Raw genomic sequence first — 72089 nt, 5'->3', positions numbered from 1 at the left:
CCATGCCCCCCGATTTGTATAACTTTTGGGGGGCAATATTATTCTTTAAAAAAAATTTTTTGCTGGACTTAAGCTTCTTTTGCATATTTAGCAAAACTGCTACCTATGGGAAATGTCACTGACCCAGACGCTAAGGCCTGTCTGCCCAAAGCCATCAAATGTTTGGCAGATAATAGTAAGATATCTGACAGATTTTTTTAAGTCAAAGCTAGAAACCGTGTGTGTAAAAGGACCTTTTACTGTCCTTTTACACACAAAGATATTTGGCCGAAAATCGTTGCAAAGGAGTGCTGATCTTCAAGATTGGCACTCGCTTGCAGTTCCTTTACAAGGCATGAGTAATTGCCCAAATGGGTTGCAAGAACAATAGTGATGATTTGTGCGGCCCATCTGGGCAATTACTTTTTTATTACATTTAAATGCATTGCTAATGGCCACATGTCTCCTGTTTACATAGGGATTTGCGGCCAATAACTATGATCTTTTGTGACGCACAAAAGATCAAATTGGGTGTTTGCTCACTCGTTGTCTGATCTCTGACGCTTTTACATGGGCCAATTATCGGATAATTGAGCTTTCCTAGGACTTTTAGTTTATCAACTAGCTGCTGATAGGTCTTCTTTAGTAAAGGTTATCCTCTTACACAAGTACCAATTCAGTGTAGTCTTCTTAATTTGTGTAAAAAAATTTTTTTTTTAACACCGTTTAAAAATGCAGTTTAAATGCTTTGGAACTGTAGCTATTTCCAAAAGGTCATCTTTGTTTCATCTTTTGGTTATATTTTGTATTGCAAAATGACAGGAAGAGAGTCAGCAGTCCAGGAGGATGTGGTTATTTACTAAGAATAAACCAGCTTGTCTTTTATATCACACAGCACCAGTATGTTTTAGAGAGAAAAAAAAAATGCAATTCAAAATGGTAATAATAATAATAATAATTTTTATTTATAAAGCGCCAACAGATTCTGCAACACTTTACAACTCTGGGGGTACATACATAGACAGAAATCAGACATTGCAGAAATATACATATAGTTATCCATACAAGAGAAGTGAGGTCCCTGCTCGCATTGCACATGTGATTGAACTTTATCCTATTTTTATATATATTTTGATTTGTTTATGCTCCAAAGAAGATAGGGAACCTAAAGCCCTCTAGATGTTGCCAAACTACACGTCCCATCATGCCTGGACAGCCAAAAAAGCTGGAAAATGTACAAAGGTGGTAACTGCACTAATAAGGGGCCTGGAGCATTTTAGTTATGAGAAAAGAATGGAATGGATTTAGTCTTGAGAAGAGATGTTTAAGAGAGGATATGATCACTTTATAGCAGTATATAAATGGCCTTTACCATGAGAACTTATGAGGCCTTATCCACACATATATAAAACATGTTCACAATTGTGTACAGACAACGGACTCAATCACACACCTGTACGTGCTTTGGAGCCTTGATCTGTGCTGTAGAGAAAAACAACAAGTACTTGTACACTCGTACAAAAGTGTGAATATGGCCTGAATAGGTGGAACAGTCACCTCCAGGACTACACCAGGGCGCTGATCTGTTCCACCTCTGGCCGGCCTGCTCGGCTGATATTCAAAAGTAGGGGTGGGCCAGCCAGGGGCGGATCGGTGCATTGGGGGCAGTTATCCCACCCCCAGTACACTAATATGCCAAATTAGCATAAAGATTAAACAGATTATCACAGAAATGAGGCCAAGGATGAAGGTAAGAAACTTACCTTCCTCCTCAGTGCCCTATATGGAGCTATCTGCAGGTTAGATTCTTCTTTTTTTTATAAATTGTTTATTTATAAAGATTTTTCAATAAAACATACATTACAACAAACAAGAAGAGGTAAATTGAATCAGGTAAGACTAGGCGGCCAGAGGCAGCGTGTGGCTACCACATTGTACATCAGCAGAAGGTCGCCAGTATTCGCAACAATAGAACCATAAATCATTCTTCCAACATTAAAGGAACAAACCAAGGGTTAGATTCTTCTAACCTGCTCATAGTTTCCCTTTAAAGTGACCCTGTCACCCCTTTTTGCATTATGGCTACCGCTCCGAATGCCTGGAAAAGCTAGATCCAATCCTGGGAAACTTCTCATAGTTTCCCAGAACTGGATACAGCATTTCCAGGCACCCGGAGAGGAACAGCATGGAGTGGCACAGAGTCTAAAGGCAGCCGACTGATAAGATGTGCTTCGATGTGCTTCACTAGTCCTGTAAATTTGCTCATCCGCGTAATGACCCATGCTATAAAATCATAACATTACTTATAAATAATAGTGAACGCTGTCGCTTTAAAAAAAAAAAAAACTGTAATCCTGGCACAGTTTTTTACGCTCAACCTGTGTCCAAAAAATATATTTCATATACAATTAAAAAATGACATGGCTAAAAGCTATATATTTACTAGAATAAAATAAAAAGAAGAAATTCCATGATCCATAGCTTTTCTTAAAGTGACACTGTACACCTGTGTAGAGCAGTCATAATGCAAAAAGGGGGTGAAAGGGTAAATTTAACAGTTTTCATACCTCATTTTCTATCATACATCACGGTGCATGTTCCTGTAAAAAGTGATTTTTTTTATAATCTGGGATTGGGATACCTGGGCAGGGCTTCACAGCCGAAGCGCCACTTAGTGAACCATTACCAATTTAATTACAGTTTAGATCTTGATGTTGCCATCATAAATAATGTACTTGAGAGTCTAGAAAACTAATAAGCATTTGTTTGTAACACACAGCAGGATCTCGGTGAGAAGCTTAACACAGGAATGTTTTGTCGTGGAGATGGAAAGTTCAGTTCTTAAAGGGGGTTAATATGGCAACAGTGCATGTGAAAACCAACAGTTAGTACTATTGGGACAAATCATGTGACTCTTGATTGAACTGAGCATGAGTGGTGTCACAAGAAAATGGATGCCTGGCGAACCGTAACCAACAAAACAGTGTCTTAAAAGAAAAAAAATGATAGCAGTTTTTGTTGGACGGCCGTCAATTAATGCAAAAAACAGCTGTTATATTATAACAATAGACGTTATTTGCCATTAAATGATGGCTGTCCAATAAAAGCCGCCATGATTTTGACGGTGTTTGTGAACATGGTCTGAGCGCTGTTGTCACACACAATTTTTTTTTTTTTTTAAAGCGACTCTGTACCCACAATCTGACGCCCCAAAACCACTTGTACCTTCGGATAGCTGCTTTTAATCCAAGATCTGTCCTGCGGTCCGTTCGGCAGGTGATGCAGTTATTGGCCTAAAAAAATACTTTTAAACTTACAGCCCCGTGCCAAACAGGAGTATCTGTGCCCTAACTTTGCACAACCTCTCGATCCCTCCCCCACCTGCCGAACAGACCCCAGGACAGATCTTGGATTAAAAGCAGCTATCTGAAGGTACAAGTGGTTTGGGGGGTCAGATTGTGGGTACAGAGTTGCTTTAAACATTGTGGCGAGATGTTAACTAGAAATCAGTAAGCAAATATAAAAGCCTCTAGGCGTAGTCTCGCACTTGTTTTTTTTGTGTGGCGATTTTCTGGGTTTAAAAAAAAAAAAAAAAAAACACCTGAGAAAATGCCAATGCGGCACATGGTGGTTTTTTTTTTCATGCATTTGTGTTATTTTTGACTTTTTTGATTTTGTGTGAATAATCTTTTTGGGGATTTAGGTGTTTTTGTGAGAACCAAGATTTCTTCTGCCATCACATGACATAGTTTCTGGACCAAAAGGGTACAAAAACGCCAGAAAAAAACCCACAATGCACACACCAATGGCATTTTTGAGTCTATAGGGGGGGGGAGCCACAATTTCCAAAGAGCCCCAAAGATGCCACATCATTTTTTAGGTGCACTTTTTTTTTTTTCTTTCAAATCTGCCTGTTTCGAGTATTCACCCAAAATTAAACACCAATGGCCATCCTTAGTAAATGTCCCCCAAGTGTGTAAAGACATCGGTCTGCTGCTGTTTTTGCAAAAAAAAAAACCCTCCTTGTTATAACTATCTATGAAACGTTAAATTTTTTAAAAAATTTTTTAATCCATTATATACATAAATATTTGTTTATATATTTGTTAGGTTTCCCTCACACAAGTATTTGTGCCTTTTTTTCATGGGAAAAAAAACAAAACTACTATGCAGTTTTTGCCCAAAATAAAGCGGGAAAATGTATTGCGCTTCCTATAGTAAGGGCCCTATTCCGCCGGACGATTATCGTTCAGATTATCGTTAAATCATTTGAATCTGAACGATAATCGTTCGTTTGAATAGCAGTTAACAACTAACGACCAAACGAGAAATCGTTGACCGTTTAATAAGACCTGGACCGATTTTTATTGTTGCTCGTTCGCAAATCGTTCACGTTGAATAAGAAGTCGTTCGGTCGTTCGCAGTAGTGACGAACGCAATAGCGACGACAAGAAGACCGCAAAAACGATCATAAGTACCGATTATCTTTCCATGTAAATGGGTGAAAGATTTCAGGTCTTTTTTAATAGCGGTCTTTTGGATCGTTTATCGGTAACGATTATGCGAACGATAATTGTCCCCAGGAATAGGGCCCTAAGACTTTTTATTTCCCGCTGTAATTATCAGAACTCGACTTTCATTTGCTGGTAAAATGAAAGCTGAGCTGTGAATGTTTCTATGAGATATTATAAGGTTACGATCCCACTTCAGGAACATATCAGGGGAAGGCAGCCATCTGGTAATATAGGTGGCCGCTAATAATAAATATGATCATTATTAGTGGGCCTCTATATAGCAACACTGCCGCCTTCCCCCCCATATGTTTCCAAAGTGGGTATATAGCCCAAGACAACTTGATCTGCTGTTTTTTTCAGTTGTGTTTTCTTCATGCGATTCTTTGATGATAAGACTCAAGAATTTTTACTAAAGAATGTCCAAACATATGCAAACACACACCTGCAGTCCTTTTAGATTGCTGATTAGGAACAGACAGAAGCCTTCACTGTGGATAATTGGGCTGTGTAATGGTGCGTTTACACAGAGAAATTTATCGGACAGCTCTTTCAAGCCAAAGCCAGGAACAGACTATAAACAGAGCAGGTCATATAGGAAAGACTGGGATCTATCCTCTTTTTGCATCTATTCCTGGCTTTGGCTTCAAAAATCTGTCAGATAAATCTCTCTGTGTAAACACACCATTAAAGTCCATTTACACAGAAAGATTATCTGCCAAAGATTTGAAGCCAAAGCCAGGAACAGACTATAAACAGAGATCAGGTCCTAAAGGAAAGCCTGAGATTTCTCCTCTTTTCAAATCCATTCCTGGCTTTGGCTTCAGATAATCTGTCAGTCTTTCTGTGTAAATGGACCCTCAGAGTGCGTTTACACAGAGATTTATCTGACAGATTTTTTAAGCCAAAGATAGGAATGGATTTGATAAGAGGAGAAATCTCAGGCTTTCCTTTAGGACCTGATCTCTGTTTATAGGCTGTTTCTGGCTTTGGCTTCAGAGAACAGGTCATAAAGGAAAGCCTGAGATTTCTCCTCTTATCAAATCCATTCCTGTCTTTAGCTTCAAAAATCTGTCAGATAAATCTCTGTGTAAACGCACTCTGAGGGTCCATTTACACAGAAAGACTGACAGATTATCTGAAGCCAAAGCCAGGAATGGATTTGAAAAGAGGAGAAATCTCAGGCTTTCCTTTAGGACCTGATCTCTGTTTATAGTCTGTTCCTGGTTTTGGCTTCAAATCTTTGGCAGATAATCTTTCTGTGTAAATGGACTTTAATGGTGTGTTTACACAGAGAGATTTATCTGACAGATTTTTGAAGCCAAAGCCAGAAACAGCCTATAAACAAAGATCCATCAGATAAATCTCTCTGTGTAAAGGCACAGTAATTAGCTGACAAACGAGGAATCTATTGTTTGCCAGCTAGTTGCATCTTTTGTACGGACAATAAAATTGACAGTCACATCTTTACAATGATATATACGGGAGTCTGTATATATGGCATGTGCCCGAAATGTGGGAATAATGCCCTACACAAGCATTTTAATAAAAGTGTTTTTGTTTTTTTTCAAATTTATGGAAGCCTGTGGGGGGGAGGAAGAACTCCCAAACTAGCACAGGCAAGAGCAAGCAGCATATCGGAATAACTGCGACTGATCCAAAATCCACTAAACAGAGACAATAAAAAAAACGTTAAACCATAATACATTGATAGGCCACTTCCACACAATTTTTTTTTTTGCCCATTTGATTGTCTTTTTTTTTGGGGGGGGGGGGGGGGGGGTCTGTCCATCATTGCAGGCGAAAATACCTGCCGCTATTTCAAAACAATGGCCATCAAATGGGCAACAAAAGACATTGTTTTCGCAGCAGGCAATTTTTTTTATTTTCAGGTTATTATTTGTCCCACTTTTCTCCCATAAAGCTTCATAGGTATGTGTAAATTTATGTTTCATTTGTTGCATTGTTTTATTATTTATAAAAAGAAGTTATTAAATTACATGATTTATTGATTTGTACTGCAGAAAAATACAGCCCACATAAATGCACAAAAATGACACTATTTTGGTACACCACAAAACATAAAAAAACTGAATTAAACTTTAGGACCATTTCACACATGCTGCTTTGGTATAGTTTTTTGTCTGCAGTTTTTGAACCCATTACCGGTTAGCAGTTTAACATAAATTGAGGTAAGATATAGGTTGTTTTTGCAATTTTTTTTTTATTGACTCTTAGCATTTGTTTAAAAAAAAAAGTTTAAAAACAGTATGTGTGAATCTCATCCTAACCTGTAAGGAACTAATATATTCCTTTTATTCCACATTGACCAGACAATAAACACTCAAACACCTCTAATTTGTCATATGATCTATTACATAACACAATATAACTATACTGGGGCTACATGGCAACACTTTGTCTCCTCACTGAATTCTTCGGCAGACTCCAATAAAATTTCTACTGAAAAATCTGTTCCATACTGCTGACCAGTGATGTTTCTAGAACATTTACAGATTTCTTTTAAAAACTATCCAAAAAAGGCAGCACATATCTGCAGTATATGAATATACTTTTATAATCTTCACAGAAGTAGATCTCAAAATAGGAACCTGGTTAATAAAAAAAAAATTAATAAAACACAGAGCACAAAATAGTGAAAAACAAAAATAAAATTAAAAATATTGCTACCTGAGAAGAATATTTGCCTCCGTGTATATTTAGATACATTTAATGATTTAATCTGTTAAATATTATAAACTATACACTTCCACAGGTGTGTATTTTTTATATTGCACTTTTGTATATAATATTTGGTATCGCAACATAAATCACTATTTACAGTTCTACCATTCATTCATAAAAAGATATAATATATATATATATATATATATATATATATATATATATATATATATATAGTGCACAATGCCGATTTACATGCTCCTTCATCTGGAAATTATATATCTATATACACCAAAGCTCTACAGTAGATCAGAGTCACAGGGTAAGGAGCTCTGCTGACTTCCAGGTCTACCATAACTTCTAGGATACTCTCCAGCTGTCACATCCATGGGGTTAGTGTAAGATCTGGGACTGGAGACCACAGAGTTGGCCTTATGCTTGTAGTTGTCATTCTCTATACTGTAGCCAATGCTGTTGGAAGAATAGTCACGGTTCTGGATGCTGTAGACATGGCTGATGGGTTTCTCCTGGTAGGGGCTTTGCTTTTTGCTGTAGTACATAGCAGATGTAGGTTTCCCCCTGTTCTTCATGTATTTCTTGCAAGGTGGCACAAAGCAAAGCATAAGCGAGAAGCCACCTATGATTTCCAGGCAGCTCCCCAGGTAGCCAAGGACCAGAGCATACCCCACATTAGTGCTCTGCTGGTTATCTGGAGCAGGCATGTTGTACATTATATTGTTATACCAAGCAATAGGTATGAGGCTGAGGATTCCGGAGACGAAGATCACCAAGCCACCAAATGCTGAGATTAGGAAGTTGGGTACATCTTCCCAGCAGCGTACCCCCCAGGAGGCCAAAGCGATGCCCAGTCCATTGACAACCAAGGAGGCGATCATTAGCCCCCGGGCAACCTGCACCACCTGCTGGCTGAAATAGTCACTGTTGGCCTGTCCACATGTCACACCCTGACTAATGCTTGAGGTCAGGCAGATATCCCAAATGCCCTGATTGAGGATTTTATCTGAAGGTTGTGAAGCTAAACCACTGAGTGTCCTCCAGGCTGGTGCCACAGTAGAGGTGAGGTTCAGCACCAGTCCACAGGGGGCCAGCACCATGCCAACAATCATGGCTGCAGGGGTCCTCATAGTGCAAGGGTCTCTCTCCAAACCAAGGACTATCCAGCAACAGAGTCTGTAGTGCAAGGTATAGGGAGTGCCCAGAAGTAACCTGCACCCCTCACCTGAGATGACCAGGGAGGATTAGAATCCACACGTCTCCTGCTGATCAGATCCAGGCACAAGGCAGCCTTGCTTCCAGCTTCTCCCTCAGGCTGCATGCAGATCAGGGCCCCCCATGTAATCCTCCAGCAGACACTCTGAACCTCTCTTTAGCCTCTTTTCACACTTTGTGATCTTTCTGCTTCAAGTGTAAAGTTCCCTTTAAATGCAGCGAAACTGGCTCGACAGAAACTGCATTGTGTTTAAAGCAGGAAGAAAGGAGGGGCTGCTGGGTACTAGAGTCCCGGATAGGTATTCTGAAGGGAGGGACTGTGACCTGGGACAATAAACTATCCTGCAGCCTACACATAGCAATACACCTGATGGGATTGCTCAATTACATTCTAATCAGTGACCCTCCCCCTGACTGACACCTGAAGTATATAGCAAATATGAGAGCAATCTGCTACCATTGTGTTAGGATAACATACAAAAAAGAGGATATACATTCTATAAATTCCCCTTTTTAATCCTGTCTAGCTTTTTCTTCAAGAGGCAGTTTGAAAAAATAAAAAATAAAACTAGCAGATGTAAATGTTCTTATACGAAGAAACGAAAATCTACTTTTTCCAACGCAATATCTCTTTCTTGGATTCAATCATATCTTTGTTCATAAAGGGGTACATCAGCGATTTTTATCTCCCCCCCCCCCCCTGCCCCCTTTAAGATCAACTGATGTCATAAAGTTAGTAGTAGAGGGTTTCCATAGGGATTTGCTTCTGGATAGTTCCTGACATGGACAGAGGAGGCAGCAGAGAGCACTGTGTCAGACTGGACAGAATACACCACTTCACAGTTGCAGCAGATGACTGGCTGTTTTTATTAATGGTGCAAATTGTATTCAGATACATTGTGGACTAAGTTGTACATTCTGAGGACAAATGAAAAATTATTATTGACAGACTCATATACAAAGGCTGTATTAGTGGCACAGTTTTTATCCAGGGGCACATATGGGGTATTTATTTTTTATTCAGGGGGGACATTTGGGGCATACTTATTCAGGGATAAATCAAAGCACAGTGGCTGTGGTCCAATATCACTGAGGTTTGCTCCTGTACACTGCTGATACTGACATATAAACACCACTTGGCACTTTACTCTTACGAAAGCTTTCCATTTACTTTTGCAATTCAGTCCCACAATCAACAATGTCAGGAAATTGAAGCTGATTCTCCCTGGTTCATTATAAGGCTGGGTTCACACTACGTATATTTCAGGCAGTATTTGGTCCTCATAGCAACCAAAACCAGGAGTGGATTGAAAACACAGAAAGGATCTGTTCACACAATGTTGAAATTGAGTGGATGGCCGCCATTTACTGGCAAATATTTGCTGTTATTTTAAAACAACTGCTGTTGTATTGAAATAATGGCCGTTATTTACCATTATATGGTGGTCATCCACTCAATTTCAACATTGTGTGGACAGAGCCTTTCTGTATTTTCAATCCACTCCTGGTTTTGGTTGCTATGAGGACCTGACACGAGGACCAAATACTGCCTGAAATATACTGTGTGTGAACCCAGCCTAAAAAAGACCATTAGCCTAAGGCCTTATTTACATGTCGATCATGGACAATTTTAGGGCCCACTAAATTCTGTCTATTCAGAAAAAATATGACATGTCCCAGCGCGAAGTGGGATCATGGTATTCCCAATTACTATGGGATCAGTTTTTTTTTGGGATTCCACAGATATGGGTAAGAGCCAATACTGGAAGTCTGCAGTCCTCCACAGTAGGTAAGTAAAGCATTTTTGTTTTTTTTTGGCATAAATTAAAGTGACTACAGGGGTGTAGGGAGGTCGGGCACACCGGAGAGGATGGGGAGACAAGGGGTGAGGTGTACTGTGCTGGCTAACTGACAGGGCCTAATTTGGGGCTACAGTCCACTTGGGGAGCTTTGTGGGGTGTATACATGTGTAGAATATACTGGGGGGGATGGGATGCTTACATGTGGTGAAATACCCCAAAGAATTTAAATGTCAATTCTTTGGGTTGAAAGCGGATCTGTGGCAGAATATTATGCACGTAAATTCCACCATGTAAACAAAAGAGCACAATGGGACATTGCTCTGTACATATTTTACGGGCGTAATTTTGAGTGGAATATATGTAAGCGCAGATTCCGCATGAAATTCCTCACCTATTCCTCAGTGTGAACTAACCCTTAATCTATGGAACCCAACTCTTTTACTGACACAGAGCAGGGCCGTGGTCCTCTCCAGGCTCAATCTCGGTATGCGATTAAAACTTTTGACATGTCTCTATGATATACTAAAACAGTAAAATGCAACAGCAACCTGCAAGTGCCCGGACTTACCGCACATACTTCCTCCAACGTACACACAATAAAAACCTGTTCTAAATAAAGAAATGAGGTTCTTGGCAAACATTTGATTAAACAGAATGTGCCATTGTGGTGCCCCACCACGGGTGTTACTAAATGGTTATTGTTTCTGTGACTTGTGCACCAATGAGAGCTCTTTATCTTCTCTACCTATCTCCTTTCTTCTCTTGCACTCTCTTCTCATCCACTTACAGCACATATTACATATGCTGTAGGAAGTTGTCACATGGGGAGAGGAAGTGTAGCCAGACTTAGTGAGTCTTACTCTGGTTTCTGTAGAGGAAGGGCGAGAGCCAGAACGGTCCCTACAGCAGTGAAGTTGGGCCTTGGCTTATGCCAGGTCCCCTGCTAGAGGACAAGTCCAGTGTAGTCTGAGGTGCGGTACAGAACAAACGCACATGGGAACAAACACTCTTTTCTTGAAAGTAGCACTTATACACACTATGCAGTGCTAAACGCTCAAAGAGAGGACAAAGTCAGGGATCCTCTCAGCCCACGCCGTGAACAAGTCTAAAGGCGCAGGACAAAATCCTAAAAAAAGAGGAACTGATCCAGATAGAGCAAAGTTGCTAGAAGCCTACGTACTTTCACAGTGCGGGTGTAATCAGATAACTCTGACCACTCTGCTCATCCAAGGTTACAAGGTCTGGAGCTTGTGTCACCCTCATATAATAGGTTGCCCGACACAGGGGGGGCAATAGGTAGTGCAAAGACCAAAGAGTCAAAATATGAGCACAATTATTCTACTTCTAAAGTTCCAGCAGAGCACAGTACTACATTGGGTTGGGGCTCTCTCGACATCCTCCTCTCTACGGGTATGTTCACACTGAGTAAAATAGGCGCAATTCCCCAGCAGAATCCCGCCTTTCTTAGTGTTCTATAGCCCGTCTATGGGAGAGCACGTGCTCTTCTGCAGCCGCTGCTCTTCGCTCAAAAAAGTGACATGTCACTTCTTTGAGCGAGGAGGAGTGCGTGCCCTCTCACTCACAGTGGGACACTAAGCAAGGTGGGATTCCGCGCTGGAGAGATCTGCTATGGAATTCCCCTGTATTCGCTCAGTGTGAACATACCCTATTTCTCTGAACCTCTTCTACCTCTCAGCACACAAATCAGCCAGCACAGCTGCACTATATAAGCTCTCAGTACAGATCCTGTCACTAAAGTCTAAAGTGTATTATCAAGACAGAAGTCCACTGTACATTACTGTATCAAGTATTTTTAAAGTAAAGGAGGGCTGGAGCGTGGCCGCAGGCCTACGTGCAGGCCCGCATGACTGGGGTTTTGAGGTGGGACCTGCACGTGGGTCTGGGTGGGCTAACAACGGAGGGCATATTAAGGGGCGGGGGATGGGCGGGAAAGCATTCGGCGGGAGACCGTTGTACAGTCCCTCCCTATTTTTTTTTTTCAGAAGGTTTGGGTTGGTTGAGGCCGCAGCGGCTGGGGTGTGGAGGGGGGGGGTGCTTTGGTTGATTGGGAGTGTAGGATGTCATTGCAGCCATGGCGGGGGAGTTCCTTGTAGTTGGAGGTCAAATTGGTGGGGGGATGGGGGGATCATCGTGGGGTATGACCCTCCTCCTCAATAATGATTAAAGCATTTTGGAGGTCTGGCGCATTAAGGGGCTCTCTTAGGTGTAGCACCAGAGAGCAGGAGTTGGTATCGGTAGCCATACGTGGCCTGGTGCCTCTGAGTCGGGCTGGGCGGCTGGAGGCAAGTAACAGCAGGGATTAATAATAATTAGAAGTGGGCGTCAGACTTATTGGTAACTACAAGGACCTCCTCCAGGGCTATGGTAACCTGTGCTAGTTTTATAATAAAGTTATCTGGGTTAGTTGCAATAAACTTACGTAAATTGTTTGTATATTTTGAAATAAATAAACATTGGCTGCTGTGGCCATATTTAGCCAAAACAAGTCCCGGTGTTTTTTTGGAAAAAGGGGGGGGGGGGGGGGGGGAGGGGGGGTGGAAGGGGTGAGTTGGCATTGTGGGGTGTGGTTCTCTGGGACCAGACTCTACAATACCAAAGTCAAGACTTTGGTTATTCTCTAAGCACCTACAAAGCCATTGCATCTTCCTTAGGTCCTCTCCCCTATATGTGGGTGGCGGTACCCATAATTGGGTTGGTCACAACTCCACTCCGGACCACTGTGATAAGCGCCCAAGGGACCCCCAAACAGCCCAGCAGGTTACTGACCACAGGGGAAAGGGTATAGCCAGTCTCGCTAAAATAAAAGCAGAAGTGCCAGCATACCTGTGTGCCCAACCACTGCCCATGCACTGGCATCACAACATAACACCTGGCTGAGCTATTCCCGACCAACCACTACTGCAGTGGAGTCACACTTCACCATCTAACAAGTGACCGGTCATATACCCCACCAGTAGTGCACCACACCAAGGTGTCCTCAGAGGTTGGGCTCACATTAAGCTTACAAACTGGGCATGAAGGATTTTTGGCTTGGTGAGATGGCACATTCTGTTTGATCAAATAGTTTAAGAACCTCATTTTTACATCTTTAGAACAGGTTTTATCGTGTACGCACAAGGGAGTTTGGCGGTCCTGGCATGTCCTGGCACCTGCAGGTTCCTGTTTTTGTCTGTATTTTAGCCAGGGCAGCGTGCAAATATCATGGCAGCGTGCTGGCCAATATCTGCATTTCGTGTTACATGTCTCTATGACATGTCAATTTTTTTCTGAATGACAGTGACACTTTAAATCAAGGGACTTAAAAATCAATGGATGTGTAAATTACACGTCCAGTGATTTTTTTAAGCACCACAATCAAATTCTACTAGCTAGCTCCATGATCAGTGAAAAAGCGCCCGTGACTTCAGCCGTTTTGCATACGGTGTCTGCTTTAATTGTGAAAATTGTGTTTGTAGCGCTGGATAACCCCTTTAATCTTGTGTTAACAAGATGGATAGCAGCTCAGTGAGAGATCAGATGACATGCTGCCAATACAACTGCATGGAGAGGGGAGGAGGGATAAGGAATGAGTTCAGAGAGACAGAGACTACAGTATTAGATCTCACCTCGGGGCTTGATCCAGAGCATTGACTGTTCACTACTGATATTCATGCTGCTGCAGCTTCATAGGGTGTGTATAGAGACACAGAAGAGCAGGGCCCTTTGCTTTGTGTGCACGACCGGTGTATGGGAGCCATTGTAGAGGTTAGCCTCCACCGACTAGCTTAGGGACAACTAAAAATTATATATAACACCTGCAAGGCAAAAATCTGGTGAAAAATTGCATATACACATTATATAATGGCCATAAATACCACAAATCTTAATGTACACACATAGCTTATCCTGAAAAGTTACCTGAAACAATAGGTACACCTTTATAAAAGTTATATGTACCCCAAACTAGTGGCACTAAAAAGTACATGCACAAAAAAAAAAACATCACATGGCTATGCCAACCGAAAAATATGAAAAAGTTACAACTGTTGGAATGCAACAACGAAAACAAAAAACCCAATAAATATTGCTTAGTCATTAAAGGCTCAAAAACATCCAGGAGGAAGGGTTAGATTTATATTCTTGTGCAATTTAAAAAATGCAAACACTAAACACAAGAAGTGACACGACCAGCACACTGAGTATACTCTCTTTTCTGTTCTCTATATCTGGCAGTAAAGGTTACATAGTTACATAGTCATAGTAAAGGTAGTAAAGGCAGTAAAGGTACATTGCAAAACCAGTTGTTTGAGATTCTTAGACAAGTGTATGAGTTCTTGAGGAAATAAGTTTGGCTGCGCCTTGACAGGCTATTTTTTATTTGTACAAGGCAATGCATTAAAACAGAAGCCTAGATGACTAAATAACAGAAGCATTAAGCGGCAAGGCGGATCCATCTCTTTCCCCATTTCCCCTTCTTCCTGGTTTGAAAATTGAAAATAGTCTTTTTTTGTGTTTTAAATCTATCAGTACAAGTACAGTGGTATCAAGTTTATATAGTCCCTTTTTTTAAGTTTTAAGTTTGTAGTATGGTACAATAGAAAAATAGTGTCACTTGTGTGGAAGTTTTCTTGCAGATATATATGGCTTTTTTTTTTTTTTTTTTAAAGTTCTATAGGAGGTGGATTAAAGGGGTTATCCAGCGTTACAAAAACATGGCAACTTTCTTCCAGAGACAGCACCGCTCTTGTCTCCAGCTTGGACGGGGTTTTGCTGCTCAGTTGCATTTAAGTGAATGGAGCTTAATTGCAAACGGCACCTAAACTGGAGGTAAGAGAGGGGCTGTCTCTAAAAGTAAGTTGCCATGTTTTTGTAGCACTGGATAACCCCTTTGAAGGGGGCTATCAGGCTTATGAAAATGCTTCCTTCCGGAAATAGCACCACTCCTGTCCTTAGTTTGGGTGCAGGTTTTGCAGCTCAGTTCCCCTTAAGTGAATGGAGCTGAATTTGTAGTTGTAATACCAAACACAACCTGAGGACAGGGGTGGTGCTGTTTTAGCAAGAAAGTAGCTGTGTTTTTTCTAATTTTGAATAACTCCTCTACATCAAAATAACATCATTCTCATTTTTTTAATGTTATATCATTCACCGTGCATGAAAAATAATGGTATAGATAGGTTTGTTGCAAACTTGGTGATATTAAATGTTTATTTTTTTAATTGTTTTATGGCTTAATTTTAAGCTGTATTCTTTCCAGTCTGGAAAGCAGGAGAGGTTTTCTTTGAAGATTTGCTACTGCTCTGGACAGTTCCTGAGATGGACAGAGGTGGTACCAGACTGTGTCAGACTGGAGAGAATACACCACTTCATGCAGGACATACAGCAGATGATAAGTACTGACAGACTGGAGATTTTTTGTTAAATAAAAGTAAATTACAAATCTCTCGCACTTTCTGGCACCAGCTGATTGGAATTTTTATTTTGTCAACTACCCCTTTAACCCCTTCACATCAGCAATCTGTATATATACGTTCTTACTGCACATACTCCATGCTGTAGGAATGTATATATATACGCTCTTGGCGTGTGACTGGTTTGATGTGTGCGGGACTGTTGCAGTGAGAGCGGACCTGCACACATCAGTGTCCTGGAAGCTAAGGATAATGAGAGGCAGCTGTGATCCCGAAGCTGCTACTCATTAACCCCTTAAACACCACAATCTATAGCGATCGCGGCATTTAAGGTACTCAGTGACAGGACAAGCTCCTGTCACTGAGTGATTGGTACCCGATCACTTGTACCGACAAGCAGGGGTAATCCACTTACCTCCGTCCTGTCGGATGGGCAATCTATAACCGATAACACTGATCTGTACATGCAATCTAATGATTGCATGTTATACTGTAAAATAAGAGTAAAAAAAGTAATAAAAAAGTTTTTAAAAGTATAAAAAAAAAATATATATGGCATTTTTGAGAAATCAAAACATTCCCATTAAAGTGGAAAAAAAATGCCACAACCTCAGCATGCTGTGTTTGAAAAAACTGCCACAGAGCCACAAAAACACCAGAGAGGTGAGAACCCCCCCCCCCCCCCCAAAAAAAAAAAAAAAAACACCATGGGGGAGATTTAGCAAATATGGTGTAAAGTGAAACTGGCTCAGTTGCCCCTAGCAACCAATCAGATTCCACCTTTCATTTTCCAAAGAGTCTGTGTGGAGTGAAAACTAGAATCTGATTGGTTGCTAGGGGCAACTAAGCCAGTTTAACTTTACACCATGTTTGATAAATCTCCCATATCATAACTATATCATATCATAATCTCCCATATCATAGCCTTCCATTGACTTCAATCTAACATCTGATTTTAAGGCAGTGTGAAGCCAGCCTTAGGCTATGTTCACACAACGTATTTTTTTTAATTAATCAATTAAATTAATTTAAAAAATACTTTAAGGGTACAAACCCACACACCGTATACGCAGCAGATACGCAACAAATACGCAACAAATATGCAGCAGATTTGATGGTGAAGATGTGATGCTGTGTTCAGTTATTTAGATCTAATCTGCTGCGTATTTGCTGCGTATCACAGCAGTAAATACGCTGCATATACGTTGTGTGGGTTTATACCCTCAATGGCAAAATTAATGGGATCCCGGACGGAGTGTATACACATAGTATACGCTCCGGCCATTATCCCTAGCGCTCGCACCGAAAACTGACGTGTCAGTTTTGTGCAGCTGCTATTCATTAAATAGCGGGTGCACAAGCCTGACAGGTCATACAATGGAGAGTGCAGCTCCGGGATAATGCAGTACTGGCTAGGATAAACTTCCCTGACACCAGCCGTTCTGTGGCACGGCCGGGTCACAGAACGGTCGCTGTCTTACATAGTGTGAACCCAGCCTTATACTGTAACCTACAATGTAGAGTAAAGATAAACAGTTACAGACACATCTCCCATGAAGGAAAAACTTGTATATCAACTAAAGTCATCCCGTAATAAATGAACTGGATGTGCCAAAGTCAATGAGACTTTGCTCTTTTGTCCAAGATTTTGTCAAAGGTCATAAATTGTTGTGTGTATTTATTTTGCCGCACCTTGACATTTACTGGAGGGTGCCATTATTTTACCCCTGCATGTCTTACATTTTTCATTATGAACCAGTTGAATATTCTGACAGATATGTGGTATTTACTTAATTATGGATACAGACCTGTAAAACACGTTCCACATTTGTAATCGTCATAAGAACCACATAAAGAATCCACTGTTGCTAATTTTTTTTTTTAAAGAAATCACCAGGGGTTGTGATCAAACAGTTTTGCAATATAATCTTTTTTTTTCTTTTGCAATATACTATTTCAGCTGCGATATCAAGTGTCCGACTGATCAATCACCCAGTCAGCCAAACAGTGACTGGGGCGAGACACTGCTGCAGTCACTGACTGACGACTGATAAGTATACATTGTTTATTAATTTCCTGCACTCCCTGCCTCTCTTATAATTTACATAACTTGTCTTTTGAAGGAGAGGTCCGGCAAAATTTTTTATTAAAGTATTGTGATACCCCCAAAAGTTATACAAATCACCAATATGCACTTATTATGGGAAATGCTTATAAAGTGCGTTTTTCGCTGCACTTACTACTGCATCAAGGCTTCACTTCCTGGATAAAATGGTGATGTCACGACCCGGCTCCCAGTGCTGAGTGGGCTGTGGCTGCTGGAGAGGATGATGGCAGAGGGATGCTCAGTGTCCCTCCAGTGCCCTGTGTCCCTCAGTGTCCCCCTGCCATCATCCTCTACAGCAGCCACAGCCCGCACAGCTCTGGGAGTCAGTTCGTGACATCACCATGTTATCCAAGAAGTGAAGCCTTGATGCTGTAGTAAAGGGTAAAAAGCACTTTATGCAGAGTAAAAGAGTAAAAAACACTTTATGTGCATTTCCCGCAATAAATGTATATTGGGGATTTGTATAACTTTTGGGAGGCAATACAATTAAATAAAAATTTTCGCCGGACTTCTTTAAATCAGCATTATACATATGGACACATGATGTAAAGTGAAACCTTTCATTCCACACAGACTCTTTGGAAAATGAAAGGTGGAATCTGATTGGTTGCTAGGGGCAAATGAGACAGTTTCACTTTACACCATGTTTCATAAATCCCCCCTATGTGTCTCCCTTCACTGGTCATGTATACAGCTGCTGCGGGTCCACATTTAGTAGTAGAGAATCCTGAGGGGGCTCGCATTGTATGGTCAGCTCTCCTGTCACACAGCACCAAAACCTCTGTAACCACACAGTGACATTATACTGACTGAATTGTTACATAACAAAGAGCATTGTCTCCTGGTAAGCTGCATAGCTGATAGTTTAATTAGCAAAAGTTAAAGAGGTTGTCCAAGAAAAATGTACTTTTCCCCTATACACAGGATAGGAAAAAAGTAAGAGATCTCGGGGGGGGCGGGGGAGGGGGTCGGGGGGCAACCTCTGTAGCCCCCACCATTCCCTGTATCTTGCCCCCGGCTTCTCTGTTTTGAATAGAGCTGCGGGCACATGCCCCGCGGCTCTATTCATTCTTATTGAGCTGCCTGAAAAATGATTACTTGGCTCTACCCGGCGGAGGAATGAATAGAGCCGCGGGTCACATGACAAAACCGCTGCTCTATTCATAACAGAGTAGCCAGGGGCCAGATATGGAGATCGGCGGGGGGTACAGAGGTTGCCTCTTAATTTTGCCATATCCTGTGGATATGGGAAAAGCTATTTTTTCTTGGACAACCTCCCAAAAATGATAATAAGCCTAAGTTAATTTCTCTCGGTTGATAAATAACCTGTATCATGGACAGGTGTCCATACAAAAAATTGTCATGAAGGTATCATGGAGCACAGTTGGGGTGTATGTAAAACATTGATTGAGACATATAGGGGGAGATTTATCAAATTGGTGTAAAGTAGAATTGGCTCAGTTGCCCCTAGCAACCAATCAGTAAACCCTAGCAACCAATAAATCCCCCCCATAAAACTTAAAAAATAAATAAATAAATAAATAAAGCAAGTATATTGCAAAACTGCTTGTGATCACAATCCCTGTTGATTTCTTAAAAAAAAAATGTGTATAGCATCCCAGCATCCCCACTTAACTTCCCAGGGCCCAAACAGTAAGCAGCCATCTGTAAACATGTTGCATACTGTAGAGGAGTATTGCACCTGTCAAAATAATGGTGTTGTGCTCCTCAGCACAAAGCTCTTACTCCTCCATGCTACTGGTTCTCTTCAGCTGTATTCTAGTGATGGTCCTCTAGTGATGGTCACGTGATTATTAGAGGCTGCAGTACTAGGAATATGCCATACAGACAGGAGTAGGAGGGGGCAAGTGTTGGGCTGCAGTGTCAGACTGGGCCATTGGAGGACCGGAGGATGCTCCAGTGGGCCCCAACGTCCGTGTACTGGCCTCTGCTGAATCAAGGTGCTGTTGTGCAATCAGAGATACTGCCAGACAGTGTGCGACCAGTTAGATCGCACAAAGCACCATCCGCAGGGGTGGAACTGCCGCATCAGAGGGCCCGGCAGCCCGTTACTGTAATGACACCATTTGAACCCCACTTGTTGTTGAAAGGGGGGGGGGATATTCTGGTTGAATAGTGGGCCCAATGTATTACAGTCTGACACCGGGGCTGTGTTCCCACTTAGCATTATTGTTAAAAACACAATATGGGAACACAGCCTATCAGCAAATTGCAGACACTCCTACCTTCTGCGATATTCGCAGTGGCAACTGTATGTGCTTGTGAATTGCAGGTGGGACCTTTACTTGAAAGTAAACTTATTTTGCATTTGTTATGGACACTTATGTGTATTTTTGGAATACTACTGTTGCACTTTATTACTATATATATATATATATATATATATATATATATATATATATATATATATATTAGATAGATAGAGATAGGTCTAGGTGTCTAGGTATATAGCAAGTGTAATATTGTTGTTAGTGTAAATTGAGTTATGCCACTAAATCAAGGCCCCAAAAACATAGGCTTACCCTTATGAGAACTGTAGCCTCATAGAGTCTGTATGGTGGCACACACAACTGTAATTGTTCCAGATTTTAGAGCTGCAGCACTCATTGTGCTGGTAAAATTCTCCTTGCTGAATTGTTGGTTACCTTCACAACCAATGTTAAAAAAAAAAAAAAAGTCTAAAAGACTTTCAGGTGTTTTAAATTCCTGATAGGGAGGATACAATATAAGAAAATATATTTATTCTTGGGTAAAAAAAAATGAATGCACATATAAAGCAACATTAAAAATGATAAAAAAAAACATGTGACCATCTTCTAAATCATGTCTGTGTTCCACTAATGAAATGGACTCAAAAGGGGTAAGGTAAAATACTAACAATTCATTCCATACATGTCATTACATTTTCAGTCTCGTTACCCCAGTTCTGAGCTACTGGTTTATGCTGAAGACACAGAAACTGTGTGTGAGCTACTCAGTCTGTCTCCACTCTGTACCCCATCCCTCCCTCTCCTTGCCAAGACGGCTCTTGTGTGTGACTGATTGATCTTCCTGGCATTACATAGTACAGAAACAGCTGGACAAGGACATAGTTTACATGAGCCATCTCAGAAGGGAGGGGGGAGAGCAGCTCACACAGTTTTCCATGTCTTCTGCAGAAAGCTGCAGGCTCAGAATTGAGGGAAGGAGACAGGAAATGTAATAACTATAAGGCCCCGTTCCCACTAAGCAAAGGTAGCGGAATTCCGCGACGGAATTGTCCACCGCGGAATGCCGTTAGCCTCCCGCTCATAATGGGAGTCTTTGGGAGGCGCGCGCTCCTGCTCTGTACGCGCTGGAGAATGAACATGTTCATTATTCAGCGCGTAAAGAGCAGGAGCGCGCACCTCCCATAGACTCCCATTATGAGCGGGAGGCTAACTGCATTCCGCGGCGGACAATTCTGCTACCTTTGCTCAGTAGGAACGGGGCCTAAGTATGGAAGGTATTGTTACTCTCCAGGAGGGGGGATGATTCAACATCTATTTTACTTGAGCAGAATACCCCTTTAACAGATAAATAGATAGATAGAACAAAATTACATGTTTGAAAGGTAACATATATCACTATATGCATTTCAGGCTCTTCTTGATCCCATTCTCTGTAGCTGATTTGTGTATCAACCAGCAAACTGTGTAACAAACCAGTTATTAAGGAAAGGGTAAAGAAGACAGTGAAACATGTTTAGCGGTGTTTAAAACCCATTTGACTTTATCTACAACTTCCTCTCCTCCACTATCCACAAGGGCATGTGCACCACCCAGCGGCATTAATCCGTTCTGGTCCAGTCATTCAGTGCACCCTGGAGATCATACGGCATACAGCAAACATCAACATGAGGGAGCAGCGTCTCCTGCTGTATGCCACAATAACATACATAGGAGCCGACATCACCATCCCATCTTGGAAAGGGTCAGCCCTGGTTTCCACCTAACACAAACAAGTCTATTAACGATTGTTACTCCTTACAAGAACCACAGCAACCAATCACAGCTCATCTTTGTAATTTGTTGCTATGGGTAGTGTATATTTTACAACGTTTGACTTGCATACTACCTGGCAAGAATACAATACAAAACAATTAAAGGAGAATTCCGGGCACGGACATTTTTTTTCGAACCGGGGAGGGGGTGGCTCCCTGGCTCCAGCACTGGTGTCCGTTGTTCCGGTCCCCGGAAACCTTTAGGTCTGAGTGGGGACCTGGGATGTGACGTCTTAGGCCCGCTCAGCCAGGCAGCGGCAGAGGTGGGACACTGCTACAGCCGCTGATTGGCTGAGGGGGCCTGACTAGGGATGGTCCGAACCTGCCGTGGTTCGGGTTCGTACGAACCTGAACTCTCGGCAATGATTCCTGCTGTCTTCCACCTCCATGGAGAGAGTAGATACAGCCGGAGGACCGCCTGGAAAACGGTGATACAGCCATAGCCATAGGCTGCATACCAGTTTTCCAGGCGGTCCTCCGGCTGTATCCACCCTCTCCACGGAGGTGGAAGACAACGGGAATCATTGCCGAGAGTTCAGATTCGTACGAAACCGAACCTCGGCAGGTTCGGACTATCCCTAGGCCTGACACATCACATCCCAAGTGCCCTTGTGGTGTGTACTCTACTGCGGCCAGTCCCTTGCTAGGTGGTGATGTGTGACGCCACTTCTATGGTGGATGGTCGGTGGAATATAGCTCAGCCGATTAGGAGGTGGTTGAGACGCCAGTGCTAACTCAGCACACAGGTGTGATGGCATACCTACTTGTTGTGTGTGGCTGGCTATACCCTTCCCCAATGGTCGGTGACCTGCCAGGTCCCTTTGACGCTTATCACGGTGATTCGGAGTGGGGAGATAACCCCCCCCCCCCCCCCCCCCCCCCCCGGCTCTCGGCACTGCCACCCACAGAAAAGTTAAATGACCCAAGGACGGTGTATCTTGTGTGTAGGTGCTGGTGCAAAGATCACTGAGTCCTAGTAGAATAAGTAAACTTTCCTTTACTAAAAAGTCTCTGGCAATACAGGATAAATAGTGACTGTGGAGGTACAGACTTGCGTTCACTGAATCTGTGCTGAGATATACTGAGGTAGAGAGTAGATTAGCAGTGTTCACTTGGTTACATGCTGAAAAGAGTAGAGCGTTCAGAGAAGTGGAGAGGAGTTTGTCTTGAGAGTCCCAACCCAATGTAGCACTGTGCCCTGCTGGAACTTTAGAAGAAGAAGAATACTTGAAAGAAGAATAATACTTGTTTCCGTGTTTAGAAGAAAAGAGTCTCATTGGTGCACAGAATCACAAGATACAATACAGTAACCCTTACATGACTACAGCTGTGCAACCACTTTCATCACCACTTTACTTTTGAAGTACCAGGTTTTTGCGAGGGGTGTTCTAAACAGAAACACCTGTGGTGGGACACCACACCCTCTCTAGACCAGGAAGAGGTAAGTGCCGGGGAGGTAAGTGCATGTGTTTTTTTTTTTAACCCAGCTCCTCCCCAGCAGTATGGAAAAAATGTTGGTGTCCAGAATTCTTCTTTAAGTCAGGGTTTTACATAGTGTGTCACAAGGGCCCTGCCATCATACCAAGCTGACTGTCATTGTGTGTGTATATATCCATTTCATTAGGACTGCATAGTAAGTATGTGACAGAGATAGCACTAAGTACATCCAAGCGTGCATTGCATCCATGTTAACCCCTGCTACTGCCTCTACTCAGCTGAGTACAGACTCAGTACCCTCCAAGTGTACAGGTGTGGCACAATGTGCATAGAGGTGGAGGCCACTTCTCTGGACTACATTTTTTGAAAAGTTGGATGCAGCCCAAGGGAGTCCTGGGCCATAGGCTGTATCCATGTTTTCCAGGCAGCCTTGGGGCAGCATCCAGTGGTAATTAGAGATGAGCGAACCTCAAGCATGCTCGAGTTCATCCAAACCCAAACTTTCGGCATTTGATTAGCGGTGGCTACTGAACTTGGATAAAGCCCTAAGGCTATGTGGAAAACATGGATATAGTCATTGGCTGTATCCATGTTTTCCTGACAACCTTAGAGCTTTATCCAAGTTCAGCAGCCCCAGCTAATCAAATGCCGAACATTCGGGTTCGGATGGACTCGAACCTGAACCCGGTTCGCTCATCTCTAGTGGTAATCAAATGGTGACTAATGGCACTCATCTCTACTTATTATATGAGTATTACATTGGATGGCATTTTCAGTTTCTCTGTTGGAACAACATGCCATTTATAGTAATACACACCCTACATTTATTACTTGCAGATAAGGCTGTATCGATATCTATATAATTCTGGTAATCTGCTGCATTTGGATTGGTCCAATGGAAGAATCAAGCAAGCCAGGCTATAATGTCTGACCAGGCCCAGTATCTCACATTTCACAGTTCTCATTTTCCGATTGTTCTATAATCAAGAACCACCTTTCTTTGAAGTCAACCAGTCTTACACATTCACACAGTTTGTTTTTATCAAAAGCTGGTGTCTGCACCCTGTAGCATTTGCACATTGATTCTCTCTAGAGAAGAGCCACCATTTTACTCTGTCTTTCTCTTGATCAGGCTTTCTCACTTTCTTTGAAGGAGACCCAGCTTACAGGCCCAGACAATTCCACATGTAGTGCATGGCTAGACTGAATGTCTGCCTTCCTCAGGCTCCATCTTCAACGCCCAATTAGCAATCTCTCTTGCTGCTAGCCAAACCCAAAACCTCCAGTGGTCCCTGACATTCTCTTGACAACGCTCAGGTACAGAAGTGCAATGAGTGTTGCAGCTCGGTCTTTCTAGAACTAACACACTTCTGTTGACTCAAAGCATCCATGCCCCTTACTAGCCCTCAAAATGAGTTGTTTTAGAGGATTCCACCCCCTCTAGTGGCCACTGTGGTACACAGCTACAATGGCACAGTTCTCCTCTGACGTACATTGAGCTCCCAGACGACTAGCTTTAAGCCCACGAAGAAGCCTACAATGGCAGCCTGTAATAGTGTCCTAGATTTACTATTGTAAATACAATATAATTTTAGTGCAATGTCTGCTGCACATTGTAAAATTCTCATTGGTATCTGTATCTTCTTTTATGTGAAAAAAAAAATTCTCATCAGTGAACATTGTTAGCAAGGCGGGGCTTCTTGGCTGTATAATTCACACCTTATTGTGACAGGTTTGGAAAAGGGATAGGGCACAATACATCAACATAGATTTCATAAGTTATACAAAAACTTATAAGATTTACTGAAATCACACACATATAAATGTATTACATCTTTTGAACAAAGACTACCAGTTAAAGGATAGAAAAGATAAACCTCCCTGGTGGCAAGGTAAAAATGGAAATAGTGGAGTACTGGATTATCCTTGTCAAACCAAGAATTGGCGAAGTAAGAGATTTTAACAGTTATTTGCACTATACATACAGTGATTTTTACAAGGGTTGTCTTCTATCCATGAATTCACAGACAGAATGTTAACTATATTTACAAACTATACATGCAGTGGGGCGCCGAATAAAAAGGTTGGATCTGGTTGTTTGTTTCTTTATGTCTTATTATGTCTCATGGTGCTTCGGAGATCCGCAAAATACTGCCATTGTACGAGTAGTAGACCAGCACTCGGAGCTCTCAGCATCAGCATTCATTATGATGCTGGGAGCTCAGAAACTGTTTAAATCTTTGTGCTACTGTACTGACACAGTGTTAGGATATACTTGTCTCCACCTTAAAGGGGTTATCCAGTGCTACAAAAACATGGCCACTTTCTTCCAGAGACCGCTCACTCTTGTCTCCAGCTTGGGTGGGGTTTTGCTGCTCAGTTTCATTGAAGTGAATGGAGCTTAATTGCAAACCGCACCTGAACTGGAGACAAGAAAGTGGCCATGTTTTTGTAGAGCTGGATCACCCATTTAAGGCCCTTACACGTCCATAGTGCTCTGAAATTTAATTCTGCAATTGGAGTCTGCACTAGGACTGTCTTTTTTTTTTTTGCAGCACAGATCTCCGCCCTGTACACACATATGTGAACAGGGCCACTGAAGTGCATTGGTCCTATGTTCTCTCCGCAATAAAGCCTGAGGCTTGGTACACAGAGTGTGAAATGAGTACAAAATAACAGAAGTAAAGTAGGTATAAAATGTAGCAGTTTTTTTTTTTTAAATCTAATAATTAGAGAAGAGCAAAGCATGCTTCATTTAGCTTTGTACGAAGCTTAACGATCGGCTTTTGAATCCCACAGTCTGGCCGCTCTGTATTTGAAACCCTCCCAAAAGGGAATGAGTGTCTTCTGTTGTAAATATTCATGTATCGTCGTCGTCGTCACTAACTCCCATGTCATTGTCTGTACTTCGGAGATCCTCTTTACTCTTTACATACTCCTGTTTTATGTTTTCCAATTCAACAAGTTCTGCTTTCAGTTTTTCCATATGGGCTGCTCGACGATTCCTCACAAGCTTTATTGGGAAAGGATTCATTTCATTGAATGCAATATTCATTAATTTCCTTTAAAAAAAAAATGTAAAGAATTCACAACTTTAACTTAAGGAGGCAAAGTAAGGATGATTTTGGACACCTATTTATCTATTATCGCTAACATCTTCCTTTCCATGGCAGCTGCCATGTATAAATCTTTGCAGTCTGCCCATTTGTGGAGATGCAACAAGGAAAATAATTACCTACTTTTTTTTGTACCAGTTTTCTTTTGCCCTGGAGTAACGATAATTGATTAACTTTACATACTCCCTCCAATGACTGACTATAACAATTTGAGGGTATCCTCTACTCCCAGCTTTGACTTCAAAACTGGAGTTGTCACAGTTAATATGCTTTGATTGAACAGGCTGTCTGCAAGGAACAGTTTTCTTTCTAAAAGAGCTTGTACCCCTTTTCAGTGTCCTCATGTTTTCAGTGTCCTCATGGAGAGCGGAATGCTGATACCCAAACAATACCAGAAGTGTAGTTGAGAGAAACTTTATAGAGAGATTACACATTTCAAAGGCTTGACCACCTTCTTCCTCAGATTCCCCTGAGGAAGATGGTCAAGCCTTCGAAATGTGTAATCCCTAAATAAAGTTTCTCTCAAACTACACTTATGGTGTCATTTGGATACTAGCATCTCACTCTCCATCAGGACCCGGAAGCTGCGTTTGAAGGCTTTTAGAAACCAACCCCTAAACAGCTGGTGGTAGCTGCTCTTTGGCTTGAGATACTTATACTATATAGATGTTGTGCCTGTAGGTCATGAAATCTAGAAACATGAGAACCTAAACCAGTCCACTACATCACATCACATCAGTATAGCGGAGAAAAAAACAAAGCAAATGGATTAGAGACTAAAAATACCTTGTTCTTTTCAAAAAACCCCAAATAGATACTAGCCAGTGTCAGAGTGAGCGCTGCTTATAACATTGGTTAATAAATTAGAATCCAAGACATAAAACAACAACAACAACCCACATATGTAGTTCGCAAAACTATCATCATAACCTCCAATTATACAAGATATCCAATAATTCACATGTATGCCATCTGTTGGAGGGCATCAGTCCAACGCTCCTTTTACAAGCCGCGATTTGGCGGCCGCTGGGGCCGCAAACAATCGCCGAGATCGCTGCTCGTTTGCAATGCCTTTACAAGGCACGACAAATCAAGGGGCCCAGGATCACAAGTGGCCCAGGCTTGTGATCTTTTCCCAGGCTGCACTAATGATATAAGAATCGTTCGTGCAGCTTGGGAAAAGATCACAAGCCTGGGCCACTTATGATCCGGCATGTCTCCTCCAGTCCCTCAGTCAGGCCACCAGATGAATCTTCAGACCCGCCTCCTCCAGAATGATTTACAGATGGAAGAGGCAGGGCCTGAAGATACAGCCGGTGGCCGGACTGGAGGAAACGTGCCGGATCACAAGCAGTGCGGATGGTAAGTATAGACTTCTGCTTGTGATCTTTAAACTGACAGCACAGACATATACATATTCTATATGTACAGTATATCCTATACAGTATACATATCTGTGCTGTCAGTTTACTTTTATTGTTTTTGGGCTCACATGACAACATGTGCCTGACAGCGATACATTTTAAAGCCTGCTCTAAACAGCCAATCAGCCAAGGATTGGGCACGTTCCCCGTCCTCAGCTGATCGGTGTCATTTTAACATGTGCCGATTATGGGCAGAAGGAGCATTTCTAGCAACACACCCTGATGATAATTGGCCTGTATAATGCTGCGTTTACACGTTCATTTTGATCTTTCAACATGTTCTCAAATCGTCGTTTGCTAAAAATTCGCAGATCGCTTCGTGTAAACAGTCTTTCAAAGATTCACCCTATGTGAAAGATGGGCTTAAACGATCTTAAAAATTCTTAAGAAATATCGTTATTGCGATCGTTTTTAACGATTTATTCGTCTAAACGCTGATCGTTATAAAAACCAAATCGTTGCTTCAAAATCGTTAAACGATTAATTGGGTGAATTATCGCTTCGTGTAAATGCAGCATAAAAGGTTGCAGTAACCAAACTCTATAGAGTTGTGCAATTTGGGTAACCAATACCAATATGATAGAAAACTATCCAAATTTCCTTTATCAAAGAAAAACAATGAATGTCAAATTACCTGCCGTCACAAATGGTCTTGGTGAAAAATGAAAGGTACTCATAGATGTCTGTTTCACTGGTCAGTTTTAAGATCTCCTCTTCATTGTATTTAAATATTGCAAGGGCATACCGAAAGATAACCTGTTAAAAAAAAAAAAAAAAGAGCAAAGGTTTATAACAAAGTAAAAAGAAGCTAGAGTCACAGGCTTACCAGTGTTACCAACTGTACAAATAGATCCATCTTTCTTGTTACTCTGCGTACAACCACTCGATCTCTTTGCATGTGAATGAGTTATTGTAATACCTACGATAGTGCTTCCCATTTAGCTGTGCCTAGGAATTGTAGCCTGTAAGCCCTGTCCAATTGTGGAAGCAGTGCTGGTATTCATAATGAAGGAGCTGTGACCCTCCAGAGAGCCAATAGAGAAGCAATGGAGCCACGTCATACAGGGCCGGTTTTAGACTAAATGTGGCCCTGGGCAAAGTTGAAGGTGGGGCTTAAAATATTTTAGAAACAATTTAAGGTCCCCATACACTTGTGTCAGCGATACCCGCTGCTTGTGGGAGGTTCAGGTATTATACGGCTAGAAATTCTGGATAAGTTAGCGCTAATCTAACCGATCTTGCTTACAGAACCTATTAGACATCTCGATTATCTCGATTATGTCTGTGCATCCCTTGCTTTATATAGTAAATAAAAAATCCATTACTTTACTTTAGTCATCACGTTCCTCAGTTTTCTCAGGCCTTGTCTTTGCGACACTCTGGTCACCACAGCTGCAGCTCTCACTTCTGGTCCCCTCTCTGAAGTAACAGGCCAATTACTGCCCGAGACAGGACACCACCGGGCCAGTGATGGGCTGAGGGGCTGTTACTTCAGTGATGGGACCAGAAGTTAGAGCTGCAGCTGCGCTGACCAGGGAATCCCACGGACAAGGCCTGGGAACGTGATCAGGTAAGTAATAGCCTTATTATTTTAAAGACACGATCATCAGCTATCTGCCGTTCTACCTGTAGCAATGATTTTTAAAGTTGTCAACAACGATCATCCGATGATTGACTGTTCAGCTGATTATTCTCCTTATTACACTGAGCAATATCAGCCTGATTCAGACAAGTATTGGTCCATGTATTAGGGCCGAGGTTCAAAAAAAAGGACAGTGGCTTCGGCATCCGCGTGCTGCCGCCAGTATATCCATGTAAAAATCAGAAAAGCGATGTACCGGTGATAGATTTGCTTTAAAAGCCAATCTGAGCCTAGGAGCAGTGTAGACAAGTGAGAAGAGTGTCAACCAATCGGTGGGGGATCGGTGAGTGCACCTATATGCTTTTGTGCATCTTATTTTTTTTTTTATGAGATTCCTGGAGTTTCCCTTTAAAGAAGCAGATAACCCCTTTAATGCTGTGGTTGGTCAGTATAGATACATATTCAGTTAGTTTCCTAGCTCCTGGCAAAAAACGCTGATTAACCATTAAAAAAAGAATAAAAAGAGGAAGGGCCTGTATGTACCTACCTTTGTCCCTTCATACAAGAAGGCATCCCATACCCTAAGGAGAATATCACTAACTAGGCTGTCAACAAATACCACAAGGAACCAGTTGAAAGTGATAAGCGACAGATCAATTTTGTATTGTTCCAAGTGTGCAGTCACACGGGGTAGTTTTTCCGACAAGAAATCTTTGAATACTCTTTGATCTACCTAGAAAAAGAAGAGAAGCTATTTTATGGCATATATATATTATAAGTCTTGCAACATAAACTTTGTATCATCCCCTAAAAAATCCACTAATCATCTTCAAAAAGCTTACCTGTGATCCTGACAGATTATTGCTGTAATATTCTGCTGGCATTATATTTTCAACAATGTCCACTAAACAATAAAATGCACTCTCCTCATCTTCCAGGACTAAAAGGGCCAGGGCGGCTAACCTACATGGGAAAAGAAGCTGCACTGTATTAGATTGTAATAAGGCCTGTCTTTATTATCTGTGCATACATATCCATAAAAGGGCATCCGTCACTCATTTAGTGCTGCCTTAAAGTGTCGTGAATTTTTTTTTTTGCAGAAATCAATAGTCCAGGCGATTTTAAGAAACTTTGTAATTAGGTTTATTAGCCGAAAAATGCATTTTTATCATGAAAAAGCAGTTTTACGCCCCCCCCCCCCCCCCCCCCCCGTCTTCATTGTTCTCCTATGGAGAGAGCTAAATAAAAGACCAAAACAGGACAACAAAGAGTTAATCTACAAATACATTGCCCTCTATCTCCTCTGACAGTCACCACTGACCTCCCTGAGCTCTGATTACAGCTGTCACCCAGCTCCGTGCCTGTAATCCTCTGTTATCTGCTTTCTGCTGTTGGTTAACTCCCTCCTTCCTCCTCCCCCCTCCCCTCTCTATAGACCAGACTGGGTACGTCTGATGCAACAAGCCACAATTTCCTGATTTTTTGCAGTGGATGGAAAAGAGGAGGGAGGGGAGGACCTGGGAAAAGACTTTTTAAATGCAGATAATGGCATATTTGGCTAATAACCCCAATTACAAAGTTTCTTAAAATCGCCTGGACTATTGATTTCTGCAAAAAAAAAATAATAATAAAAAAAAATATATATATATATATATATATATATGACAGTGACTCTTTAAATCAACAGAACAATGTATTACTTACATCATTCTGTTCAGCTGTTCTCCTGATATGCAAGTGAAAGAGCTTTGTGCCACACTACAGGTCATGTTTTGAGGATTTCCTTAGTATTTCACAGGTGATATAATTATACTCAGTGCATCAGGTATTATAACAGGTATTCTTTGTATAGGAAATCCTCAAAACATGACCTGTTGGTGAGGCCTGAGGACTGGAATTGAGAAGCACTGGTGTAGATAAACACCTGCCAATCAGTGCATGTGGGTAGAGGAAGCTGGTGCTCATAAATATCGAGGACTACTGAGCTAATAATTCTAGTGACTGTGGTGCTTCTGTAGGCCAGCAAAAAACCATCTGATTTACATAATAAATAATCAGAAAACAAGCTAAGTTTATAGTCAGCAGCCATTGAGATTTATAGGTCTACATAGGAACTGTATACATAAAATGAAGGATTTTTTTATTAGGACAATTTGCCATGTTGCTAAACTTTAATTTTAAATGCAATGGAGCATTAGAAACTTTTTTTTGCAAAAGTCTACAATCCAATGGATGGGCTTGAAATAGTAATCAGCATATTATAATACAATATTATAAAAAAATACCCTACAAAGTAATGTTCACAAACAGTAATAGCAGGAAAAAAACAGCCATTTTTTGCGAAGGCAGGTGGGAAACAATGAGCATGTTAATTACTTTGATAATCAATCATAATCAATTATGGACTGTTTTCTCTACTGTGTGTGCACTGATGGTTAGAGATAAGCAAATTTACAGTACAAGCGAAGCGAAACGCTTTTTTATCTCTGCTATTGGCTTATGAGCCGGCGGCCTTTGAAGTCCATGCCGCTCCGCCTTGAGTGCCTGGAAAAGCTGAAGTTTCCCAGGACTGAATCAAGCCTTTTCAGGTTCCCAGGGTGGAGCGGCACCTCTACTGATGGTAAATATCCCAAAGACTGCAATACAGCGCATTATTACACTGAAAAAACAGGGTGGCAGGGACAGGAACTACCTGCTTTATATGATGTTCCTGGAAAGTCATTTTTACGGCAAGGGGTTAACAGCTGTAGCATCTTGGTTTTAGATTAACTGTATGATTGTATTATATAAAAGGTTATATATTATATAAGGTTATAACGATGTATGCGCTTAAAACCCTTCCCTGCCAAGCCACTTTTCATTTTTTCATTTTCATTTGTTTTCCTCATGTTTAAAAGGCCATATCGCTTGCATGATGATGAGTGAGTTTACTTGTTCAAAATTTTCTTTCACCCCCCTCCTGCCGATTTTAGTGTTCATGGGACTTCCTCTTTAAGGTCCTTTTAGATGGCCCAATATGGAGCTGTCTACAGAGGCGAACGGGTGGAGGTCAGCGAGATCAGCACTAGTTTGTAGTGTCCTCAGAATGTGCTGCCGGGCCGCACAAACAAACAATCTCTGTATTATTTCAACGGCCCCATATATATGTTACTGTCGGCTGCACATCCCCTATTTACACAGGGAGATGTGCAGCTGAGAGCGATATATTTAAGTGCTGCACAAAAGACTAGCTAAGGAATGGGCAAATTTACCGCTTCTCGGCTGATCGCTAACACTTTTACTTAGTCCGAATGACATTTCTAGCAACACTCCTTGCCTATAATCAGTCAATGTAAAGGGCCCTTTAGTAAGATCCTGGTAATACTAGTACTATTTGACAATTCTGTCCACATGGACCTTTGTCAACATAGTATTGGAGGTATCTGGAAAACTTTTAATTCTTTACCTGTTCAGTCCTTGACAGTAGCCAATGGTGGGGTTTTGCCATGATAATGCAAATAGCACCCTTCTTAGCCTCTGAATGAAGTCAGAGTTAGGGCTGTTGAAGTGCTTGTTATTGGTCAAAGTGCGATGTATATCAAGTTCTATCTGCTGAAAGGCTGGATGTTGAGCACTCTCACATTTTCTCAGGAGGTCTTGGTAATGATTGGCAATGATACGAATCCTTTGACTAGTCAGCCATTTCCAGACACGTTTGCGGTGTTCAGTTGGAATGCCGCACCTCACCAAGGTTTTCAGTTCTGTTGAGTGAAACAACTCTCCAATGCTGTTCCATTTTATTCGTAAGGGCTTGTCTACAACCTCGTGAGTGAGCAGCTTGTTGGATCGAATTTCCAGCGCCTGGATTTTAGCAAGAAGTTTCAAGTGTTCAACCTCATATTCGGGAATTATCATGAATCCATAATCATCATATTCGCTGAAATGAACAAAGAAGTGATAAAAAAAAAATAATTAACAAAAAACATTAGAATCCACAACACTCTTTCTGTAGCCACGGTTACATGTATGCCTTTTTCCAATTGTTTTTAATGAAAACAGGAATTTACAATAGCTAGGAAAGAAAAAAAATGGCTGCTGGGTCAGAACCTAAAAGTCAAGAATTTCAGAACACAAGAAGATTTATTGCAGGTATAAATGGTGCAATGCATATCTTCATACAAATGTAAATTGGCAGAATTAGGGAAATAAAATTAAAACAAAACATAGATTGGAGTTCAGCATTACAAAAGAAAATGGAATATCTTTAAACTCTTTAACTAGGCTAGTCTTACCTTTCCATGCTCTCCTGGTGTCCTCCTAGATCATCTTTGGGTCCCGGCTGACCAATCCTACCTCCACATTCAAGATGGACTCGTCTAGCAGTGACAGCCGGCTCAGTCAATCACTGACTGGGACAAGAAATCACCATGGCCTGTGATTAGCTAAGCGGCCTGTCACTGCTAGAAGAGTCCGTCTAGAAAGTGGAGGCTGGATCGGTCAGAAATGGGACCTGAAGATGAGGTAGGAGGACACCGGAGGAATACGAAGTGGCATTGTTATGTTCTGCGCCAGGGCAGCAACGTATTAAAAGTTTAATTTTAGCAGAATACCCCTTTAACACTGAGGAAGATAGAAATAATTCTTCTCTATAATTTATTAGATAGCAGCCATTTCCCACTTCCTCCTTCTCTTAATCCTCTTGTTGTAAGACACCTGGCTGCAGCAGGAGCTTCCCCTTCCTTCTGCCCTGTCTGCAGTAGAACACAAACATTATTAAAACAGGTTTTTGGCTAAGTCCAGCCCTAAACTGGTAAAGGGGTTACCCAAGATTAAAAAAAAATCTAGCAGCTTTACTGATTTTAATGGAATACTGCAATACCACAAAGAAACTAAAGAAGAGAGTGGTGCTGTTTATGGAAGAAAATAGCTTATTTTTCTAATCTTAGATAACGCCTTTAACCCCTCCAAAACTGATAAGCCTTAACCGGTGTGTTCTCTGCAGGACTGATCAGTAAAGAATCATGTATAATATCCTGCAGATTGGCGTGACAGTGTAGGGAAACGTATATCATATTTAATTTTATCATTCATTTCTTAGTTTTTAGAGTTTCTTAAAGTGATCCTTTTATTTTCTTTGACTTTATATTCATTCCCTTCACCCTCTTACCTGACAGGACTAAACTGTACTGTGGATGGCTGGAGCGGTGATTTTATATCAGACTGTAAGGCGTCCTCTATTAAACGTTTTATGACTTCGCAGTATTCTGCATCCAGATATGGAAGCGCTTCTTGCAGCTTTCTCAGTACAATTAAATATTTGCTTTCTATTTGACAATTCCTGGCTTCCAGGTATGAACACTGTAAAATTAAGGGGTTTCAAAAGAGCGTTAGTTGGTCATTGTATATGCAAAGACGGTCAGGTTTATTAATTAAACAAGTTATAAAGAAATCAAATGGGTGGTGTCAGGGCCAGAATAGGGCAAGAAAGCAGCCCTGGCATACAAAACACCTATCCATCCCACATATCATACATGCTCCTGTCCCCCTAAAATGGGTGGGGGGAAAGCACAAAATGGCAGTGTCATGTGCACTGCGGCAAATCCTGTTGTTTTGGCTCACAATGCTTAAAGGGGTTATCTGCTTAAAAGCAAAAAAATGAAATGCTGGCTGGTTTGCCTTACTCACCAAGTCCCAGTGAGTATTTTGAAACGTCTCTGATCTTTTTACCTGCTGTCATTCCTGAGGTACAAGTTTTTCTAAAAGCTGATCTATAACCAAGATAGGAAACTACATTTCCCATCATGCATTTGCCTGATTGGTCCATTTGCGTACTCACCCCCTTAACTTTTTTTCTTGCCCACTGCTGTCATTACTATTGCACAGTAAACACAGGACTGTTCTTTTCACTGATTTTGCATCACATCACCCCAGTATGTATCTCATACTAGCTGATGATGTAGCAGAGCTGACCCGTGCATGGTGTATATATGTGCTGCATAACAGGTATCTGTTTACCAGGTTTAGATCTCTGCTTGCTCTGAATGAAAACATTCTAGTTCCATCCAGACTCTATAACACTTACAATATCCAGAGCAAGCAGAGACAGAGCTAGAACTTTTCATATTACAGAAACCTAGGCTCAGGGACACATGTAAGTCTATAGAAGCAGCACAGGTGCATGGAGATGATGCAGATAATGTCTCCTGGGGGTCGGGTTACAAGTTCAATAGGCAAGCTAACCCGGCCCCCAGAGAGAAGATCACATGTCCTCAGACCACAAAGGAGGGGGGAAGAGGGAGTTGTGCGTGGTCTGAGTGGACCGAGAGTAGAAGATTTTAGACAACAAGAGCAGATAAGAATGAGAAAAAAAAAACAGGGAAAGGGTGCAAGATAGGTTTTACATATATATTAGACATAGGGTGGTATTGGAAAGGGGGATTGTTTAGAATATTGTTTTTGTTACCCGGATAACCCCTTAAACACTAGTAACATAGTAATATAAGTCTTCATCATTTGCACAACTTGCTGCAGACCTGCTGTACCATATTTCTGCACCAATAGTAATGCATTTAAAATGTGAGTGCCCAACTGTTGAGAAGCCCCGCCTTGTTGACACTGTACACTGTTGAAATGAAGAGATTTTAAAGCAAACAGAAGACACAGACAAGTTTTATACAGGAATATATCACATGTGCAGCATATAAGCCTGTGGATGGTGAGGAGAACCACACCAGTAAGAGAAGTGACAATATCTCTTTAAAGGGGAAATAATACTTTACTCCAACAGTTACATACAGTTACATACTGTAACATGCACTCATACATGTGGGAAACATGCAGTGTTCATATTTATACCAGCCATGGGCAATAATTCGCCCTTGGGTCTTATTTATCGGCTTTGCAAATGAGAACGTAAATAGATACTCTTATACACACACACACCCTGCTTCATTGCACCGATGGACAGTGTCATCTAGGCGGGGCTTCACAACAGATGGGCTTCCTCTAAACTGGGGTAAAAGAAAGATGAATCAGTTGCATCTATTAACCAATCAGACTTCAGCTCTTGTCTTTCCTAGGCCCCCTTGGGAATGAGTAGTGATCTATTTACTAAGAGCAACAGATTCATTGTACCTATCAATCTAGGATTAGCTAGTAAAGTGCACTAGCTGCTACTGCCATAAAAAATAAAATAAAAATCCAATAACAAGCATTGGATCATATAGAATGCGTCAGATGAAGGACAATTTTACACTGGTATAACAAAGGCCATTTTTGAGCCCATATGACTACAATAGCTCATGTCAGTCAACCCCTATATAACAGTCCTGCAAAACAAGATTAACAGTAAAACTAAAAAGGTCTTCTACCTCTTCCAGTATATAATCTAAAATACTATCATGCTCTTAAAACAAAGTAGGTCAAGAATTTCTGATCATGGTTGATTACAGAGTTAGGCTGCGTTCACACTACGTATATTTCAGTCAGTATATGTATATTTCAGTCAGTATATTTCAGTCAGTATTGCAACCAAAACCAGGAGTGGATTAAAAACACAGAAAGGATCTGTTCACACAATGTTGAAATTGAGTGGATGGCGCCATATAATGGCAAATATTTGCTGTTATTTTAGAACAACGGCTGTTATATTGAAATAATGGCCGTTATTTACTGCTATATGGCGGCCATCAACTCAATTTCAACATTGTGTGGACAGAGCCTTTCTGTGTTTTTAATCCACTCCTGGTTTTGGTTGCAATACTGACTGAAATATACTGACTGAAATATACGTAGTGTGAACGCAGCCTTATAATAATGATGATAAAAACAAGAGTTAAAAAAAACCTTCCAGAACAGCTAATGTACATACATGCCACATCTGAGGTCAAATGGTCAGGCACTTGGATGCCTATAAAAGGGCCAACAATCTGTGATAATGGCCGTTAACAGCGAAAAATAATAAGTGAGTGTGGTAAATGTCTGTCAAGCTTAGGAGTCAAATGGTTCAGGCATGTACACACCCTATAAGGGTAGCTTCACACACACCGCATTGCAGTGGATTTCCTGCTACGTATCCGCAGCAGATTTAACTAAATGAATGATCACAGCATCAAATCCGCACTGTAAAATCTGCTGTGGATCCGCAGCAGATTTGATGGTGCAGATTTGATGCTGTGTTCATTTATTTAGTCAAATCATCGTATCTACAGCAGAAAATCCACTGCGATATGGTACCTGTGAAGCTACCCTTATAGGGTGTGTACATGCCTGAACCATTTGACTCCTAAGCTTGACAGACATTTACCACACTCACTTATTATTTTTTGCTGTTAACGGCCATTATCTATTATGCAAATCTATATAACTCTAAATCTATATACAGTGGTACCTTGGTTTAAGAGTAACTTGGTCTAAGAGCGTTTTGGTTTAAGAGCTCACAGTTTTTCAAAATTGTGACTTGGTTTAAGAGCAATGCTTTGGTTTAAGAGCTCCCTGTACTGGGAGGGCGAGTTGGTAAGGGACATATTCTGTATAGAGGGGTCTACAGCAATGTACTCTGATCCAGAAAGTCTCCCTCACCTTCCAAATCATAGCAGATCCACTTCAGGCTGGGGCTTACATCAGGGGACAAGACTGTGGAGGTAATCTCGCCATAGCTCTCGCTAACCCCTCTCTCCCCAGACAGAGAGTGATGTATACTGTGCTCACATATGCCCAACTCATTTCTTCATGCTCCCAGCAGTCTCTGTCAGTCCTAATTAGTCCATGCTGACCACCCACAGACCTCTGACAGCAGCCCTGCTTCTCTATTCTAGCCTGTTGTACTATGCTACTCCATTATGGGGATCTGCACTTCCATCCTGTATCTACAAACTGCTGCTGTTTTTCAGGTTTATGCCCTTACTGTATATTATACTCCACACACTGATTGCTATGCTGTACAGTAACTTATAATATCACATATTCAGCTGTTTCTCCTTGTTTGTTTCATCTGTTCTACATGTTATTCAAAATATAAAATCATTATTTTTGGGGTGTGGAACCATTTGTCTGCATTTCAATGATTTCTTATGGGAAATTTTGCTTTGTTTTAAAGAGAGGATTTGGATTACAAGCACGGCCCCGGAACGAATTATGCTCGTAATCCAAGGCACCACTGTATATCTATATAACTTTTTGACACCAGTTGATTTGAAAGAGTACCCCTTCAATAAATCAGGAGTACGCTAAGGCAGAGGAATTCCCCTCCCCCAATATGTATACCATGAAATGCAATATAACTTCCAATATGGTAATCACATAGAAAATCCTTCACAGTCAACTGAGATTGTATGGGTAAATTCAAACATACCATACTGTATTGAATTTCACACTGAAATTCATTGTGACAATTTAGTGCCATAGAAGTGTAAAAATGAAGCTATAGCACTGCTATTATGGTTAAAAATAAAAAAATAAAAAAAAAATAAATAAATAAAGTAACCACTCTTACCTGTCCATGCTCCCCCGGCATCTCTTGGTCCCCCACTCACTACCAGCCCCCTCAGCCAATCACTGCCTGTTCTGCGGCACCCAATGCTTGGCTAAGCGGGCTGTCACTGAGCCAGGGTCCCTGCAGGAGGGCACCACAGGAGCGCCAACAGGTTAGAATGGCTTCTTTATTGCTTTTTTACAATAAACATATCTTATGTTTTGTAATACTATGGCACTCCATTCTCGTCTGCCATAGACTTTAATGGTAATCAGTATCATAGCAGACTTCCTGAAATCCACTGTGATGCGGTACGTGTGAACATTTTTTTTAATCCATTTTTTGCATAAAACAGATAAAAAATGGACTGCATAAGTGTAGTGTGAACACAGCCTTTTTCAACTAAGATGTGATGGTGGGAACACAGCCTATGTGGTCAACCAATCAATACATAATAAAAGGCATATATTCTTTGGACACGTGTACTGCTGGATTACCCTGTAATGTGTACTCACACCTGATCAGCATGATGACCGTTACCTTCATTAGCAGGGCAGTCTCTTTTTCAGCTGTGTTTCTCCATAGCTGTGTCACCTGATGGATTTCTGAGTTTAAAAACTGGTTCTGTGTCTTGTAGGCACTGATGTCATCCTTTTGAAAGATAACAGAAGTTGTTAAGGTTATGTTCATCTCGTACAATAGGAGCTCATATGACACAGTTTGCAACCTTACCTGTTTGCACACTCAATTGTCTTACCATTAAGCTGTCAATCTTCCTATATTGCCCTTGTAAGGTCGCAATTCCAATATTGTTTTCAGTTTGGCTAAGAAGCTGCTCGCTCTGCTTCAGGATAACTTGTTGTTTTGCACTGTTCTTTTCCATTAACAATTGTACATGCTCCTTCAGTTCTCCTATATGAAAATCCTTGAAGCTAACACCCTGTTCCAGGTCCTGCTTTTCTTGTTCCAGGGCCTCCACGCGTTGTCTCAGGTCCTCAATCTGCCTAACCTTATGTCGTATTAATTCCAGTCTGTCTTTCTCCTCTGGGGCGCCTAGATACTCAGTGCATGCTCTTTTTTCCTCTTGAGCAGACTCAAGAGCACGGTGAAGAAGCTTCACAAGATCCTGGTGGAAATAACAATAAAGGGGACAAGGTTACATTGTGTGAATTACATGGAGAAAGGGCCAAGAAACGGTGCAGAACTGACCTGCCAATAACAGTGATTGCCGTTATGGCGGGAGCTCATCTCCCCCTAGGTGACAAGTAAAAGATGGCTTTCATTTTATTTTACTTATTTATTTATTGTATAATGTATTATAAATATTACCTGTTTTGTACTTATATATTTAAAAAAGCTCTGCAGAATTTGCAGGCGCTATAAAAATAATTAAATATTATTGCTTGTTATGAAGAATAGCAGCCATCTTTACCTGATCACTGTGTCTGGACACAGTGAAGCTGTAAAACTGTTGTGTACATGTACACCACAGTGCGCTAAAGCCCAGACGACCGTGACCTACATGTACAGCATATGTTGTTAGGGTGCCTTCACACGTACTGACTCGCAGCTAGGTCCTGGTCTGAACGACCGCTGCATTTATGTAATTCTGCCAGCCACTTAACCCCTTCTGATGCCGCCCGCCTCCTGCTCCACTCTGTATACATACCTCCTCGCTCCACGGGGTCCCAGCGTACTGCTCTCGCGCCCGGCCAATCAGTGTGTTGCCCTGCCGCAGCCACTGATTGGCCGGGCGGGAGAGCAGGACGCCAGGACCCCGTGGAGTGGGGAGGTATGTATACAGAGCGGAGCGGGAGGCGGGCGGCATCAGCAGGGGTTAAGCGGCCGGCAGAATTGCATACACGCAGCGGTCGTTCAGACCGCTGCGTGTATGTAGTGACAGTGATCTGCCAGGACCTAGCCGACTCGCACCCTTGAGGGGGTTAAACAATGCAACAGGCAGGCAATTTTTAATTGCACAGCACAGCTAAAAGCTGATTCAGTTCATACTGCCTTCATTAACCTAAGGGCGCTCTTACACAGTCTTATGCTGCGTTTAAACACGGAGCGATAATTCGCCCGATCTTACGATTTCGAAGGACCGGGCCAATTGTCACTTTTACGTTTTCATTTTTTTCTCCTTGCCTTCTAAGACCCATATCTTATTTATTTTTCCACCTACTGGGCCATGTGAGGGCTTGTTTTTTTCAGGTGTACTTTGTAATGGCGAGAATTTGGGTTAAAAAAAATGAGATTCCTCAAATTTTGGGGGGGTTCCACGTTTACATAATGCACTTTAGGGTAAAACTGACATTTTTTTGTTATTCTATAGGACAGTCAGCGATATGCATGTTTACTAGGTTTTCTAAAGTTTTACAATTTTTATTAGCAGTAAAACTTTTTTTTTGCAAATAAGTGTATTTAAAATGGCCCTACGGTGACTCTTAAAGTGCTTTTATTTTTTCACCCACGGGGTCATATGGGGCATCATTTTTTGCACCACGATCTCTAGTTTTTATTAGTTACATTTTTTTCTAGATCAGATGTGTTGATCTCTTTTTATAAATTTTTTAATACATAAAATGTAATTTAAAAAAAGCAATCTCGGCAGTTTTTACTGCTTTTTGTTCATGCCGTTCACCGTGCAGGAATAATATTGTTTTATTTTAATAGATCGGACGATTACATATGCTACGGTATATAATATGTTAATTAACTTTATTATTTTTGTATTTTATGTATAAAACGGGAAGGGGGGGTGATCTTCACTTTTATTGGAGGAGGGGCTTCAGGACATTTTTTTAAACTTTTTTATAGATATTTTTTTTTGTTTACACTTTTATAGTCCCCTTAGGGAACTATTATATACATTTATTGGATTCTATACATTGATCACTGCTATGCCATATGCTATACCAGCAGCGTTTAAGGGGTTAATGGCAGGCGGCCGCGTGATCGTGGCAGCCCCCCATTGAGGGTGAGGGCCTGGCTGCTAATAGCAGCCGATCCTCACCCGCTTTGGAGCAAGCTCAGCTCCTCAGCACGCTCCATAGCCCTGTACCACGGTGGGGTGTACATTTACGCCCAGGGCCGTTTCTGCCATGAGGCGGAATGAGTATTCCGCCTCAGGCGGCAGATTCTGCGCCCCTGCAGGGGGCGGCAGACAGCAGCCCTGCGCCTGCAGCCGCTCACCTGTCCTGCCGCAGCCGTCCAGTCCCGCCGCCAACGCTTACCGCTGTCCCGCGCCGTCAGTCAGCAGCTGTTATCGCCCTCCAGCGAGTCGTGAGTGCCCGTGGTCAGCGGGGGCCGCGATGCCCCCGCTGACCCCAGGCACTCACGACTCTCTGGAGGGCGATGACAGCTGCTGACTGACGGCACTGGAGCGCAGAAAGGAACAGCGGTGGGACGGGACGGCTGCGGCAGGACAGGTGAGCGGCTGCAGGGTCGGGAGACAGCGGTGAGCGGGACGGGACGGCTGCTGCAGGACAGGTGAGTGCGGGGCGTCCAGGCGCGGGTGATTCGGTTACGGCGGGGTGGGGGGGTGCGGGGGGTGCAGGCGCGGGTGATTCGGTTACGGCGGGGGGGGGGGTGGTTGGTGCGGGGGGTGCCGGCGCAGGTGATCCGGTTACGGCGGCGGAGGGGGGGGGGGGTTGTCAGGGGGCGGCCGCCTGAGGTTTGCCTCAGGCGGCAGAAACCCCAGAATCGGCCCTGTTTACGCCCGTTTGCACCAAGGCCCAGGCTGCGGGAGTAAATGTACCCCCCATGTCGTTAAGGGGTTAAGGCCCCCTTCACACAACCAGAAATCTGCCCTGATTTCTTAGAGGTGGAGAGAGAGCGCAGCATTAGCAGCGTGGTCCATCCCTCTGGTGCTCTTGCATTTGCAGTTGCTCTCCCTCCCATGCATTGTGTTTTATGACAAAGATGTGAACGAAGAAATAACGCACCAGAAGATACGGTGAGTGCAGGAACAGATTAACTGACTATAGGCCAGGATTGATGATTTTTATTACAATTAATTTAAAATAAAATGAATAAAAGTGAATCAATTATGTCTCATCTACACAAATATGGTATTAATAAAAACTAGACATGATGGTGCAATAAATGACACCCCATACACCCCCGTACGTGAAAAAATAGAAACGAGCCCCTACATGGCCCAGTAGCTGGAAAAATAAAAGTGTTATTGAAAAATTGTCCCGGTCCTTAACCCTTTAAGGACGGAGCCAGTTTTAATTTTTGTGCTTTCGTTTTTTTCTCATGCGCTTGCATATTTCTCCTACAGACCCATATGACCCCTTATTTTTTGCAACACCAATTATACTTTGCAAATACAGACTTAATTTTTCTATAAAATATGCTGCAAAACCAGAAAAAAAATTATATGTGCAGTGAAATTGGGAAAAAAAGGTTTTCGTGTTTACGCCGTTCGCCCTAGGGTAAAGCTGACATGTTATCGATGTTCCTCAAGTCAGTTTAATTACGATATGTAACTTGCATGACTTATTTTATTTGATGGCTTTTAAAAAATTAAAACCCTTAAAAAAAAAAAAAGTGTTTAAAATTGTTATATTCCCATCCTTATAACGCTTTTATTGTTTGATCTATGGGGCTGTGTGGGGTGTAATTTTTTGCGCCATGATCTGTTCTTTCTTTTGGTACCTTGTTTGCGTATATGTGACTTTTTGATCACTTTTTATTCAATTTTTTCTGGAGTTAATGTAAGCAAAAATACACAATTTTGCACTTTGGCGGGTTTTTGCACTTTTTACTGCGCAAGACCAGGAATGTGATAATTTAGATTTATTTATTTTTAATTATTTATAAAATGGGATAAAGTGGGGGATTTAAACTTTTATTAGGGGAGGGGATTTTTTATTGATAAAATAAAATGACATTTTATATTTTTTTTTACATACAGTAATTAGAAGCCCCCTGGGGTACTTCTATATACACAGCACTGATCTCCTATCGAGATCAATGCTGTGTATATAATAGAGCAATGATCTATCAGATCAGTGCTCTATTATACTGGTCTGCTGCAGACCAGATGCACTGATTGCCGAGCCAGGATCAGCATTATTCCGACGCTAAGCCCCAGCTGGCTCGGTACAAGGGATCTCTCCTCCGCAATCGCATGGCGGGGGGGGAGATCCCCCCACTAGACACCAGCGAGAGGGGCACAGATACTATTTAAATGCAACTGTCAGCTTTGACAGTTGCATTTAAATAGTTAATTAGCCTGAAGCCGTGATTGGCCGCGGCGGCTAATACCTGCGGTCCCTGGCTGCACATGGCAACCGGGGACCGCGGGCTGCAGAGAGGGCTCACGCAGGGAGCCCTCTCTGTTTACCCTTAACGGCAGCATGCCGAGTATACTCGTCATGCGTCGTTAAGGGGTTAAGGCCATTTTGGCCTCTGTCCTCAAGAGGTTAAAGGGGTATTCCACATAACTTTTCATATGTTGGTGCCAAAGGTGAGACTACCCATTTATTTCATACCTTCCCCCAGTTCTGCGCTGCTGCTGTAGACGAATCTTTGTTTAGGCTTTTCTCTCAGTCTCCCCCTCCTTTTTGAGAAAGGGTTATTCACAGTGAGGTCATCAGCAGTTTGACCTCAGATTATCCCTCCCAGCATTACAAAAAAACTACAAAGTTGCTGATACAGCTGGCCAGAGACTTGTTTACATCAGTTGTCTCAGAAGGGGGGGGCTCACACACAGATTTTTGAGTCTTTAGCAGAAAGCAGCAGCTGAGAACCTGGGGAAGGAGACTGAATAGATAATCAGTATGGAAGAAACCCCTCTGATCCTTAGTTATAGCTGGGTAAAGAAACTGGCATAGACTTATATTTTAACCCATGATTGGGTGGTCAGCCAGGGTAAAACTAAAAAAGTAACAACAACAACAACTTAGTTTAAAATACAGTGATAATACAGTAACTGATGTTACTTTCTTGCGGTAAGGAATAAGCTTGGTGGGAAACAATTGATATAATGCAGGTGTACCTTCTGAGACTTTAATTCCTCAGTTACTACTTGAATCTGGAGCTGCAGATTGTTCATCTTTTCCAGAGAAACATTTTCATGATTTGGCGGCAAGCTTCCATTCAGTTTCCTTGCTTTCCGCGCAAAGTTTAGTGATGGAGACATTTTCCCAAATTGTTTTGCACTTGTGTCTGCTGTAATATAAAGAAGAAAAAAATATAAAAATCAGGAAAATAATTACTGTAACCCAGCGTCATAGCAAACCTTACTGGCATACCAGAGAACCTTGGACTTTGTAAATAACAGTAATTCCTTTTTATGACATTTCCAATAAGCATTGTTAAATAATTATGGAGCAGGTACAGTAAGTAAATAGCATTAGGAAATCATCTGTAACTCCAAGACTACATTTGTGCCGCCCATTCAATGCATCATTTGCGACCGCTCATCAGCCGTTCTTATAGGTTATTTACAATGCACTGAACAGGCAGCACAAAAGATCAAATCAGCTAAAGAACGAGTTGACTTGCTTGAGGATCGGCCCATGTAAAATGACCTTTACACACAAAAGAAAGCAAGCTTTTAAACTAGATAGTGGACTGACCAGTCATCCATTGCACTAATGCTAAATAATATGACAATCAAAAAATATACTATATACACAAAAAAAAATTTTTTATTTAAACCTAGAGCCCTAAATATAACACTGATAACCACTGATCTGACTAATAACAGGCATGGTTTTTATCATACAGTAGCTAGTCCTAAATGTATGACTACTGATGAAATTGGAATCTGACAGTTCTTCCATACTGCCCAAACCACAGGCAGCGTAAAACAGGGACAGGGTGAAGTAAAATGACAAACTATCATTTACTCTGTAGCATACCTGTTATAGCCACATATCAACATATCAGAAGTTTGTATCAGTGGGGGTCCAGGTGCTGAGATTCCTGCCAATTGCTAGAACAAAGAGGCAGAACTGCTTTGCACACTCTGCCCCATTCATCTCTGCTCTCACTTGTAAAGTAGCAGTTGAAATCATTATGTTATGACTGTTTGCAAGTTTTGCAGTCAAGTTTTGTTAACAAACTTTGGCAATACTACGCTATTACTTGGCCAGCTTAGCCCCTTAAGGACCGGGCCAATTTTGTTTTTTGCGTTTTCGTTTTTTCCTCCTTGTGCTTAAAAGGCCATAGCACTTTCATTTTTTCACCTAGAAACCCACATGAGCCCTTATTTTTTGCACCACCAATTGTACTTCGCAATGACAGGCTGAATTTTTTCATAAAGTACACTGCAAAAGCAGGAAAAAAAATAAATGTGTGGTGAAATTGAAAAAAAAAACAAAAAACGCATTTTGTTTATTTGGGGGTATTTGTTTTTACGCCATTCCCCCTGGAGTAAAACTGACTTGTTATATATGTCCGTTATGTCATTAAGATTACAACGATATGTAACATGTATAACTTTTCTTGTATGTGATGGCTTGTAAAAATTCGAACCATTGTTAACCAAAATATGTTCCTTAAAATCGCTCCATTCCCATGCTTATAGCGCTTTTATCCTTTGGTCTATGGGGCTGTGTGAGGTGTCACTTTTTGCGCCATGACATGTACTTTCTATCGGTACCTTGATTGCGCGTATGTGACTTTTTGATCGCTTTCTATTAAAATTTTTCTAGATTTGATGCAAACGAAAATGTGCAATTTTGCACTGGGAATTTTTTGCGCTTACGCCGTTTACCGTGTGAGATCAGGAATGTGATAAATTAATATTTCTGGTGATTCCACACACGGCGATACCAGTATTTATTTATTTATTTTTATTTATAATATGGGGAAAGGGAGGGGTGATTCAAACTTTTATTAGGGGAGGGGGCTTTTTACTAATAACAACACTTTTTTTTTTTTTTACACTTATACTAGAAGCCCCCCTGGGGGACTTCTAGTATAATTACACTGATCTCTCATTACGATCTATGCTGTATAGATATGCAGCATTGATCGATGAGATAGGCACTCAATTGATTCCGGCTGCTGCAGCCGGAAGCAACCGAATGCCGAGCCGGGATCAGCGCCATAGGGCGCAGACCCCGGACTGTAAAGGAGGTGTGGACGTTGTCCCGGAGGAGCGATCCACCCCACTAGACACCAGGGAACGGCTCCAGAAGGTAATCTGATGCAGCTGTTAACTTTGACAGCTGCATCTGATTACCTGTTTAGCGGGCACAGCGATCGGACTGTTCCCTGCTAATAGCGGCGGTCCCGGGCTACATGCGGCACCTGGGACCACGGCGGTTCAGACAGGGTCGCCGCGCGGCCCCGCTCTGAACTCCCTTAACGACTGCAGGATGTAAATATACGTCCGTGGTCGTTAAGGGGTTAAAGAGGTACTCCGGAAATTTTTTCCTTTCAGATCAACTGGTGTCATAAAATTATTTCGATTTGTAATTTCAAATTCTCCAGTCTTCCAGTACTTATCAGCTGCTGCATGTCCAGCAGGAAGTGATGTATTCTTTCCAGTATGGCACAGTGCTCTCTGCTGCCACCTCTGTCCATGTTAGGAACTGACTAGAGAAGTAGCAAATCCCCGTAGAAAACCTTTCCTGCTTTGGACAGTTCCTGTCTTAGTTAGGGGTGGCAGCAGAGAGCACTGTGTCAGACTGGAAAGCATACAGCACTTCCTGCAGGACATATAGCAGCTTATAAGTGCTTAACAGTCTTAGAGTCTGAAATAGAAGTCTATAACTTTCTGACACCAGTTGATTTTAAAGAAAAAGAATTGCCGGATGACCCGTTTAAGGTGGCCAAGTAATAGCATAGTTTTGCCAACTTTTTGAAACCAGTACTCCTTTAATCTAGCTCTAACATATCAAAACAGAGAGTCAGTCTCGTATGTGTATCTGTAGATGATCTGACAAAGATCTGTGGTGTACACAAGCATAGTACAGCAATGATACAGCAAGAGCAAATAAACGCAACAGGTAATTTGTTTTATGTCCTGGAAACCACCGAATGGCGTAACTTTTCTAGGTATTCATGTAAAACCACACAAGCAATCCAGTTATGAGTCATAGGTCATAGTAATATTATTGTACAATAATTGTTGCTTTTCAAGGCAAATGCTGGTCAATAAATGGCATGTGGTTCATCTGTTCCAACATGGAGAATTTCTGCATATCAGTTATACAATAAACTAAAGCTGTGCTTACCTCCCTATTTGAAGCTACTTTAGATATTTACAACATGGTGCAGATGGAGTTTGGATTTCTATGTGTGTCTCTGTATAGAGAACAACTGATCTGAATAGGCCTCTTACCAATATCTATGCACCCCACCAATCATGCTGCCTGTGCCCTTTCTATATAGCTCAAACCAAATGGCAAACAGACATTCTGCGACATGTCTGCTGACGACTGAAAAGATGTTACTGATTATTTTTCCCTCATTCGTAGTCTATCCTAAAGACTTATTGATGTAGTACATGGGTCTCCAAACTGTGGCCCTCCAAGTGTTGTAATACTACATTTCCCATCATGTCTGGACAGCCAAATCCAAAGCTTTAGCTGTCTGGGCATGATGGGAATTGTGGTTTTGCAACAGCTGAAGGGCCATAGTTTGATGTAGTACAACCTTCTCTATAGGGTCTCTTAAACCCTTTCTCTCTCTTTCAGAGTTCTCTCACCACTTGTATGTTTACTTTGTGCCACGGATATATTCGTTTTCTGTAACTACAAATGTCTGTTTTTCCTGCATATTTTTATTCTGCGCTAGGAAGTGGCTATAATGGCGTGGAGGTCACATGATATTCCTACTCCCTCTCAGTGAACAAGGTTGGCCAGTCATTATATCCCATTCTATAAAGTGTTCTATATGAATCGAAGAGCCCACAGAGATCGGAATAGAGAATCCGGCTATGGTGCATGTGGGTAAAGACTGAATAGTTAAATTTTTGTAAAAGAGAAAGCAAGGACAGCTGGAAAGTGGAAGGAGCTTGTGTCATTGGTCTTGTTATTTTGAAGGGTCTATGTATTGTGTTTGCCACCACATGTATGGTGCAGCACTATGCCCTTTCTCACGATTTTGGTGGCGCATATCACCATCTTCAATGCTGATAGTCTTGGCTCTTTCAGAGTGTTTATTGTTTTGTAATTTTTCCAAGTGTTAAAATATAAAACTCAACTAAATCTGTGATTTATACTGGATCTTCATCAGGCATCATATGTAAAAAAAAATAAAAAAAGGCTGACACATACCTTCTACAGCTTGTTCTGCTTCCTCAAAATGAAAAACACTCCTGCTTACTCCTGCTGTTTGAGTAGGCTTTGAACTACAGATATTACGAACAGTGTTCCTGGAAAAAAAAAGAACATTATTCATTTATCAAAATGGAAAAATGATGGGTATGATGACATGTATTGCATCACACTAACAATCATAGCAGTAGTTACACACCTACTCTACGCATTATAATTAAATACAGTGGTCCTTCAACATACCATATTAATTGCTTCTGGGAGGACCATTGTATGTTGAAAATATTGTATGTTGAGACCAAAATTCTATGGAAAACTGGTAATTGGTTCTGAATCCCCCAAAATGTCACCCCAAAATGAGAAAAAAATAAGATTTAAAGGAAAATAAGCAGATAATTAATATTGATAAAACAAATCCTTACATATCAGAGTCATAAAGAGTGACTGGAGACTGTAAATGGCTTTTTAAGAAGAAGATTGGAGCGATGCTAGCATAGTGCCCCAGGTATACTACACGCACTCCTCTTCAATGATATGAAGTGCAGATGAATGACTTCTGACACTGGGATTCTGTGAAACAACTTTAACTTTACTTAAGCAGTTTGGGGGACATTTATGAAGTCCGGCATTTTTTATACCTAGCTTACAAATGTCCCTGCAGCTCCAGAGCTCAGGGGATTTAGAGGCAGTGCGCCTCTACATAAATCCTGATCGCACGGAGCCCGTCCGTAGGAAAATTTCGAAAGGTTTCAGTATAATTTTTCCACCAGAAAAATGATAAATGCGGCGCATGCAGAGGCCGCAGGGGCCGTAACCCCTTGTAACGCCCCCTCTCCACCCCACTGGCGAAGGTGGCACAGATGCGAAAAAAATATTCGCAAAAATACCATTTGCAAATATGTTTACGCCGATCTGCCCCATCTGCGCCTTAAAAAGGCATTTACCCCTTTTCATACATATCCCCCTTTGTGTGCAAAAATCCAACAATTATACAGTCTCGTAGGACAGATGACGATAGCACAAGGTAGATACCGTTTACTTGGGGATAAGCATATTTGGTCACTGTCCCTTTGGTTACTACAATTAGCAGGTTAAGGGAACTGAGTTTGTTATAAACACTTTAGTAGGTATATAGCCTGGTCCCTATGGGTTACAGATCTACTTAGTTCGACTAATCTTTGCTCACGAGAAAATTCACAGTTTGGCTGACTGTGGTTAAGAACATTTGTACTCAAAGAAAAACTTTGCAGATCTGTCTCACAATACTCAGAGAGATGCATGCAGGGGCACAATGGCAGATGTGGAAGTGAATCAGCACTGTCTCTGACCAGAGGCCTAATAAGAGAATGGCAATGCCGGGGGGCCCTGGAGCAAATTATCTAATCCCAAACTCCAAGATAAAAGTTGCAGGCCGTAGAACTGATCCTCACAGTGTGGACTGAAAATAGTGTCTTGCTTCATACAGCTTTAGGGAATGCTGTAATAGAACCTGAGACGCTCATAGTCATCATATCTTGCTTGTTGCTTGTTCTTGTCACATGCTTCTGAAATACATGGCTTGACTTAGGATGTTAAAGAGGATACTCATTTCTTTGTAATGGAGGTCACTGTTAGGTAAATGCACATTGCGGAAATCACAGGGATAACTTGTCATGGATTCTGTCGCTCGACCCTCCCCCGTGCTCCCACTTGTTTTTCCGCTGGTCCCATAGGCTCCATTCTGTGGTCAGACGGACTCCGCTGTCTTCTTGAAGAATGAACCTGTCCATTCTTCAGGCGGACGGCTGAATCTACCTGACCATAGAGTGGAGTATATGGGACGGGGCGAGAGTGAGGCGGGAGCACGCGGGGACGTGCGGCAGAATCTGCAGCAAGTTATCTGCGAGAATTCCGTAGTGTGGACATACCCTTAAGCCTAATTCACACATCCGTTGTTCTGTCAGCAATTGCGTACATAACATGAAACCAATGTTATCCTATGGCCCCGTTCACACGTCCGTACGTGTACACGGGGCCGCGATTCGTGCCGCGAAAAAACGGACATGTTGTACATTTTTGCGGCACGGATCGCTGGGGTAATGGTGTGTGAATGTAGTGCTCCGTGAAGCACGGAGCACTACGGAGGCACATCCCGTAGTGCGGTACGCGGCCGCGGGTATGTGGCCGCGTCCTTACTCAGTAAACTTTTGAAAACTAAGAGAATTTACAGCTGAATAAATGGTCTCACTAGCTCAAGTTGAGCTAGCAGACATGTGCACTGGCTAGGTTAGCCTGAGCTGGACTAGGGACTGCTCTCATTGGTTGAGATGCATTATGTGGACAAAACATCTTACTTCCATACATGTGAGACTGCGTGTGGTAAAGACATAGCAAAAATGTTAACCCTTGCAAGGACCATATCCTTTTGTGTATCCTGTTAAGTATATATTAAATGGATTTTTAGAATAGGGAGATGAAAAAAGAGCTTGCTCTGTCCTCTTCAGGCATTGATCTGGTATTGCAGTGCCTCCAGGTTCAGTGCAAAAAAAAAAAAAAAAAAAGAATATACAATACCCCAACAAAGTTTAGAGTGCAAAGCAAAGAATTCCTCAGCCAAACAACAACCGTATACATACCGTAGCTAGGAAACAGGCTATAGACTACATACTTATAGGCTTGTGGGCTCCTTATATTTGGCTCTCTAACTATAACAACTACATGTGTATACTGTTGTTTGAATTTTAAAATTCAAATGCATGGAGATCACCCTGGTCCTTATCCATTTAAAGGAGAAGCCCCTTGAAATTGAAAAAAGGGAGGAAGCAGGGGAGGCAGGAAAGTAATAAACAAAAGTATTTTTACCTGTCCCTTTTCCCTGTATCGCCGCTCCGGGGTCTTCTTGACAGCTGTCGGCCACCTGCAGCACTTCGGGATGCAACATCACATACCCTGGTGATTGATTGCCTGCTCAACCAATCAGTTACTGGGGCTAAACAGTCACTGATATCACAGGACTTCAGCGGAACATTTAGGTAGTGATGAGCGAACAGTAAAATGTTCGAGTTGAACCTCGAACAGAAGTGAAGTTCATGTTCGAAGTTCGACTCGAACTCCATAAAAGTCAAGGGGAGATGTTCGGGTTAATTTTTATATCTACACAGGCGAGGGGAAGCTGGAATTACCATCCAGAAGAGGAAACTGGATACATCGAACAACTTAGTGAAGAAAATTTGGCTCTAAGAATTACAGAAAAAAAATTAAGAGGGTAAAATACTTCATTTCGTGATGAGTGAATAGTACGCTATTCTCGCTAGACCGAAACATATGCTTCAATTTAAAGGGGTATTCCAGGAAAAAATCAATAAATTGCTAATGGAAAGGGTTAACCAACGTTAACCCTTTCCTAATATACTTACCTGTCCTTTTTTGGCCCCCCAAGGAGATCTCCGGTCCGGTCACGTGATATTCCAAGTTGCGACTAGCGGATCCTCTGTCCTTCCGGTCCGTTGACGTCACTATACCCGGCCGGCGTCCGCTCTCCGTCTCAGCAGCAGATGTCACACAACAGCACCCTGCAGGGACCCCTCACAGTAACCTGCTGTACAGTTAGCAGGGTGCTGATCACCCGGCCCCCTTCTCCTATATCATTGCGATCCCCCCGGCCCCCTCCTTCCTGTATCATTGGCACCGCGATCCCCCCGGCCCCCTCCTTCCTGTATCATTGCCACCGCGATCCCCCCGGCCCCAGCAGACCCGTGGTTTACAAACAGTCAGTGGACTGTGCAAAATTGAGGTTCTTGACTCTATTCTCAATTGTATTTTCACCAAGGCGATCAACAACCATGCCAAAATGTACTGGTTACAGCAGCTGCAGCAAAAGAGATGGGAATACTGTAACAATGCATCAAAAATCCATACTGGAATGATGTCTTCACATGTTCCTGATAGTAAAGACAATGCAGGTACGTATAAGCACTCACCCTAATGTTTTTTGGATTACACTTTTGCATAATGTTGCATAATGCATTGCCTGTCTTCAAACATTAAAAGCTATATAAAATAATTTATGTATCAATATCTGTAAAATTACAGACAAACAAAGAAAACGTCATTTGTATTTTAATAATTATTGTCTTTAAGGGTACGTTCACACTGACCGACTAGCAGTGGAAATCTTGCTGCGAGTTTTGCAGCGAGATTCTCTAAGAGCTAAGGTCCTGGCAGGTCCTGTGCATACATACTCGCAGCGGTCTTTCAGCTTCCTGCTCTGACACCAAGGGCAACATCTGCAAAGAGTTTGTATGTTCTCTCTGTGTTTGTGTGTGTTTTCCTCCCACACCCAAAACATACAGTTAGGTGAATTTAGATTGTGAGCCCTAATGGGGACAGGGAGCAATAATTGGCAAAAACTATGTAAAGTGCTGCGGAATCTGTGTGCGCTATACAAATAAAAGGATTATTATTATTAAGGGAGGTATTTGTTTGCAGTTTGGACAGCTTTTATGATGTTGTCCACTGTAACGTTGGGTACCACCAAAGCCCAGTATGAAATGCCCAACTGTACACTTTCGTAGGAGTATTTAGAGGTCAGCCACCGTTGGTAATTGGTAATCTGCTTGTCTTCCAACTGTGTGGTGCTGTTCAGGTTTAAGAAGGGGTCTGACTAGTCTTTGTCAGAGAAATTCTGTAAGATTTTGTTGATATAGCTGTAGGCTTGAAGGTAGTGAAAGGGATGGGGGCCTACCACATCAAGTTGCTGCCTGAGTTCATTGAAGGTGTATGGGCGCTTGCTGGTTGTGTTAACCATGGTTTCCAGACAATTTAATCCCCCACTCAGCCATCTACGGAAAATAGGGGGTTGCTTGCTTTGGTGGAAGTTAGGGTTGTTTTTCAGTCTTAGTCGGTAGAACTTTTCATTAAAGTGTTTTTATTTGCATAATTTATTTTGGTATACCAATGTTAGCCGTGTTTTCTTTCATTTGTGTCTACATTTCTCCAGATTTCCAAGTATTTGAAATATTGCAGTCTGATTTTCCACTGATCTATTTTTGTACTTTTGTGGAATACTGAACCTCTGGTTTATACATATTTCTAGGCATACAATAATACTTCCCCGATTACACAATTATATAGTTTCATATATTGCATCATAACTAAAAATATATTGCATTACATGCCACACAAGATTAATAAATAAATCTGGCAAAAAGGCACCCTCCCTGTCTAAAGAAATGGAGGTTTCACAATCATTACAGATGGGAATTCTTTACTGTAAGAGCAGTGAGACTGTGGAATTCTTTGTCCCATGATGTTGTGATTGTACTCAACTCCTGTTCATCAGGTGAGTATGAAGCAGGCTCTAGAGCTGAATCCACCCTAAACATGGTCAGTGGCGCCTGCTATTGTGGTGTCCTACCATGGGTGTTCCTTATATGGCACCTGTCGCAAAGTTATCCCTTCAGTGATGATGAAGGTGCATTCTTTCACCACTAGGTGCCAGTATTATGTTACGTGTTACACAGCTGTAGCTTTGAAAGGGTTGTTGTTTATGTACCATCTGGTCTGTACTGACCAATGGGAGATGCTTTCTCTTCTCTTACCTATCCCTGTTCTCCACACACACACATACAGCCCCTGAAAAAGTAGTTAGTTTGTCCCTTACAGTCTAGTCAAGTTGAGTTAGGAGAGTGAAGAAACATGTTTATGGAGAACCCAGAGACTTTCACTTCTAACAGTATCACTATATACACCATAGAGTGTAAGACCCAAAAAAGAGGACAAGTCAGAGATCAGCCCAGCCCACACTGGGAATCTCTAGAAATAGTGCAGGGCGGTATCCTAAAACAGGGGAACTGACCCGGATAGAGCATAGCAACCGTATGAAGGTCTACGTACTCTGTCTGGCAGAACAGGTGACACTGAATAATTTCAGACACTTATATACTCTCAGGTAACCAAGACCGGCCATCACTCGGGGTGGCCGCCTGAGGTTTGCCTCAGGCGGCAGAGACCCCAGAATCGGCCCTGGGTGGGTGGCCAGATCGTTGCACTGGAGGTGGTAGTCCTGTCCCCAGTGCTCCAAACCAACGTTTTTGCCTAAGGCAATAACCATCAACTACAGGGAAGCCGATGATGAAGGTAAGAAACTTGCCTTCATCCTCAGTGCCCCGTGCACAAAAGGGACATATCAGCAGGAAAGATTTGTTAGATTTGTAACCTGCTAATAGTTTCCCTTTAAAAGTAGCAAAAAAGTAAAATAAGGTTTAAAACATTAAAAACTGCTCCATTGAAAAAATTCTAATCAACATTTCTGATTTTCCAAATAAAAAAAAAATCTAAAATATAATTATATACAGTATTTTGCATTACCTTGTGCGTAACCATCTGAACTATTAAAATAGTTATGTTAACGTTATTGATCCCACGCAGTGAACAGCAAATGCAAAAACTGACATCCCTGAAAATAATTGAATAAAATGCAATCAAAAAAGCCCATCTTCCCAAAAATACTAATATAAATGAAAGATCACAGTGCAAACTGGTTCTACAGTGTGTGTATATACACTGCCTGTCTCACAACAGCTTATACAATGTAGACACACTGCCTGTGTCACAACAGCTTGTAAATGTCTGTTTTTATATAGTTTCAGCCCTAACAAGGGTTTTTGAGGGTCCCTTCCTACCTAACTTCACCTAAAACCTTCCTCTCCCTGCGTTACAGACTGTCCCTCTCTAGTTCCAACCAGCAAGTGACACAAATCTGAAATCACTATTCTTTTATTCAGGAGGTCACATGGTTTAGCCAGCCAATCACAGTTAGAGGGTTTTTTTAAGCCCTGCCTACTCCTAGGGACTGTCCCTACCTGCATGTCAGGCGCCAGGGGAATACCTTGAATAGCGTACTATTCGATCGAATACCTGTTCGATCGAATAGTATTCGCTCTTCTCTAATATCTAGCTATAGTATACATACACTACATCTCTAGACATCTACATATCTATAACTATCTACATCAGTCCGACTTAGACAACAGGCTGTCAACAATGGGAAGGAAAGGAGCAAAGTTTGCTAAATGAATGTATTTAAAAAAGTACTGGGTGATAGCAGTGTCCCAGCACCCAAAGCAAAAGTTTATTCAGTTTCTCCCACTCCGGCGGGAGTGGGGGGTGGGGGGGTGGAGAGAGAGCGCTGCACACACAGTTCTCCTGTCTCTCTCTCCTCCCTGGTTCCCGTGCCGAGACTTCAAGAAAATGGCGCCGCCACCCACCCCATGTACTTCAGCTGTGTACTGCGCATGTCTATGCGCATGCGCAGTACACAGCGACGGAACCTCAATGTAAGTGAACCAGACAGACTCCGTCGGTTCACTCTAATGATGTGGAGGTGCCGTATAGCGTCTGTGTGTGTGCCGTGAAATGACGTCACACACAGACACTATAAACATGGCAGCCTCCTGTGCAGGAGTAAATTTTTTTTAAAAAATAATCCAACACTAAGTTAAAAAAAAAAAAAAAAAAAAATCCAACACACTTATTTGATCTTATTACTTTTCATAAAAAAATTTCCAAAAATGTGACACTGTCCCTTTAAGTTTAAAGGGTACCTATCATTTTGATCGCATGGAAGGATATCCTTTCAAAACCCTGCCAGGTTAATTGTCCTCTCCTAAATTTAGAACAGTACAGAGTACAGAACTGCCAGAAGCGCCTTAGGCCCCGTTCACACAGAGCAAGAGGGGTGGAATTACGCGGCGCTAGCCTCTGTGTCATAATGACACTATATAGGAGGCGCACGTGCTGCATCTCTTGTTCATGTTCATTCTTCAGTGCTGAGAGAAGCTGAGCGATGCGGCGGAGGCTAAAAGCATTCCGCCCCTCTTGCTCTGTGTGAACGGGGCCATAGACTTGCATTGTCATACACTTATAATGCAAGTCTATGGTGCTTTCCTCAGTTCCGCACACCATTCACTTTAGCATCGGGCTGCGACCTGCAGAGCTTTGAGAGGGTATCCTGCTGCATGATCAAAATTACAACTATATTAGTTGATATGGGAATACCCCTTTAATGCCCCTAAAGAGCAGTAATGGATTCCACTTACTGTATTTCTTTCCACGGGTGCTTAAGGGAGATATTTTGAAGGGATGTTGATTCCTGGGGAGCTGGCATTGAGGCCACAGTTAACCCCACTACTTCAGTCGGTGTTTTCACAGGAGGTAAAAAGTCTCCATCTACTCACAAAAAAAAGATGAGTAAAACATTGATTTCGGTACAATTACAGGTGTTGTTCACCTAAAAAAAAAATATTTTAAAGCAACTGGTGCCAGAGATTTCCAAATAACTTCCATTAAAAAAAATATCCAGCCTTTCAGTACTGCAGGATCAGCTGCTGTATGTCCTGCAGAAAGTGTCCTATTCTTTCCAGTCTGACACAGTGCTCTCTGCTGCCACCTCTGTCCATGTCTGGAACTGTCCAGAGCAGTAGCAAATCTCCATAAAAACCTTTTCTGCTCTCCAGACTGAAAAGAATTTACTGCTTCCTGCAGGACATACAGCAGCTGATAAGTACTGAAATATTGGAGATTTTTTTTTAAAGAAATAAATTACAAATCTTTAGCACTTTCTGGCACCAGTGGGTTTGAAAAAAATTTCTGTGCTGAACAACCCCTTAAGGATACGTTCACACTGACCGAGATCTCCGCTGCGAGTTTTGCAGCAAGATCCGCTACGAGCTAAGGTCCTGGCAGGTCCTGTGCATACATACTCGCAGAGGTCTGAAAGACCACTACAAGTATGTAATGCAGCCGCCCCCTTAACCCCTTCATAGGCTCTCACTCGACTCCCGCTCTCCGTATATATTACCTGTCTCCTGCACAGGGTCCCGTCTTCCTGCTCTCCCGCCCAGCAGTGGCTGCGGCTGGGCAACACAATAATTGGCTGGGCGTCAGAGCAGGAAGCTGCGAGTATGTATGCACAGGACCTGCCAGGACCTTAGCTCGTAGCGGATCTCGCTGCAAAACTCGCAGCAAGATTTCCACTGCTAGTCGGTCAGTGTGAACGTACCCTTAAAGACAATAATTATTAAAATACAAATGACGTTTTCTTTGTTTGTCTGTAATTTTACAGTTATTGATACATAAATTATTTTATATAGCTTTTAATGTTTGAAGACAGGCAATGCATTATGCAACATTATGCAAAAGTGTAATCCAAAAAACATTAGGGTGAGCGCTTATACATACCTGCATTGTCTTTACTATCAGGAACATGTGAAGACATCATTCCAGTATGGATTTTTGATGCATTGTTACAGTATTCCCACCTCTTTTGCTGCAGCTGCTGTAACCAGTACATTTTGGCATGGTTGTTGATCGCCTTGGTGAAAATACAATTGAGAATAGAGTCAAGGACCTCAATTTTGCACAGTCCGCTGACTGTTTGTAAACCACGGGTCTGCTGGGTAACATTAAATCATATGAAATAAAAATGCATACGAAAGTGAGTGGATAGTGTGAGTGGATGTCCTTTTTTTTTTAAAGGACATCCTCGCCTATTAAGAGCCATAGTTCTTTTTTTTTTTTTTTTTTTACCAACTGGGCTGGTTGGGGCCTATTTTTTATTGGTATCATATTGGTGTAAAAAAAATTTGATTGCTTTTTTTTCTTTTACACTTTATTAGTCCCCCTAGGGGACTTATATATGCAATTATTAGATTGCATATACTGATCAATGCTATGCTATTGCAGGCGGGCAGAGGTGGGGAGGTAGTCATCTGGGCGGCTCCCCGCCCTTGTCTAGTCACTGCTCTCTGCCTGTCAGCACACTCTGAGGGGATGATTTACAGGGAGAGAGGCCTGTTACTGACAGGCAGAGAGCGGTGACTAAACACGGACAGGGAGCCCCGGTAATAAAACCTCTTTCTTCGGTATACAACAGCTTCTGCTGCAGGTGCGGCCGGTGCGTGCTGCTCAGGAGCTGTACACTGTGCTTCAGGGAACCATATTAGCCCAGTTGGGCTGATTGGTTCCCTTTAAAACTCCTTCACAGCAGGAATGTTTATACACATTCCTAGTGCAAGGGACATCGGCAGTATGAACGTGTATAGCCGCATGGCTTACGTGAAGGGGTTAAACAGGCAGCAAAAATGCCATCCAGCACAATCCCTCCTCCTATACTTCAGACTGAAGGAGACACATGCAGTTTTTTTCTGGACAGAATAGCACAGAAGTCTGTGTTTTCCTATCCAGGAGAATAAAATGCAAAAGAATGGAAGCTATCAAAACATTTTGGACATACACTTTATATTAGAAAGTTATGTATCCATTAAACAGATCCATCACAAGGGTCTCTGCGCTCTTAAGATATATGCGCCCAACGGAAACAAAAATGTAGTGTGCAAAGAGCCCTGAAGCCACATTTCCCAAGTTACTGGTCTATTTTACTTCTGGTCAATTTGTGTTTTAACTTCAGTAAAATTTGGAGAAATGATTACGTATGGTTACGTACCTTTAGTATATATGGTTTTGTTGGCGTTTTAATTTCAAATATTCCCTCTTCAGCTTCCATGCTGAAATGAAAAGTAGCTGCATGCACATCTATTGTCCCGAGTGCACAGACATCTGAAGCCATTCGATAGTAAAGTAAATGACATTTCTTGTCATCGTAACAGAAGAAGCGGTATTTCCATGCTTTCAGGGGCCCTTTCAATCCTAGCTTATGCAAATATCCACAGAGCCTTTTTGGCTTTTCTTCTTTACCTTGTTTACTTGGAGCAAGGAAAGGAACATCAACAGTACCACCCGTGGTAAAGGAAGAACCATCATTGGTAGCTTCTATGGTGAGGGAAGAACCATCACTGGTAGCCCCTATGGTAAGGGAAGAACCATCACTGGTAGCCCCTATGGTAAGGGAAGAACCATCATTGGTAGCCCCTATGGTAAGGGAAGAACCATCACTGGTAGCCCCTATGGTAAGGGAAGAACCATCATTGGTAGCCCCTAAGGTATGTTCTTCACAATGTATATGAGTCTCTGCAATTGACTCATTGTTCAAAGGTTTCTCTGGAGCTCTAGTTTGTGGAAGATTTTCCTCATGGGCATTACCTACTTTGTCAATTTCTTCTGTTTTGTTCATCTTTAAAAAACCGTCCTGAAATAAAGCACATATCAATAACTGAATGCTCCTCTGTGAGTATTTATATGGTACTGTTACTTAATTAAATGTTTACAGCGGAAAATATAATGACTAAAACAACATTGAATAGCGGCCACACAAAACTGTCAGTTCACACAATGGAGAGTGCGGCTCCAGCTGCACTTCCCATTGTGTTCTATGGTGAATTGGGATGCGGGCGCACACCGATGCATCTGCATCCCAATTTAATAGAAATGAAGTTCATCCAGCCGGTACTGCAGTACCGGCCATTCTGTGACAAGGCCCGGGTAACAGAAATGCTGGTGTCATACGTTGTGTGAACATGGCCTTAAATAGAAGAAAATTCAAATCTTTATAACTTTCTGAAACCAGTTGATTTGAAAGAAAAATATTTTTGCTGGACAACCCGGGTAAAATAGGTCAATACTTTGCTTTGAGCCATTTTTGGATGATTTTTACTGTGTGTTTGGGGTAATTATCCTTTTGGAGGAACCATGGCCTGTGACCAAGCTTTCTGACACTGGGCAGCACATTACACTTCAGAACGCCTTGATAGTTAGATTTCATTGCACCATGCAAAGATTCAAAACTCATCCATGTTCAACAGTAGATACAATGGGGAAGATTTATCAAACATGGTGTAAAGTGAAGCTGGCTCAGTTGACCCTAGCAACCAATCAGATTCCACTTTTCATTCCTCACAGACTCTTTGGAAAATGAAAGGTGGAATCTGATTGGTTGCTCGGGGCAACTGAGCCAGTTTCACTTTACACCATGTTTGATAAATCTCCCCTAATGTTCCTTTCTTTGTGTGCTTTATTATTGTGTCTGTAAAACCTACCAAAAAGTTCTTGTTTTGACCTTGCAGTTCCAGGCTGGGTTCACACTACGTAAAAAAAGCGGCCGTATTTCATAACAACGGCCGTTATTTGTAAAATAACGGCCGTTGTTATGAAATACGGCCGCGTTTTTTTACGTAGTGTGAACATAGTCTAACTCTCCATGGAAGTCTATACTTATTAGCCATGCTGCTTGTGATCTGGTTTCTGCTTCTCGGATCACTGCTGGAACCTCAGGCCACAGCCTTCTCCAGAATGATTGATAGCCAGAGGAGACAGGGCCTGAAGATACAGCTGCTGCAAGGACCAGAAAGCCAGATACCGGATCACAAGCAGCCGCAGATGGTAAGTATAGACTGCTTGTGATCTGGAAACTGACAGCACAGATATACACATATCCTATATGTACAGTATACCCTATATACATATCTGTGCTATGCAGTTTCCAGGGATACTTGAGCAATACAAGGATTGTTCATGCAGCCCATCTGCCTGATTTGTCGTGCCCTGTAAAGGCACTGCAAACCGGCTGCCCCCCTCCCTCCCCCCGGATGAGAAATCTATCCATCTAAAAGGAACATGCCACTTCTTTTGGCGGATAGCGGAATACGCCGGCCCATAGAATGGTGTCTATGGAGCCGACGGAAAGGCGCGTGGCCGTGCGAGCAGAAAGACAGTGGAATTCCGGACATTATCCGCGAGAATTCCTCAGTATGAACCCACCATAAGGTTGTATTTGTCTTTGATGTCTTTGATCATGGACAATTTTATAGCCCATTGCTTTCTGTTGGGCTACTCACACGTTACGTTTTTTCACGGATCAACAATCTGTGAAAAAATAGGACATGTCATAACTCGGACAATGTTACGGAACAGACTCCCCAATAGAAGTCTATGAGATACAAATCTCTGACATGTTAGAAGTTCGCCCAAATGATAAGTACTCTGTAAAGAATGGTGAGGCAGCCACAGACTGTAAAGCGTGTACAGGTAAAATACTTTTTGGAACACTGTTTTTCCTGTCCACCATTTTTCCCCAAATTTCAAACACAGAACAAACAACCTAACAAAAAAACAAGCATTGTATGAATCCAGCCTGATGTGTGTTCTCTAGGTCACGAGCAGGTATAATTACAAAATCATTTCAGCTAAGGGCATGTTCACACAGGATACAAAACTGCACATTTTCCAAAAAGCAGCATAACAACCACAGCAAATTGTGAAGATTAATGGTGTGTTTACACATAAGGATTATCGTACAAATTTGCGCTATAACGATCTAATTCGAACGATAATCGTACATGTAAATGCAGCGAACGATCAAACGACGAACAATACATCGCTCATTTTGATCTTTCAACATGTTATCAAATCGTCGTTCGCAAAAAATTCCCAAATCGTTCCGTGTGAACAGTCGTTCGCCGATTTAACCAATGTTTGAGATAGGCTTAAGCGTTCGCAAAACGATCGCAAAACAAATTTTCTGTACGATATATCGTACCGTCTAAACGCTGCTCGTTATGAAAAAAAAATTGTTACTCATTACGACATTGTTAATCGGACGAACGGGCCAATTATCGTTACGTGTAAACGCACCATTAGGTGCAGATTGTGCGGATGTTGTAAAAATAAAATGAATTCTTTAAAATCTGCATTGAGGTCAGTGGGGACAATTTCCAAGTAGAAATTTATGTCCCCACTACAGCAATATATACATGAGTTTCCTACAAATCTCATCCCCAATGCTGCTATTGCATGCAAAACTTCAGTGGAAAACCTGCTGCCTATCCAACCAGTACGAACATGGTGGCAATGAACATCTTGTCTAATGGTGCGTTTACACGTAACGATTATCGTGCGAATTTGCGCAATAACGATCGAATTCGAACGATAATCGTACTTGTAAACGCAGCGAACGATCAAACGACGAACGAGACATTGTTCGTTTTGATTTTTCAACATGTCATCAAATCGTTGTTCGTCGTTCGCAAAAAATTCGCCGATTGTTCTGTGTAAACAGTCGTCGCGCGATGCGGCCGCCCACAGCCCAGCCCCCCGCTCTACCGCAGCCCCCAGCGGGTGGCGATCAGAGCGGCGGCGATCAGAGTGGCGGGGGTGGCCATCGAGCCGGCGCAGGGGGCTGCGGATGAGCGGGGGGCCGGGCTGCGGGCGCGCGATCGCAAAACAATTTTTCGGTACGATGTATCGTACCGTCTAAACGCTGATCGTTATGAAAAAGAAAATCGTTACTCCGACATCGTTAATCGTACGTTTCGTGTAAACGCACCATAAGTAAGAAGATAACATATAAACTGTGAGAGAGAATGCATAGCTGCATAACGTATACAGGTAGCTACCTGTCTGGTATATGTCACTCCGCCTACAGGGCTTAGAGAGATACAAGTATATAGCCTAGAACAGTGTTTTCTGAGATCTTGAAGCCAAGGAACCCAAGTAAAATAAACGTCTGGTAGCCAGTAGCCACTGTCAGGTTACTATCAGCACCCCCAGCACACAGGTATATAGTAAGATATAGCCAAACAGAACAAGAACAATGAGATAGAAGTGTACCTGGCTCCTGGAGCACCAGCCCAGTGTCTGCAGACTTCCTGCTCTGGGCTGTGAATCACCTGGACAGGCTCCTACAGATCACATTCACCTTCTAGAATTCCTCTGGAGTTTAAAGGAACTCTCCAGTCTCCTAGGCATGACGCTTGTCCTAGATTGCCAATCCTTCAGGGCTGCATGTTTCAAGAACATTCACACACATCTCCATAAGGAAGAGAGCGCTAGTGTCAGGGGAGACTGCTGGTGAAAGGGGAGAGTGGTAGTGTCAGGGGAGACTGCTGGTGAAAGGGGAGCTTGCTAGTCTCAGAGGAGAGTGCTGGTGTAAGGGGAGAGTTCTGGTGTCAGGGGAGACTGCTAGTGTCAGAGTAGACTGCTGGTGTCAGGGGACACTGCTAGTGTCAGAGTAGACTGCTGGTGTCAGAGTAGACGGCTGGTGTCAGGGGACACTGCTAGTGTCATAGTAGACTGCTGGTGTCAGGGGAGACTGCTGGTGTCAGGGGAGTCTGCTGGTGTCAGGGGACACTGCTAGTGTCAGAGTAGACTGCTGGTGTCAGAGTAGACTGCTGGTGTCAGGGGAGAGTGCTGGTGTCAGAGTAGACTGCTGGTGCCAGAGTAGACTGCTGGTGTCAGGGGAGTCTGGTGGTGTCAGGGGACACTGCTAGTGTCAGAGTAGACTGCTGGTGTCAGAGTAGACTGCTGGTGTCAGGGGAGAGTGCTGGTGTCAGAGTAGACTGCTGGTGTCAGGGGAGGATATCTTCTTTCATGCCCATTCCTGCTGACCTGTGATGTTGTGAAAGCCGGCAGTGAGTCAGCAGCCACTGCCCTAAGGATGTGATATAGACTTGAGGATTTCTCTGAAATGTTCGCTTGGCTGTTGCTCAATGTTAGCTGACATGCAACCATAACAACCTGAGGTTATAGTTAACCCATTAAAAGCCAGGCTCATTCTGGATGGCGGCAGTGAGCTGCTCTTATCTTTATTACGTCACCCATAACTTTTCTAATTTTATACTGTTATGCGACAGGTGGCGGTGGAGGCTTTTACACTAGAAAGGTCAAGCAGTATAAAGAGCTGGATATAGAGTTACATACTATCCATATTACAAGACATAGTAAAAATATACTGATACTAAATGAAAAAAGTTTCGTATAGGAAAAAAAAGCACCACTGGAAACAAAATATACAAAGTACTGCCACATACTGCACCTCCTGAATATAATACTGCCACATACTGCACCTCCTGAATATAATACTGCCACATACTGCACCTCCTGAATATAATACTGCCACATACTGCACCTCCTGAATATAATACGGCCTCACACTGCAACCTCTGAATATAATACTGCCACATACTGCACCCTCTGAATATAATACTGCACTCCCTCTATATAATACTACCACTACTCACAGTGCCCCCTCAGTATTATACTGCCTCATACTGCACCCTCTGAAAATAAAACTGCCTCATACTGCACCCTCTGAATATAATACTGGCCCATACTGCACCTTCTGAATATAATACTGCTCCACACTGCACCCTCTGAATGATAATAACATCATATACTGCACCCTCTGAATATAATAATGCCACATACTGCACCCTCTCAATATAATACTGCCTCACACTGCAACTTCTGAATGTAAGACTGCCACATACTGCACTCTCTCAATATAATACTGCACTTCCTGTATATATTACTACTACACACAGTGCCCTCTGAATATAATACTGCCTAATACTGCACCCTCTAAATATAATACTGCCACATAGTGCACCCTCTGAATATATTTTTTGCTCCACACTGCACCCTCTGAATATAACGTCATATACTGCACCCTCTGAATATAATACTGCTTCATACTGCATCCTCTGGATATAATACTGCCCCATGCTGCATCCTCTGAATATAACACTGCGACATACTGCACCCTCTGAACATAATACTGCCCCATACTGCACCCTCTGAATATAATACTGCACTCCCTATGTGTATATAGGACCAGGTCGTCTTCGGAGAGGAGATGTCTCACTGGTCCAGGCACATACAATTGTGGACCAGATTTATAGATGATGTGCTGCTGATATGGTCCTCCTCGGAGGAAGACTTCAATGCCTTTGTGAACGACCTGAATAACAATCACTTAGGTCTAAGGTTTACAAAAACTTTTAGCAAACAGAGGATGGTGTTTCTGGACCTTGATATACAGATTGCTACGAATGGAAGATTGCACACGACGGTGTATAGGAAGGAAACAGCAACTAATTCCCTACTAAAATGGGAAAGCTGTCACCCAAGGGCACTAAAAGCTGGCATACCGATAGGCCAGTATTTAAGACTGCGTCGAAATTGTTCCACCCTGAATTAATTCAAACAAAAGGCTGCTGAACTACGGGATAGACTCCAGAGAAGGGGCTACCCCAAAAAAGTTCTCAGAAGCGCCTATTGGAAGGCGATAAAAAGGAATCGCACGGAACTGTTAAGACCTAAAACTAAAAGTAATGAGGAAGAACAAGTGTCACGGATTATCGGCACGTATGATGTAAAGTCGGCAGAGGTCAAACAAGTTCTGACCCTCTATTGGCCTATCCTCAAACTAGACCAAACCATCACAGGGTTCCTACCGGATAGACCGCAAATTACATATCGGAGGGGACGTAACCTGAAGGATCGGCTAGTCCACAGTCACCTCCCAACACATGGAAATAAAAAATGTAGGGGGATTCCAGGAACATATCCGTGTGGCAAATGCACAATGTGCAGATACATCACCCCTGGAAAATCCTTTGAGAGTAGCAGCACGGGAGAAAACTTTATGATGTGGGACTTTGCAAACTGTGAAACATCAGGAGTAGTATACATGCTGACAGTGTCGGACTGGAGTGCCTTGGGCCCACCGGGGGAAATCATTCTTGGGGCCCACCCTTCTGCCACCATACTTATCTATGGTAACATTAATAAGGGTCCAGTAACACGGCGTGATATGGGGCAGTATGGGGCTGCAAACGATTGCTAATCAGCAGGGCAGGATTATATAGAGATGTGCGGCCAACAACGATTTTTACAGCCGCACAAAAGATCAAATCAGCCGACTATCGGCCATTTGCTCGCTTGTCAGCTGATCTCTGGCACTTTTACATGGGGCTTCCTAGGAGCGCTTGTTACCGATAATTGGCCGGTGTAATTGGGCTATAAGACAATTTTCTTTGCATGATAACACTGTATACTACTGTATGCTACCAATAGCACCAGTATATAAAGAGCAAATATCCCCACACATACCGCCATACTGTTACTGACCAAATCCTGTATACTGAGAGTGATATTACCATAATACCAGTATACAAGGGGGAATTATTATCATCATACATATTACCGCCATACTGTTACTGACCAAATCCTGTATACCAATAATACCAGAATACAAGGGGGAAATATTACACCACACCACAACCATCACTACCATATTGTTACTGACCAAATCCAGTATACTGAGACCAATAAAACACAGTACCGGATTACAAGTGACAAATACCACCACATACTGACTAATACCACCATCTACTGACTAATACCACCATATACTGACTAACAACGCCACATACTGACTAATACCACCATCTACTGACTAATACCACCATATACTGACTAACAACGCCACATACTGACTAACACCACCACATACTGACTAACACCACCACATACTGACTAATACCATCGCTGCTACTGAATAATCCTCCGTACATAGATCACTATCACCTCATCCAGTCATATAGAGGTGGACGCAGCTCTACACAGGCTCTATACACCATATACATTACAGTGCAGTTATATCAGGTGACTCACAGGGGGACGTCTTCTCTAATCAGAGTTCTTCCCTCTTCTTCTTGTTCTTCTCCATCTGTCCTGGGCCATTATGAGAACTTCTCCGAGCCACGAATCCACAGAATCTGCCAGACAAACAATATTAGGCTCCTCACTCTGTCACCATCCTCATCTCTATACTAACTGCACATCTGAATTGGCCCCTTTACACCCTCATTTGGTGGGTAGCCCCGACTCTATGTATGTGTGTGTATGTATATATATATATATATATATAAAATATATATCCCTTATAGTATATGGTCCCCTCTGTGTAGACACTTTATAGATGGTCCTTTGTTCAGTCCTCCATATAGATGGCCCCCAGTGTTGTCCATGTCCCATATAGGTAGACCCCCTTATGTTGTCCATCCCCATATATATAGCCCCTCCATGTTGTCCTTCTTCAATATAGATAGCCCCCTCAAGTTGTCTATTCCCCCCATATAGCCTCCTCATGTTGTCCATTCCCTCCTATAGCCCCCTCATGTTGTCCATCCTCCTATAGCCCCCTCATGTTGTCCATCCCCCTATAGCCCCCTTATGTTGTCCATCCCCCTATAGCCCCCTTATGTTGTCCATCCCCCTATAGCCCCCTTATCTTGTCTATCCCCCTATAGCCCCCTTATGTTGTCCATCCCCCTATAGCCCCCTTATGTTGTCCATTCCCCCCCCATATAGCCCTCTTATGTTTTCCACCCCCTATAGCCCCCCTTATGTTGTCCACCCCCCTATAGCCCCCAGTGCTGTCCATCCCCCATGTAGCCCCCCTCATGCTGTCCATAACCCCCTAGCCCCCCTCATGCTGTCCATCCCCCCTGTAGCCCCCCTCATGCTGTCCATCCCCCCGTAGCCCCCCTCATGCTGTCCACCCCCCTATAGCCCCCCATGCTGTCCATCCCCCCGTAGCCCCCCTCATGCTGTCCACCCCCCTATAGCCCCCTCATGCTGTCCATCCCCCCGTAGCCCCCCTCATGCTGTCCACCCCCCTATAGCCCCCTCATGCTGTCCATCCCCCCGTAGCCCCCCTCATGCTGTCCACCCCCCTATAGCCCCCTCATGCTGTCCATCCCCCCGTAGCCCCCCTCATGCTGTCCATAACCCCTGTAGCACCATCATGCTGTCCATAACCCCGTAGCCCCGCTCATGCTGTCCATAACCCCGTAGTGCCCCTTATGCTGGCCATCCCCCCTATAGCCCCCCTCATGCTGGCCATTCCCCCCTATAGCCCCCCTTATATTGTCCATCCCCCCTATAGCCCCCTCATGCTGGCCATTCCCCCTATAGCCCCCCTTATATTGTCCATCCCCCTATAGCCCCCAGTGATGTCCATCCCCCCCTATAGCCCCCAGTGATGTCCATCCCCCCCTATAGCCCCCAGTGATGTCCATCCCCTCCTATAGCCCCCAGTGATGTCCATCCCCCCTCCATAGCCCCCAGTGATGTCCATCCCCCCCTATAGCCCCCAGTGATGTCCACCCCCCCCTATAGCCCCCAGTGATGTCCATCCCCCCCCCATAGCCCCCAGTGATGTCCACCCCCCCTATAGCCCCCAGTGATGTCCATCCCCCCCCATAGCCCCCAGTGATGTCCATCCCCCCCTATAGCCCCCAGTGATGTCCATCCCCCCCCCTATAGCCCCCAGTGATGTCCATCCCCCCCCTATAGCCCCCAGTGATGTCCATCCCCCCCTATAGCCCCCAGTGATGTCCACCCCCCCCCATAGCCCCCAGTGATGTCCACCCCCCCCCCTATAGCCCCCAGTGATGTCCATCCCCCCCTATAGCCCCCAGTGATGTCCATCCCCCCCCCCTATAGCCCCCAGTGATGTCCATCCCCCCCCTATAGCCCCCAGTGATGTCCATCCCCCCCCCTATAGCCCCCAGTGATGTCCATCCCCCCCTATAGCCCCCAGTGATGTCCATCCCCCCCTATAGCCCCCAGTGATGTCCATCCCCCCCCCTATAGCCCCCAGTGATGTCCATCCCCCCCTATAGCCCCCAGTGATGTCCATCCCCCCCCCTATAGCCCCCAGTGATGTCCATCCCCCCCCTATCGCCCCCAGTGATGTCCATCCCCCCCCTATAGCCCCCAGTGATGTCCATCCCCCCCCCTATAGCCCCCAGTGATGTCCATCCCCCCCCCTATAGCCCCCAGTGATGTCCATCCCCCCCCCCCCTATAGCCCCCAGTGATGTCCATCCCCCCCCCCCCCCCTATAGCCCCCAGTGATGTCCCCCTATGATAAAAAAAAACAAAACCCAACTCACCTGTCACCACGCTCCCCCGTCGGTCGCGGGCCTCTTCTTCTCTCTTCCCCGACAGACGAGAAGCTCCTGGTCCCGGGCAGCTCCGTCACCACTGAGCTCTGTGCGCGCCGCAGTGGCTGGGACTTCCGGTATGCGCTGCGTGTACCGGAAGTCCCAGCTGCCGCATCGCACACAGAGCTCAGTGGTGACGGAGCTGCGGGGGACCAGGAGCTGCGTATCTGTCAGGGGTGGCGGAGGTACGCTTCCGATTGACAGCGCAAGAAGCCTTAGGCTTCCCGCGCTGTCAATCACTCTTGGGACCGCAAGCAGCTTCTTGCTTGCGGTCCCAAGAGTGATTGACAGCGCGGGAAGCCTATGGCTTCTTGCGCTGTCAATCGGAAGACTGCCACATTTAACTGGAAGCGATCGCTTCCAGTTAAAAGGGTGAGGGGCGGCAGTCGGCGGCTGAGTGGGCCCCCCAGGAGCACGGGGGGCCCCGCTGGGCTTACTGGGTGGAGACCACATTGATGTGGTCTCCAGCCCTGTGTCCTTTGACTGGGGGGCGGGGCCTACTCCTGCTCGGGGCCCACCGGGGAAATCCCCGGTCCCCCGGTGGCCCAGTCCGACACTGCATGCTGACGTGTCCCTGCCCACAAAATTATGTGGGAAAAACGTTTAGACCGCTTAAAAAGCGGTTAAGTGAACACATAGGGGACATAAAAAACAAGCGCACAACTCCTGTAGCAATCCACTTCATGGAAAAACACGGCGGAAACTGCAAAGTGCTCAAGTGCCAGGTGTTGGAAGTAGTGAAAAGACATGTATTGAAAGGAGACTATGAAAAGCGGTTATTACAATGTGAGGCACGCTGGATTTTCAGAATGAACTCAGTACGACCGCACGGCCTCAATGACTATGTATCATACATGTGTTTTCGGTGAATAAATTAATCCATAAATACAAGCTACAAGTGTAAAAAGACATTCAACTGCTCATATGAACAGATAAGAGAAAACTGTAAAGTCCACAACCTGAAAACTCTTACCATTTAGATACGGAATCCAAAGCGAGGCTTGGGACGCGGCTGCGTCTCAGGTATCCAGGCAACAGAGGTAAACCAACAAGATCACGTAAGGATCGCTCCGGACTAATATATCTCCTAACAGGAACTACGTGTAGGATCTGTTTCAATTGGACAGGAGAGTAGTCTGTCAAACGCAAGGCGGGCTTACGTGAGATATATAAGAAGGCCAAGGTGCGCTAATCAGAGTGCGGCCATCACCAGAGCCGTGCAGATGGATTGAAAGAAAAAGTCCCAAAGAAAAAAGTGAGCTTACCCTACGGTCCTGGAGGATAATGGTTCAGGAAACGCGTTGGGCCAGTGCAATAAGAAAGTGAAGGACTTCCAGTACCTACTACAGGAGAAATAAGGGAAGTAAAAAACTAACTCTTCACTTGTTTACAATTAAATGAATATGTATAAAGTAACTGCTCACAAAAAAAGACTGTTTACATAAATATAACAAACAAAAAAGACATAAACACGGAATATGTATAAAGTAACTGCTCACAAAGACTGTTTACATAAATACAACAAGCAAAAGGGACATAAACACGAATAAAATACAAGATTAAGAAAGTGAAATACAAATAAAGGAATATGCACTTGGTGTCTTAAGAAAAAGAAAAGAAAGACATATGAACTTTGCTACTCTTGAGTGCTCAGGAGGATGGTGATGGCTGCGTTATAAAGTTGTTTTTTTGTTTTGTTTTTCTTTGAACTTAAATTTTTAAAAGAAAAATAAAAGGTATGTTTTAAATTTTCCTCTTAGTCAAATTAATATATATATATACACTACTACACACAGCGCCCTCTGAATATAATACTGCAACATACTGCACCCACTGAATATACTGCCACATGCTGAACCCTCTGAATATAATACTGCCAACATACTGCACCCACTTAATGTAATACTGCCACATACTGCACCCACTTAATGTAATACTGCCACATACTGCACCCTCTAAATATGATACTGCTCTCCCTGTATATAATACTTCTACACACAGCGCCCACTGAATATAACACTACTACACACAGCGCACTCTGAATATAATACTGCAACATACTGCACCCACTGAATATAATACTGCCATATACTGCACCCTCTGAATGTAATACTGCCCCATACTGTCACTACACTCTTATATGCCATAGAAAGCTTTATGTCTAAGGCCTATACAAAGCAGAGAGCTGCACAGAATGTGTGTGTCCTGGCACAGGCATACGCCAAAACAGAGGAGGCAGGAAGAGAAGTCCAGGCAAATGCCAGAAGAGAGAAGACCGAAAATAAATCCTGACTAATGTGCATGGGAGCTGGGGAGAGAGGTACATTAAATTTTTTGCTATTGTTG

At 42.8% G+C, this 72089-nt stretch overlaps 2 protein-coding genes and 1 pseudogene across 5 annotated transcripts; 1 reads left to right on the top strand and 2 right to left on the bottom strand.

Moving 5' to 3' along the window:
- Positions 1-5710: 5710 nt before the first annotated feature.
- CLDN23 (claudin 23) lies at positions 5711-8711 on the bottom strand. The gene has a single exon (XM_069976670.1). It carries the CDS (start codon positions 8318-8320, stop codon positions 7475-7477), a length of 846 nt encoding a protein of 281 aa, XP_069832771.1. The 5' UTR covers positions 8321-8711; the 3' UTR covers positions 5711-7474.
- Positions 8712-24980: 16269 nt separating this feature from the next.
- On the bottom strand, positions 24981-71086 carry TBC1D2 (TBC1 domain family member 2). 4 transcript variants are annotated; one of them, XM_069977998.1, is made up of 15 exons: positions 71009-71086; positions 70717-70853; positions 59502-60143; positions 58238-58370; positions 57097-57226; positions 49019-49116; positions 44782-44954; positions 39532-39900; positions 39315-39425; positions 34470-34660; positions 32769-33239; positions 30166-30286; positions 29871-30056; positions 28376-28497; positions 24981-26263 (listed from the first exon to the last, which is right to left on the bottom strand). In XM_069977998.1, the coding sequence occupies exons 2-15, from the start codon at positions 70717-70719 to the stop codon at positions 26062-26064; spliced, it is 2952 nt and encodes a 983-aa protein (XP_069834099.1). In that variant the 5' UTR covers positions 70720-70853; positions 71009-71086; the 3' UTR covers positions 24981-26061. The 4 variants fall into 4 exon arrangements, with proteins under 4 accessions (XP_069834099.1, XP_069834100.1, XP_069834098.1 ...); XM_069977999.1 differs by lacking the exons at positions 70717-70853; positions 71009-71086 and adding an exon at positions 63560-64440; XM_069977997.1 differs by lacking the exons at positions 70717-70853; positions 71009-71086 and adding an exon at positions 61712-61780.
- LOC138797996 (U2 spliceosomal RNA) lies at positions 51417-51546 on the top strand (annotated as a pseudogene).
- Positions 71087-72089: the final 1003 nt, after the last annotated feature.

Source organism: Dendropsophus ebraccatus, chromosome 7 (genome assembly GCF_027789765.1).
Source record: "Dendropsophus ebraccatus isolate aDenEbr1 chromosome 7, aDenEbr1.pat, whole genome shotgun sequence".
Taxonomy (NCBI): domain Eukaryota; kingdom Metazoa; phylum Chordata; class Amphibia; order Anura; family Hylidae; genus Dendropsophus; species Dendropsophus ebraccatus.
The sequence above is the reverse complement of the archived record's forward strand: the minus strand, read 5'-3'. Positions and strand labels throughout refer to the sequence as shown.

Coding starts and splice junctions, on each gene's coding strand:
- CLDN23 (XM_069976670.1), bottom strand. CDS start 8,320: ATGAGGACCCCTGCAGCCATGATTGTTGGCATGGTGCTGGCCCCCTGT.
- TBC1D2 (XM_069977997.1), bottom strand. CDS start 61,747: ATGATCAAAGACATCAAAGACAAATACAACCTTATG. Junction 30,057..30,165: donor ATAATCTGTCAGGATCACAG/GTAAGCTTTTTG, acceptor TTCTTTTTCTAG/GTAGATCAAAGAGTATTCAA. Junction 28,498..29,870: donor TCTTGTATGAAGGGACAAAG/GTAGGTACATAC, acceptor TTTTTTTAACAG/GTTATCTTTCGGTATGCCCT.